This window comes from Arachis hypogaea, chromosome 19 (genome assembly GCF_003086295.3).
Source record: "Arachis hypogaea cultivar Tifrunner chromosome 19, arahy.Tifrunner.gnm2.J5K5, whole genome shotgun sequence".
Classification (NCBI taxonomy): Eukaryota; Viridiplantae; Streptophyta; class Magnoliopsida; order Fabales; family Fabaceae; genus Arachis; species Arachis hypogaea.
In genome coordinates this window covers 41207-101073 of record NC_092054.1, presented here as the reverse complement: position 1 = coordinate 101073, position 59867 = coordinate 41207, and the positions used below count along the sequence as shown (strand labels likewise).

Sequence of the window (59867 nt, the reverse complement as noted above, 5' to 3'; positions counted from 1 at the left end):
AACATGCTTTAAATTTCAACAATACATCACAATATAAATTGCTATGTAGAATTATCAATTAGTGAAACTGCACAAAAATTAAATAGTTCACACCTTTTGTTGTTCACTGAAGAAATTTCATCCTTCAACAGCATACAGCACTTCCCAAATCATCCTGTAACAACTCAAGAAACTATTTCCATCTTGCTTTAGTCTCTGAGGGAACAACTACATATACAATCACTTGAAAGTGATTGTTAGCATCTTGAGCTATTGCTGACAGAAGTTGCCCCCTATACTAACCCTTCTAAAAGCATCCATCAAGCCCTAGCAATGGTCGACAACTAGTTGTAACCCTCGTTTGCAAGAATCTAAGTAGACATATAATTTGTCAAACAATGGGGGAGACTATGGGATAGGCTCCATTGACAGAAGGGCTAAAGATCTAGGATTGCTTCTGTGTAGCTCCAGTAAGTATTCTCTAAATTTTTCACATTGTGCTTTTTGGTTGCCTACATACCTCTCCCTTACTATCTTTAATCCCATGTAAAGCATCTTGTCACTAATGATAACATTGTAATCAATCTTGACATGGTCACATGCCTCTGCACGAGTTAGTTTTAGCCGACTAAGGAGTCTCTTAGATAATTTGTTTGCAATCCAGTTTTGGTCAGCCATGTTTCTCTCAAATTTCCTCCCACAAGTGTGCATTAGGTTGAAAGTTTTAATCTGATATCCACATGATCTTGAGTTCCTTGTATAGTAAATAAGCTAGGAACAATCATTCTTCTCATGTTGACAATTATCACTCATTACCTCAGAACTTCCATTAGCATTCTTTTGACTACCATTGTCCTGAATAGCAGTATTTGCCTCATCAAAGTTTACTAGTATACTACTTGCAATAACATCACTTACAACCACTTTGACAGCATTGGCCTCACTTTCTTTTTCTTGAACCTCCATTTCATTGGTTGAAGCAGTCTCACCAGCAGCAGAATCTTCACCATTTTGGTTAGAGCTTCCATCATTGTCTCTCTTGTTTAATGTATCTTCCATTGCCTGTTTTTTAGCTAGTAGTCTTGTTTTGGACTTTTCTTTTTGCACTTCCTTTTCAGCCATGAAACCACCATTTACGCATGCTGCTCTATCCCTTCTCTTATCATTTTTTATGTAGAATATCCTTCTCTCATAAGCTATAGTGTAGTCCTTAAGATCTTTTTTAAATTGGTCCAATATCTTAAACTTCATATTGAGCTGAAATTATACATTTCTAAAGTCTGCATTTAGATCAAATTGAGGCCATTCAAATCCATTTCTCCCTTTATCACTAGAGTATTCAGGAGTCAAAAAAGCCTCTGAATTATACTCAAAGTCTATATCTGACTCATCCCTTGATTCCATACCAATCTCTGAATTATACTAGGCCCATCATTATCATTGGACCTTCGTCCATTCGCATTTGGACTTACAAAACTTGGCCCAACAACATCCTTCTGGCTCCCATGTGGCCCAACTCCACTATTTTTAACATTTTTTTTCGTCACCAGCTCTTTTAGTGTGAGTATTAGGTCTGACATAGAACCTTTTTGTGTGTGAGTGTGTTGTATGGCCAAGAACTCAACACCACTCTTCCTTGTATTATATGTATTGGGGATTTTTTTTCTTGAATTGCTTTTTTTCCTGTCTGACCCTTCTTCCTTGTATCATACTCTTCCTTTTCACTTGAATCACTAATCCCATATCCTAAAGGTGGGAGCTTATATGGCTTATCTTCAGTAGTTTTATAGCCATCTTCTTCACTAAAACTACTCTTAACATTAACTTCATGCTCCACTCCACCATCCTCAATAACCAATTCCTCCACATCCACATTCTCGTTAGATACTATTTCCTCCACACCTTCTAATATCGAATGATCAAAATATATGTGAAATTCACCTGCATATTCATTGATTTTATTATGTATTTTATTCTTTTGCAAGACTCTAATTTCTGTATCTTATTCTTTTGTAAAATTTACTTGTGTATTTATTGATTTTATTTTTGTATTTTTGTAGCAAAATTTTGATTTTAAAATTAAGTAATTTTTGTGTTATTGTTAAAAAATTTTGATATTATTTTTTTATAATTTTTACATGATTCAAAACTCTCCATCTTCCTCCTAATTTTATGCTGCTTCTTCTTTTACTACTTTTTATCTTTTTCTTTCTCATCCTCTCCTTAGTTCATTTTCTCATTATTATTTTTTTATTTCATTCTCTTAAAAAAATAAAAAAGAATTAAGGATGAAAAAAAATAAAAATAAAAAAAACAATAACACCAATAAAAAGAAAAAGTAGAAATAACGCATGAAAAATGAAAAAACACAAAAAAGAAGAAGAAGTGAATTTGCGTACAGATTGTGTAAGTAAATTTTGTTAAATTTAGACCAATTTAGTTGTTAAAAAAACTCGAATATGTAATGAGACTGTTTTTCAACTTTTTTAACGCGTGGCTATTGCCATGCCATAGTTATTGGTGATCGTCGGAAGGTGGCCACCAGCCTTTTGCCGTTGGTAGGTAATCGCCACTAAATATACTACATAAAGAGAAATACATACCTCAGGTATGACACAACTCTAATCCCCTATCTCTTTGACTCTTGATTTGAGCGTTAGAATATTGTTAGAATATTTTTACAGGTATTTGTATTCTTACCACTCATTGATGCCAGAAACCACCTCTCCAGACAAACCTAAGAGTCTAAGACTCGTCTTTCCTTCACCATTTACTCATCCAGGGACGTACTGCACAGTTTCCTAATTAGAATCTTTTTAAATAATTCATCCCCATGATCTATTTTTTATGTTCTTCTAATTTATAAATGTGTTTTATCCAACTTCTCTAATAAAAAAGGAAGAAGAAAAACAAATTGAATACTTTAATTACTTTATTAGGTAATTGTTAGTTAAAAAAAAATTTAGTTGTGCAGCAAAATCAATAAAAATTATCATCATGCATAGCCTATTAGGGATAATAACACCACCTGAACGGCTGGCCTATGGAACCCATCCTACCCCGAAACCCGATCTTGGAGATTGTCTTCGTGATTGGTTTCATTATATATATCACGGTGTAAGGGGCCAAGGCTAACGTGTAGCTGCCCTTTGCCTGTCGCTCCGGTACTTATATAATATATATATAGTAACAAAATTATTATTATTACACTAAAATTAATCAATAAATTCAGTCATAATGTATTTTTATATAAATAATATATATATAATTTTATTTATTTTTAATATATATTCTATATTTTAATGTGTATTTTATGTAGTGACTAATTTTAATTGTTAATTTTAATATATATCTAATATTAATCATTTTTATTTTATATAAAAATTTAATAGAAAATAAATATAAAAATATATATGGTTTTAAATTAGAATCATAGTATGTTGTATATTCATAAATTTTAAAATAAAATAACATTTTGATCCTCAATATTTAAACTAAACTCTAATTTAATTTTTAATATTTTAAAGGTTTTATTTATGTTTTTCAAAAATTTATTATATATCTGTCTATTATCTATTAATTCGATAATCTCTTTTACATTCTGTTTTCAATTAGTAGAAATTCATTATTATTATGAGTTCGAATTCTGACTGAAAAAACTACAGTATATGTCTTTTGCTAATACTATACACATAAATTAAAAGTAGGTAAGTAAGATAATGTTGTAATTTACCTCATCAATTGTTATTTACCTCATCAATTGTTATTAGATCCTACTTTTAGTTTAGAGACTTAAATCTGGTGTAAGAAATTATATTATATTATATTATATTTCATGTGTATAATGTGTTTTTTATTAGTTTAATAAATATTTAATTAAATAACAAAATAAAAAAGTTATATAATTATTTAAAAAATAATCGATTTGATGAAAATTAGTTTTTATATTAAAAAATATTCAATTTTCTTTCTATCAATAAAGTTTTTTTATTCACCATTAATAATTTAATTAAAAAATTAAGAAGATAAAAAAATAGACAAAGTGATCATTTTTTTCATTTTTATTTGTGATAATTAAAAATTTTATTTTTAATATTTTAAATTTTCAATAACTTTTAATAAAATCTTTTATAACGAACTTAACATATAATTTAGGGTACAAGTTAGCAAAATTTTTTTAATTATTATTCTTATATGAATACATTTTTATATGAATTTTTAAATTTACATGAAAAAAAAAATATTGTTTGTAAAATAGAAAATATAGCTATAAAGCCGCATAAATGTTGCTTCAGTTCACAGATATTTTGGTATGGTTCTTCTAGGAACTGGAGTGACCGTGGATCGTACCCTTTGTCTTCAGTTCAAATTTTAGGTTAATCTAAAGCTCTATTATTAATATTCCAACGGTGAAAAAGTTTTAGACTGAAAGGGATAATAGATTTTATACAGGGATATATTAGTCAACAAAAAAAAAATGTAAATGCAAAACAGGAGTTGCTATTTGTGGTTTGGTGTGGTTTTAGCAAGGAAAAGATGCATTGTTTCACTAAAACTTGTACGTCCAGCATTTGTTTTGAGAAAAAAACCATTTGAGAGCTTAGCTGGTTAGTATCATTTTTCCTTCTTGAGAGCCCCTCTATGCACTCTTTTAATTTGCACTCCTTTCAAAGATAGACAAAGAAAGAAAGGGCTATAAATAGTAATGATGGAATTGAAATGGAACGAACAAAACTTACAGAAAGAGTGCATCAGTTTGGTCCTTCTTACTTAGCTTTGGGATTAGTATTCTTTCCGAGAGCTGTTGCCTGCTGTAGTAGTAGTCATCAAAGGTTGAGACAGGTCTGTATTCTTAATTTCTTTTCCCTAGGATCGGACTTAATTTTGTTCTTCGCACACAAAAATAAACGCATCAATTTATCATCATCTTTAATTTGTTTAATTTATTCTGAATCATAAACTATTAGTCTATTACTATATATGTTACTTTTTCTCTCTCTCCCTCTCCCTCTCCCTCCCCTTCTTATCTTCTTCTTCTTCTTTGGTTTTCTTTTTTTATTTTCCTTGAAATAAAGAGTTAGGGTTCTCTTTTATTGTTGGAGCAAATAATATCATTGATTGCTTCTTGCTTTCCCAAGATCTTTACCAGCATATTTCGTACCGTCTGAGTTCCGGCCAGTCCAAGAAATTTCTTGCTTGGCCTTACATATTTTAATGTTACGTTAAAGTGAAAGGTCTTTGGTATTTTCTTCAGCCTTCAAGAGAGTTTAGACGCCTGAAGAAATGGTCTTGTATGTTGAATCTAATGTGGACTAGGAAAGAGTAGGGACCTTACGAGCACATATATGTATAACTACATAAAGAAGATATAGATATGAGAAAAAGAGTACGGTAAAATTGATTAGATCTGTATGTCCTACTGTTCCATTCTCCGAATCTAATCTATACATATATAATCTTAGATCTTGCTCTTGAATTTTTTGATGAGACTTAAATGATTTTAGTGTTTATTTAATTATCTCTGATCCACCTCTGTTATTACCTACTCTGATTAAGGAAACAATTAATAGATACTAAATATAACAAGTTTTCACTGTTTTTGGCTTTTTTTTTTCTTATCAATCATTTTTTATTATAATAGACATCCATCCCAGAATACAACCTTTTAATACGTTATACTTAATAATAATAACAATAATAATAATAATAAATCCTTCCTTCGAAATAATTATCATCACAATAAAAAGATCTATCGATTTGGTAGATCTTAGTTTATTTTAATTTGTATAGGGACTCTTGTATGTGTTCTTTTTTTTTTTTTATCTTTTTTTCTCTCTACTATTCTTTCTGCCTTGTAATTCATTAATTGAATGTGTTTGAAAAAGGGAAAGAAATGGGGAGGGGAAAGATCGAAATAAAAAGGATCGAGAACACAACGAATAGGCAGGTGACGTTCTGCAAGCGAAGAAATGGACTTCTGAAGAAAGCATATGAGCTATCAGTGCTGTGTGATGCAGAAGTCGCCCTAATTGTCTTCTCCAGTCGTGGCAGACTCTACGAATACTCCAACAACAAGTAATTTTTAATTTCTTTCTAATCTCTATTATTTCTTCTAAAACAATTCAACTTTATATATAAACAATTAAGATGCATGAGGATATATATATATATATATATGTATGTTGCATTGCTGCAGTAGTTTGCCGTTTCAAATTGAGGTTGACCACTAATAACTGTAACTACCGAAACATGGCTAATTATATATTCATTATTCAGATCAGTTTAGACCAAAAAAAATTACAGAAGTAAAATATTTTAAAAAGGTTAAGAAGAATGTGATGTTTACAAAAGTACTGTTCTTGTTGGTTAAGTTTTACAAACAAAATTTGATAAAATTATGAAAGAATAAGAAAAGAAAAGAATGCGAACTTTTATTGATTATTGATTGATTGAATTGTACTGAAGTGTGTTGTAAACTATGAGGGTAAAACTAAATATATATAGAGCATTGTCCTATGAAAGATAAAAGCAAATAAAGATAAGATAGAGATAAAGATAAAGATAACTATAAGATAAGATAAAGACTAAATTATAATTTAATTTGTGTATTCTGTTGGGCTGAATTTGTGGGCCACAAGACTTCTTTATTGTTGTCCTGGGCTAATATAGAAGTGTAGTTTAATATGCCCCCGCAAGCTGGTGGATGGAAGATGTCAATAATCCACAGCTTGGATAAGTTCCAATGAAATTGTCGAGGAAGACGCCTCTGACGTAGTGACGCGGAGGAAGATGCGTGCGGCGGAGCTTGAGCTGCCGACGGCAAAAATATAAAAGGAGATGCTGTACTTGAGCAGCGAATCTTCAAAAATGCGCGCAGCGGAGCTTGAGCTGCCGGCGGCAAAAATATAAAAGGAGATGCTGTACTTGAGCAGCGATCTTCAAAAATGCGCGCAGCGGAGCTTGAGCTGCCGGCGGCAAAAATATAAAAGGAGATGCTGTACTTGAGCAGCGATCTTCAAAAAATACGTACGTATGACGCAATAACTTCAAATGGCGCATAGAGCGCGATAAAAAAAAGAGGGCGCGTGGAGCGCAATAAGAGTGCAGATGAAACTGATAAAACATACGCAGATTAAACTGCTGAAACAAATGCAGATATGACTGCTGAAACAGAATGCAGACGAAATTGTCGGAAGAAAGGAGGCGCAGACAGAATTGCTGATAAAGAACCGGGGTAACCAAAAAGGATTTTCACTTGGATGCCTTTAACAAAGATTGGTTGGATCTTGAACTGGAAGATTGATTATTCATTGTGAGAGGAGGTTGAAAAAGAGGTAGGGTGATTTCTCACCGAAAAGATGATAGCTTATGTATCCTCTTCAAGGAGGATACCAAGGCTCTGATACCATGATAAAATTATGAAAGAATAAGAAAAGAAAAGAATGCGAACTTTTATTGATTATTGATTGATTGAATTGTACTGAAGTGTGTTGTAAACTATGAGGGTAAAACTAAATATATATAGAGCATTGTCCTATGAAAGATAAAAGCAAATAAAGATAAGATAGAGATAAAGATAAAGATAACTATAAGATAAGATAAAGACTAAATTATAATTTAATTTGTGTATTCTGTTGGGCTGAATTTGTGGGCCACAAGACTTCTTTATTGTTGTCCTGGGCTAATATAGAAGTGTAGTTTAATAAAATTATTTTTAAAAATTAATTTTACATAAAAATGTAGTGTTTATTAATAAAAATAAATTAAATTAAATAAATAGTTACCTTGTCTTTTGATGCAGAATAATATTAATTTTTATATAGCAATAAAATAAACAAATTAAAAATGTTATATCAATTATTTTATACTATTTTTTAATTCACAAAATATAAATTTTAATTATTAGAAAGTCTCTGAGTATAATATTCGATTTCGCAAAATTCAAACCTTTTAGTAATTATTTTTTTTTTCGAATTATAAAATTTATCCACAGCAATAAATTATAGTAAACTAACTAAGAAATTAGCCACGAAAATTAGTATTATTTAATAATATATTTTAAAATTACACATTCTTATATGAAAATTTTTGCCGAAACATTATATGTCATATAGAAAGGTAAGTTATCAACTGTCAGTCTTCATCCTACATCATTTAGGATACGTTTCTTTGTAAAAACAAGACACTGACACATACATATTGATGTATTAAAAAGTTTTATATAATAAATAAATAGAGTTTAATTTTAATGTATTAAAAAGTTTTATATAATTATATTTATTTTTTGATGATTAATTACGTGATTAATATGAAAAGATAGTTATTTTTATTTATACGATATTATATAATTATATATATGTATATATAACTACTTTATAATTTACACTCACAGTGAGTATATTAAAATTAAATTCAATAAAATATAAAGACAAATATTATATTTTGAGATATTAAATTAATATATTTTGTATTCTTTAATTAAAAAATACAAAAAATATTGAACGAAGACATAAATTTTTTTATTGTCACAGTTAATTTTTTATAAGTATATTTTTTATTATTTTATTTTTTTTAAATTTGTGTGAAGAAAAAATAAATGTAAATTAGACTTTTCATTATTTATTATATCTTATATTCAGTTTATTATTAATCAAAATACAAAAAACACGGTTAGAAAAATTGTTTAGCAAGCATTTATTTTATTTTTAGTGGCAATTAAAATAGTCGCTCATATATTTACCGAGAATTAAGAATTAGTTATTTTATGCTTTGTCACTAAAATTTTAGCAGCAATTATACAATTGTCAATTCAATAAAAAAAATATTTTAATGATCGTAAAAGTATACAATTGTCATTATAACATATGATAATAACGGCAAAAAATGCCAATGAGTTATAGCGCAAATGGCAGTCTCCTCATACTCAATTAAGAGGTTGCGGGTTCGAGTTTCCTATCTTTTGGTAAAAAAGTAAAAAAAAAAATCGTCTCCTGCAACATTATATTAAAATCGAACACATCTAATATAATTAATGGCAGAATTACTTTTATAAACATTAGGAATACAAATAGGACAATTTAAACGTTACGGATACAAATAAAACTTATCCCAAATGTTAGGCACAAACATGATAGTGTACTCTATCGATAAATATATAATTGTTGCAAAAACATAAATTAAGTAAGACATATAATGGTTATTATGTTATTGTTACTCAAAATTTGTCCCTAAAAATAAATTTTTGTTATAGTAAAACATTAATTTTTATATTTTTATCTTTTATATCTTGTTTTCAGTTTCATATCTTGTCGAAATCAAATACAGTCCTACACACAATAAAGTCTTAATAATTACAATGAAATTTGTGTTATTGGCCTTTTAATTTTGTTGTCTTAGAAAAATATTTAAGAGATAAATTAAATTAACTCAAAATTACTTTATTTTTATTTTTGTTAATAATTATTGGAATTTGAGTTTCATCGAGATCTTTAGAATCCTCTCTTTTAGTTAAATTCTCATTCGTGAGGAGGTGATCCAGCCGCACCTTCCAGTACGGCTACCTTGTTACGACTTCACTCCAGTCACTAGCCCTGCCTTCGGCATCCCCCTCCTTACGGTTAAGGTAACGACTTCGGGCATGGCCAGCTCCCATAGTGTGACGGGCGGTGTGTACAAGGCCCGGGAACGAATTCACCGCCGTATAGCAGTAGGAGAGGCCTGGGATAGTTTTATAGTTGCTCAAGTAATAAGAGGCTCGTTATTTCAACAAAACCTAAAGTAATATCTCTTTCCCCTTCAAGTTTACCTACTACGGTACCGGCGTGAATATGATCTCCACCAGACAAACGTAACGCTTTAGCTAGTACACGAAAGTGCATACCATGATTCTTCTGTCTATCGATAACTGCGTGCATTGCACGATGGATATGAAGAAGTAGTCCATTATCCCGGCAATAAAGAATTCTTTTTTTTTCTCAGTTATTTCGATTTAATTCTCTGTAAATGTAAAAAAAGAGTGTTTATGTAGAAAAATTTTTTTTTTTTGCGAATATATTCTTTTTTTCAGACTTTTTTTTTATTCTTTAGTCAATTGAATTGGTTGAATTGTTGTTCATATTATATTAATATGAACCAAACCTCCCCAAGTAGGATTCGAACCTACGACCAGTCAGTTAACAGCCGACCGCTCTACCACTGAGCTACTGAGGAACAACGGGAAATTTGATCTCATAGAGTTCAATTCCCGTATTTTTCTTCTCATCGGAATTTTTTCACAAAGATTTGCCATGGTAAGGAAGAAGGGGGAACAAGCACACTTGGAGAGCGCAGTACAGCGGAATTTTGATGCAACAGGTCTATAGAAGGGATTAACAATTTGGTTAATATATCAAAATTTGTTCCTTCTTGGCTAAAAGAGATTCCTATTACTCCAACCAACAAAGTAAATAATACTAATATAAACATAGAAAAAAGCATAGTATTGGTGGATTCATGAGGATAAAAAGGAGAAGGCTTTTTATGTCAAAATCTTTATTGTATATTTTTGTACATATAAAATATATATATTCTAATATATTAATAAATAATATATTAATAAAATATAATATTAGAATTATTAAAATAGAAAATATTGCTTTTTATGAATATATATAATATTTTATACGGTTAACCAACATGTTAACTAATCGATTACGATAAATTGGATCGGATTTTGCGGTTTTTTCTTCTACAGTACCTCGCCGTGACATGAGCGTGAAAGGGATAATCTGTTTTTTTTTATAACTTCTAAGGGCTAAAATGATTTATTTTGGCTTTTTGGCCCCATTGTTACTCTAGATGGTGAGGATGTTATTGATTGTGAACCATTATTGGGTTATTTACACAGAGGGATGGAAAAAATTGCGGAAAATCGAACAATTATACAATATCTGCCTTATGTAACACGTTGGGATAGACCTATTGCCGATACTAAGTAGCAGCCAAAAATTTGTATCCATTTTTCATGATATTATGCATGGATCAGATATATCATGGCGAATTCTTCAGATTCCATTGTGGAAGACACAATGGAATCTGATAAGTGAGAAGATATCTAGTATATTTATATATCTTTAATAGAATATATCTTTAATAGAAAGATATCTATATAATATCTTATTTATATATTTCTTTTTATATTTCTATATTTATTTTTATACTTATTTTTATTCAAAAAGAATAATATATATTAAAAAAATAAAAAACGAAATCCAATTTTATTAATAATTAGTTTTTTTTATTATTGCCGAAGAAATGAAATAAAAGATAGGGTAGAGGTATGACAAATTGGAGCTACTATGTACATTAGATATAATGATGTAATGGAATTGAAATTCGATATATATAAGTCTATATATAAGAAGGTCGATCTGAATATTTAGATACATATTGTAGATTGATCCATATTATATTATATTATAGAGTAAAAGTTTTTGCACTACAATTATAGAATAGATAATATAGATAATATGGTAGAAAGAAATCAATAAATATATAATACTAAATATAATAAGAACATAACATAAATGTTATATGCACCAAATTATAAATATTAAATTAAATAAAATAATTTTAAATTATTATTTGTTTACGATTATCATTCTTTTAATACACATGTATTGCTTATGATTCTTTTAATACACATCTATTGCTTCATGATTCACCTACATCTGTATCCTTTACTAGAGTTGTGACTTTACTAAGAGTACTATGTCTACACTATATATAAATAATACATTCGGATAGGAGTTCATAAAAAAAAAAAAAAAAAAAGGGGGTAAATAGGCCGAGTTGAAAACAGGACACCCAATTATTATATTACATTAAAAATTTGTTGCAAAACAAAAATTATATTAATATTCTTTCTTCCATTGAACGAAAATAATCAAGATCTCTGAAAAGAAAATAAAATTTTGCAAATTTATATAGTCAACAAATAAAAAAAAAGTTTATTTTTCTTTGTACAAAATTATATTTGAATATCGTACTTTTGTTATTATTTTCTCTCTTTTTTTTTTTGAATAAAAAAAACTTGAAAACTTCAGCTAAAAAGTTGGAAAATAAACAAAAACAAAAAAAAATAAAAAAGAAACTTATTTGATGTCAAATGTAGAGTTCATACACCATTGCTCTAACAAATTTATGATCATATCTTATTTTGCAACTAAATATATGTTCATAAGTCAAATTAGCATTTTCTGTAATTAAATAAGTTAAAAAGAATTTTTAAAATATATATAATACGCTAATAAAGTATGCAATATTTCTTTTATTAATTAATACCATATTTTATTCTAAATAAATTATTTATTTAGAATATTTTACTGTCTAAGAAGTTTAATTTTTCGCTATTACTATTTGGGCAATTTACGCATCTAAATTGTTTGATCCCCAATATTACGCAAATACATTGTTTCAGTTTTTAATACGCAAATGCATTGTTTCTATATTTTATGTAAACCGCTACTGGCAGTAGCGGTTTACGTGTGAGTGTGTGTGTGTGTGTAAACCGCTACTGGCAGTAGCGGTTTACGTGTAAGTGAGTGTGTGTAAACCGCTGCTGCCAGCAGCGGTTTACGTGAGTGTGTGCGTGTGTGTAAACCGCTACTGCCAGTAGCGGTTTACGTGTGTGTGTCTGAATGGGGCTGCCTATATAAACCATAGAGGGACCAAATGTGAAGAAGTAGAGTGTTATTCACAAATGGAGGGAGAGGATAGTTTTGTGGCTCTGGTTCACTGCTCTGGAAAAATTCAAAAGAGCAAAAGGCATGGTGTAAAATTCACAGATAGAGAACCGCTTAGTGTTTTTATCCGATCTTCGAATACGTTGGCGGAGATTAAGCAAAGCATATTACGGAAGCTCGGTGTGTGTGGGACGAAGTGGGTAAAAAAATTATTTTACAAGATTCCCATTGATGTTGTCTCAACTGGTGTGAGATATGAGACCTTCGTGATCGGGTCGGATGAAGACTTGCATGTCTTGTTTCACTGCAGGCGTAGTTTTCCGGAGGTGAGGGTAACTGAGCTGTTTGCAAAGTTGGAAGATGGTGTGGATAGCTCAAGGGCATCGGCCCCTAATCCTCAGTCGATCCCAGCCGGTGGTGCCTCAACATCGATGCCTGTGGTAGCAGTGGCAGTTCCGAATCCGGAGCCCGAACGTGCTGGGGCTGTTCATGCATATGTTGGTCCCGTTGTTCCTGATTTTGAATGCGATGCCGGACCGGATCGGGTTGAGAATGCACTGTTTGACGATGATTTGGATGAGGAGCCTGTCGATATTGGTGGGGACAGTGATGATGATATTCCAAGAGGCGGACGTTCAGCCCATGGATGTTCCGGTTCTGCAACACAGGAGTACCCTCCCCACCTCTCTTCTTTGAACTTGGAAGCCATCGGCCAACAGCAGAATGCTGATGCAACATTCGAGGGGCAGGGGATGCATGATGGGACAAATATGTCTGAATTTCAGATTGGCCAATCCTTCCAGAGTAAAGAGGAAGCCTTGTTGAGTGTGAAGGATTACAGTATTCGGCGTGGAGTTGAGTACAAGGTTATGGAGTCCGACAACCTGAAATACCAAGGGAGATGCAAGGAGTTTGGTAACGGGTGCACGTGGTTGATTCGGATAGTCATGCGGAAAAGGAAGGGCACATGGGAGGTTAGGAGGTACAACGGTCCGCACACGTGTATGGCCACATCGATATCAAGCGACCACAAGCAGCTTGATTATCATGTTATCTGTGCGAGAATCTATCCATTGGTTCGAGCTGATGCGTCGGTGTCTATTAAGGTGTTGCAAGAGGCCACGGAGGCGACTTATGGATTCATGCCTAGTTATCGGAAGGTGTGGTTGGCGAAGCAGAAGGCAGTAGCGCAAATATATGGTGATTGGGAGGAGTCATATGCAGATATGTCTCGGTGGATCCTTGGAGTCACATGCACGATGGAAGGTTCGATTGCTCTATTGAAGACGTCCCCGGTTAGGGTGGGTGACCAAGTTGACGAGGATAGAGTTTTCTTTCATCGGATGTTCTGGACGTTTCCTCCGTGTATTGAGGCTTTCCGCCACTGTAAACCGCTGATAAGCATCGACGGCACACACCTGTATGGCAAATATGGCGGGACGTTGTTGTTGGCGATCGCACAGGATGGTAACTCAAACATTTTGCCTGTTGGGTTTGCACTCGTGGAGGGAGAGAACGCAGATTCTTGGTCGTACTTTCTATCGAACCTTAGAAGGCATGTCACTCCACAGCAAGGTATTCTCGTGATCTCTGACAGACACAACGGCATCAAGGCTGCATTAGAGAGCCCCGATAGTGGTTGGCTACCCCCGCATGCTTATCGGGCATTTTGTATTCGGCATGTTGCTGCAAATTTTGCCCTCACTTTCAAGGGGCAGGATGCGCGGAGGTGGTTGGTAAATGCCGCGTATGCGAAGACGGAAGCAGAATTTGACTATTGGTTTGATATAATGAGGACGGAGAACCCGGCTATGTGCGAATGGGCAAACAGAATGCCTTATGAGAGGTGGACACAGCATAAGGATGGTGGGAGAAGATACGGTCACATGACCACCAACATCTCTGAGTGTGTGAACTCTGTCTTGAAGGGCACAAGAAACCTCCCGGTGACGTCTTTGGTTAAGTCGACATATCTCCGGCTGGCCGAGTTGTTTGTTGTCCGTGGGCAGACCGCAGAGGCACAGTTAGGGTCCGGGCTCCGGTTTTCACAGGCAGTAGTTAAGGCAATTGAGCGTAATCTGAAGGAATCGAGGTGCTTCACGGTGACAGTGTTTGATAGGCATCAGCTTGACTATACTGTGGCTGAGACGACTCCCACCGGGAAATTCTCTTTGAGTAGCTATCGGGTTTCTCTGAGGGATCGCACCTGCGATTGTGGATACTTCCAGGCGCTGCACTACCCCTGCTGCCATGCCCTCGCATGCTGTGCGCAGTCACGCCTATATTGGGCAACTTATGTTGATGAGGTGTACACCATGTCTGAGGTCTTTAAGGTGTATGAGATGTCGTTTTCACCATGTATTCCAGAGGGGCTTTGGCCACCATATGACGGGCCGACGGTTATACCCGATCCGGGCATGAGAAGGGCTAGAGAAGGACGACCACGGTCCACCCGCATCCGCAACAACATGGACGAAGCCGACACCAGCCGACCTAAGAGGTGTGGTCTGTGCAGGCAGCCCGGTCATACCCGACGGGTTTGCCCTCAGCGAGGATCTAGTAGTGGGATGTAGATTTATCTTTATGTATTTCGTTTATCAGTTATGAGTTTTTAGTCTTTTTGTTTTATCTTGTTAATGATAATATCGGTAGTTGTGTTTCACTTTTCTAGAGATATTGTGCTTAATTTCCATCTTAGCTAATAGATCGATAAAGAATAGACTGTCTCAACATAATCATAAGGTAAAAACTGAACAATATAAAAGTCCTTCCAACAAGACTAAAAATAAGGTCCAACGGGCATAAAACATAAAGTAACAAGTACCCAAAATAACAGTCATCCAAATATAAAAAACATAAAAGTCCTAAATCAGAAAATAAACTACATAGCGAGAAATAAAAAACAACAACACATGGTGCTAACCATCGCGATCATCCCTCGCAACATCATGAAAGTCACCAAGGAGATGAGATCCTGTCCCACATCGAGCTGGACGTCTGACTCGAGTCGGTCGGGCTGCCTCCTGTCCAACATCATCACGTGGAGGGTCTAACCCGAACGCGGACTGGGGGGTGCCCCCCATAGTGAACCAAGTATCCAACGGACTACCTGCAGGCACGTTCAGATCTACCCCATACTGACCCTGATAATCATGTGGCTGGGAATGCATCTCCGTCATATGTGGCTGGTAAGCTCCGGTCTCCATCTGCACATCCGGCATCTGCTGCTGGTAAGACTGGCCACCAAACTGCACATTCGACGTGCCAGCATCATTCCCAATCAACTCAGCAAAGTCTGCATAAAACCGTGGACTGACCAGCTGATCATCTAAATCCATAGTCATGGTCGGTGTGAACTCCGGCATCTGAGAATAAGCTCTGCTAGTGAATGTATCCCCTCCAGCCTCAGTCGCTGCGGTCCCACTAACTCCGCCTGCGTGCTGTGTATCATCCGGAGTTCTCCCACGTCTGGCATTAGCCCGACGAACACGGTGATCGACCTCAGCTCTAGCATCTCCGCCTGCGTCATCCTCCTGCATCGCATCATGTAACCACCTCCACTCTCGACCGGTGTCCCTAGTCCCAACACGACGGCGTCTCTCAACACGACGGTTGTCCGGCATATCAGGTAGCTGTGATCTGCGTGGAACCTGGGAGGATCCTCTCTGATATGCCTCCGGAGGTATCTGGGTGCCTCTAGGATCGGCAAATGCAGCCCCAGGGCTAAGGAACCGCTGAGCCTCTCGGTACCACCAATCTAGGTAATCTGCAAATGGGCCAGGATCTGCCACTCGCTCAATGGAAATGACGGCATCAAGTCGGTTCTCCCAATGCTCATGCCATTTCTGATAGTAGTGGGGAAACCACCTATCGCCACCCCTACCGTCCTTAGCATGCAGCCAGTCTACGTTCAAAGCATTCTCGGGGATATGTTGTACTCCACCCAGCTGTGGAACAACCCTGTCAACCTGATGCCACTCGATGACCGCAAAGTATATCAAGGCAGTCACGGCTCGCCACATGCGACTGTGCTCGTCTGTAAGTATCTCTGGATGGACCACGGCAAGTACATCAAGCGCGGAGTAGGGCTCCCACACAATCTGAAATTTAAGAACTCATCAAGGACTACGATAACAAGTATATATCTAGTCACGAATAGAGATCAAACAAAAATTAAAACTCTTGCTGCTATAAAACTTACATCACGAGCGGTCAGTCGATCCAATGCAAGCCGATACCTAATGACCCTCTGCTCCTTTCCATCATTAGGAGGTAAGTAGGCAGACCACCTAAATTTAAGTCATATGAGACACAAAGTTTAAAATATGCCCAATAAATTTGTTAAACTTAAAAAAGCATAACCCATACCTTGATGCCAGCGGGAAAGAGAAAACCTCAAACCCGGCCGGCCTAAGAGACGGAAACCGCCAGAATATCCAACTCTGAAGTAACTGGAGCGGGCCCGCAAGATTAGTCACATTTCTGTTTGCTACTCGACACATACATCGGTACAGCCACGCCAAAGCGGCCGAACCCCAGCTATACCTCCCCATGCCATCAAGGTTTGCCACAAATGGCAACCATCGTATATGAACCCGGTTCGCACTCTTGTCCCCAAATAACTGAGTCGATAACAGCATCATGATGTAGGCCCGTGCGTATATGCGGACAGTCTCCTCGCTCGCATCTGGTGGTAGCACCCTAAACCTCTCGTGGAACCATGTAAAGTGTACTGTCATCTGCTTGACCTTATTCGGTGGGGGCCGCTCACCAAATAGGTTCTCAAACCACTCCCAAGCTGGTCGGCCACCCTCCATGTATGTCTCAAACTCACCAAGGCAACCACTCACAGCCTCCCCATCCACAGGAAGCCCTAGCTGAAATGCCACATCCTGCAATGTCACTGTGCATTCTCCGAAAGGCATGTGGAACGTATGCGTCTCAGGACGCCACCTCTCAACGAACGCACTAACGAGTGGCTCATCCAACCAGAACCATTGGCTATTTAGCCTAGCCAAATGGTACAATCCAGCCCGCTCTAAATACGGGATGATCCTTTCATGCATGGGCATATTCTGTTGCCGCCTCACACTGTATATACACCTATTGGGCTGCACAGAACAACAAACGAAAACAGAGTGCAATTAAATTCTCCTATCCTTAAACAGATTTCCATATCTAACCGAATACGAATACCTTAAACCATCAGCAAATTCTCGTATATAATATTTAAAAAAAATTTCCTACTCACGATAGGGAAAATAACAACACAAATAATTTACTTATTAACATCCAGAAATTTTAAAATATTGTAAAGATTTAAAATTTAAAACTTCATATCATACAAATATCCTAAACAAACTATAATAATTCACTAATGTCAACTATCCCGTTCCCTAAACTAAACCAACATTAATTAGCGGGCATAACATTCATTGAATGGAATTAAATTTCAGGTAACTAGGCATATCTATAACTAACCAAGAAAAACTAAAAACACTAAACCAAGATTAGTGAACTAACATCCTAGCATGCGAACCCTAAATTCAGGATACAACGACTAATCTATAAATTCTAATTCCTCTACCTAACCTACCGTTTTTCTAACTAAGATATGCAAAGACTAGAAAAAAAATAAATATTAACTAACCTCGTCACCAATAGAACCGACAATATGCGCAACGCCGTTCAGTCGGTACAGGTTCCTGCCTGCCATGATAACTCGCCAGAAGTCGCCGCTGAGGAACCTCGGGCCCGCTCACAACTTGCTCTGACTTCTCTCTACAATTTCCTCTCTCTAGAAAACTCCTCAAACCTTCTAAACACATAATCCGCGGCTGCAACCACGGTTTATATAGGCAAACCATCACACGTAAACCGCTACTGGCAGTAGCGGTTTACACACACGCACACACTCACGTAAACCGCTGCTGCCAGCAGCGGTTTACACACACTCACTTACACGTAAACCGCTACTGCCAGTAGCGGTTTACACACACACACTCACACGTAAACCGCTACTGCCAGTAGCGGTTTACATAAAATATAGAAACAATGCATTTGCGTATTAAAAACTGAAACAATGTATTTGCGTAATATTGGGGATCAAACAATTTAGATGCGTAAATTGTCCTTACTATTTTGAACCATGGTTTGAAACACGCGAAATGATGATCATTCTAGGTTAAAATGATATAAATAGTTCCCTTTTACCATTTAATTACCTTCACAATGCAATAATTGACGTTTGTGAGGATGGAAATTTGCCAAATCAAGCTGATGAATCTATTATAGAATAATAGAATCATCTGAATATCTAGACTGATTTTTTTTTTCATACACTCAAAAAATTAATACAAACTAAAATAGTTACTCTAGAACGTTTTGTTTTTCCCCTGAAAGCATCCCTCCAGTTCATGGGGGCACACATATTGGGAATAAAATATATTTTTTGTTCGTAATATTTTTTAAATTTTTTAAAATATTTTTAATATTTAATTTAATTTAATTTTGTCTTTAATATTTAAAATAGTTTTAATTTTACTCTTATCATTAAATTTTTATCGGTTAATAGTTAATTAATTTTTTTTTAGTTTTAAGTTTCTCTTATCTAATCTTAATCAATTTCAACCCTTCCAACTCTTCACTTCTCTACCACCACCACAATCATCACATCACATCTATTAGAATATCATAATTAGGGAACAAAATTAGAAAAATATCAAAGAGGATTAGAAAAAAATCAATGTAATTTATTAGGATATTATTCCATAACGAGTGTACTCTTAGCGTACTCTTAGTCTATATATTAGTAAAAACTTTGTAATCATATGAGAAATATGAATAACAAAAATGATACTTTTCTAAATAATTCTTTATTTCTTTCCTAAACTCTTTATACCATGGTAACCTGGTATCAGAGCAGAGTTAGGTTCTAGGGACTCAAAATCAACTATTTCTTTACAAATTGTAAATATGCTACGCAATAATTTTGGAATGCGATCATCACAAACCAATTCTGACAATTTGTCAATTGGTTTCAAACTAAACGGATATGATTATCCATTATGGGCAACTCTGATGAAAAAAGCAATTGGTGGAAGAAGAAAGAAGAAACACACCAAAGAAAACTGCTTAAATATTGTGGGTTACCCAGATTGGTGAAAAAATAATCCAAAGTCATCAAGAAATCAGAGTAAGGGAGCCACCGCTGTGAGCATCCCAGAGGTCACCAGCAGCAGTGACGAGGCCAGAAGAGAGGAAGCAAGTCACTATGGCAAGGCAGCAGCGGCGGTAAGGGCAAGGACTACTGAACTCCTTGCCTGCTCAGCCCAGACCGCGACTCAATATAAAGGGGATACCCAAAATCAGAATCCAATTAAAAAGATAAATGAATGGATTTTCGATTGTGGGGCTACTGATACTATGACTCATGACCTCCATGAGTTTAATAGCTTGACTATACCCTCAAAAGCTCATATTGAAACAGCTAGTGGAGAATTAATTGATGTTAAAGGAGGAGGCACCATTATTTTTTCAGAAAAATTAAAATTAAAAAATTACCTCTATGTCCCTGCACTATCATCAAAATTATTGTCTGTTAGCCAAGTAACAAAGGAATTAAATTGTGTGGTACTCATGTACTCTACCTTTTGTCTTTTACAGGACATTCTTACGAAGGAGATCATTAGGCGTGGTACTGAGCGAGAAGGCCTTTACTACGTTGATGAAGTAGCACACCAGGGTCATGGCATGCTTGCTCACGGTTACTAGGCAACTTTGGTTATGGCACAGGCGTCTCGGACATCCTTCATTTGGGTACCTCAAGTTACTATTTCCTAGTCTTTTTACAAGTAGTACTGAACCCCTCAAATGTGAAACTTGTATTCGTGCAAAAAATCACAGAGTTTCTTTTCCTCCAACTAACACTAGAGTCAATTCTATTTTTTCTCTAATACACTCAGATGTGTGGGGTCCAGCTCCTATTTCCCATAATAATTTTCAATATTTTGTGTTATTTGTGGATGATTTCTCTCGCATGACTTGGGTATATTTTTTAAAACATAAATCTGAAGTACCTGATAAGTTCTTTGCTTTCTACCAAATGATTCATACTCAATTCAACAAGAAAATCCAAGTACTTCGCTCAGATAATGGTGGAGAATTTATAAACCAGTCAATGCACGACTTTTTTATGAAAAATGGTCTTATTCATCAAACTTCCTGCCCAAATACACCCCAACAAAATGGTGTGGCTGAGCGGCGAAATCGTAAGTTACTTGAGATGACCCGAGCCATGCTTTTTGATGCACAAGTTCCAAAAATTTTTTGGCCTGAAGCTATAGCGACCTCTGCCTACTTACTAAATCGCCTACCTACCCAAGTTCTCCACCACAAAACACCCTTACAAGTCTTGGCTACTCAAACTGCAATCCCGCCTATTCTAACCTTACCACCTCGAGTATTTGGATGTTCCGTCTTTGTCCATATTCCCAAAGCCAATAGAACTAAACTTGATCCTTGTGCAGAAAAATGTGTTTTCGTTGGGTATGCTACACACCAAAAGGGGTATAGGTGCTACAATCCAATCACTCGTCGTATTCATGTGACCATGGATTGTGATTTTTTAGAATCTGAATTTTACTTTAGCCGCCAACATGGCATTCAGGGGGAGAACAATAAAGAACCACCAAGTTGGCTAAATAACCTTTGTTGCCCAGAAACTGTTCAAACAGAGCAAGTAGATGGAGCCACCGAGCATACTTCACTCAACGTAGAAAACAACTCAGTACATACAACCAGTGAGAGTCCTTTTGAGAATGTCAGACAAGAGGTAAGTAATTGTCAATCTGATAATTTACTCCCTGTTTTTAATGAGGCCACTAACAATAACAGTATAGCACTGGAACATAAAGAACCAGAACCCAATACCTTTATTCTTCCTCCAAGAAGAAACAGAGGGATGCCTCCTGATCGGTACTCACCAGAACATGTTCCCTGTAACTCAAGATACCCAATAAGAGTGGCTAGAGAAGGAATGGCAGATGTTGCAAAGGCTTTTTCCGCCAGACTCTTAACAGAAGACATTCCAAGAACTGTCCGAGAAGCTAATGTGAAAGCTGAATGGCGAAAAGCCATGAATATAGAAATGGAAGCTCTAGAGAAGAATGAAACTTGGGAAAAGTGTATCCTACCGACAGGAAAAAAGCCAGTCGGGTGCAAATGGGTTTTCACCATTAAACACAAGGCAGATGGCATTATTGAACGGTACAAGGCAAGGTTGGTGGCCAAAGGTTATACACAGACCTATGGTATCGACTACACTGATACTTTTTCACCGGTTGCAAAGATCAATACTATCAGGGTGTTGTTTTCAATAGCAGCAAATGAAGACTGGCCACTCCATCAATTTGACGTCAAGAATGCTTTCTTGCATGGAGAGTTGAAAGAAGAAGTGTACATGGAAGCTCCTCCAGGTTTCTCAACGGGATTTGGAAAACATGAAGTTTGCCGATTAAAGAAGGCTCTTTATGGGCTTAAACAATCTCCACGTGCCTGGTTTGGAAGATTTACAGTTGCCATGAAAAGGTATGTGTACAAGCAAAGCAACTCTGATCATACCCTTTTTTTGAAAAAACGGGGAGATTTAATCACTTGCCTAATAATCTATGTGGATGATATGATCATAACGGGAAGTGATGCTGAAGAAATTGCAAAATTGAGAAGGAACTTATTTACAGACTTCGAAATGAAGGATTTGGGAGGACTAAAATATTTCTTAGGAATAGAGGTTCTACGATCCAGCAAAGGAATCTTTATCTCCCAAAGAAAGTACATTTTGGACCTTCTGGCAGAAACAGGAATGGTGGATTGCAAACCAATAGATACGCCCATGCAAGTTAATCACAAGTTGAAGATGGTAGAAGGTGCCACCCTAGCAGATAAGGAAAGGTACCAGCGACTGGTTGAAAAACTAATTTACTTATCATATACTCGGCCTGACATAGCTTATGCTGTGGGAATAGTAAGTCAGTTTATGCATAAGCCACAAGAAGATCATATGGAAGCTGCTATGAGGATCGTTCGATATTTGAAGGGAGCTCCAGGAAGTGGAATCATTTTCAAAAGGAATGACTATTTGAAGGTTGAGGCATACACTGACGCAGATTGGGCGGGCAACCCAAATGATAGAAGATCAACAGATGGTTACTTTACACTTGTTGGAGGCAACCTGGTAACTTGGAAAAGCAAGAAGCAGAAAGTTGTAGCTCTTTCAAGTGCTGAGGCAGAATTTTGAGGGATCGTTAAAGGCATAACTGAAGTATTGTGGATAAGACAATTGATGACTGAGATTAGGTTTCCACCACAATCGCCAAGCTAGTTGAAATGTGACAACAAAGCCGCAATCAGCATTTCAGAGAATCCTGTACAACATGATAGAACAAAACATGTTGAGGTGGATCGACACTTTATCAAAGAAAAAATTGAGAATGAAATTATTGAGCTTCCATTTGTGAGATCAGAAGACCAGTTGGCTGATATTCTTACTAAAGCAGTTTCAAGACAAGCCCTTGCTAAAGTTCTAACCAAGCTGAGTATTGGTGATCCCACTACTCACCTTGAGGGGAAGTATTAGAATATCATAATTAGGGAACAAAATCAGAAAAATATCAAAGAGGATTAGAAAAAAATCAATGTAATTTATTAGGATATTATTCCATAATGAGTGTACTCTTAGCGTACTCTTAGTCTATATATTGGTAAGAACTTTGTAATCACATGAGAAATATGAATAACAAAAATGATACTTTTTTAAATAATTCTTTATTTCTTTCCTAAACTCTTTATACCATGGTAACAACATCTACCACTGCTACATACACTTTCCTTCACCTTCTCATTTTATTATTTTTACTGCAGCCTCTCTCAAGTCACCACTGCCATTACAACGCCATTTTCCACTCATTATCAAACTCAACCCCATCACAGGAGCAACTATCAAATCTCCACTCTCACACACAATAACAAGTATTTTTTTTATTTAAAAAAAAAACAAACTTGACAAGAGAAATAGAGAGCAGAAGGAGAAGAGAAATGAGACATAACCAAAGGCAGAATAAGAAAGGTGGATGAGGTGAATATCAGAGGCAGAAGGGAGGACGAACGCAAGCCGAGACGGAAGGGAAGGCGAACCAGAAACGGAGGCGGAGGGAAAGACGGGGGCCGTGAATCCGAGGCGGAGGCGGAGAGGAGGATGAGTGCTAGCCAAGGTGGAGGGAGGGCAAACCAGAGGTAAAGTGCGGAGGGAGGACGAGGGCGACGAATCTGAGGCAAAGTGATGATGAGAGTGACGGTGAAAAAGTAGGAGTAAGAGTTAGAGTGATAGAGATAATGGATATTTCGGTAATTTTTGTGTTTTGCGGTGGCACTAAATCATAAAAAAAAGTGCGTGATCTCTCGTTATTGAATGTAATCTCACACTATTAAAATTGAAAAAAAATTTGACTAACTACCAATTGGTAAAAACTTAATGATAAGGATAAAATTGAAATTATTTTAAACATTATAAACAAAATTGAATCAAATTAAATATTAACGATAATTTTAAAAAATTAAATTTTAAAAATAAAAATTATATTTTACCTCACATACATATATATGCATGCATAAATGCATTGGAAGTGCCTTATATAGTAGACGCTATTATGTAGTGGAAATAGCTATAAGATCGTTCCTCCTAGAGCAAGTTAGTAATGTTCATAACTCGTAACAGAAAGTCTAGGGATCAACAATTTTATTAAAATTTAACTAGCACTTAACCATAAAAAATAAAATGAATAATTTTTTATTATTAGATATAATCTTTCACTGTGAAATATATTTATGATGACTAATTAATGATTATATATCATAATTTCTACTGACCCCTAACACTCATCAACTCATAACTATTTTCTAACTACGAGTTACAACATCAACAAACTAAACAACTAAACTATAAATTATAAATTATAAATTAATTGAGTAAAAATTTACATGCAATTATTTGTATATAAATTTAATAATTAAAAAATATTAAATAATTTAATATGTTTAATTAAATTACAATTTAATATTTTTAATTATAAATTTTACATAAATTTTTATCTGCTAATTAACTGTTTACACTACTTTCATTATCCTATGCGCACGCACCCACACAATTGAGCTTGTTTTCCTTTCAATTTCCACTATACGATTCTGAATTTGTTGATGGATTTATTACATTGTAATGATTCGTTGTCTTTTTTCAATTTTTTTCTTTTCTTTTTTTCTTGTCGTTTGGTTCTGATATATGATCTACTATTTATTTGACTACTACTTAGTATAAGGTCAACTATTGAGAGATACAAAAAGGCATGCTCGGATCATTCATGCACCAGCACTGCCACCGAAATTAACGCTCAGGTAATACTAGCTAGCCAATGAATTTTATACAATAATAAATAATTATTAAAGAATTAAATAGTGATTTATTTATGGATTTAATGAATAAATAAAGTGTTTTAACATTTCATTCACACAACTTTGGCTTTTAATTAAAAAAAAAAAAACTTTCTTATTTTAAACCTTAACTATTAAGAATTTCGTAATCTTCTGTTCAATTCATTGCCCTCAATCACATTCAAATTAAAAAATTCATTTTGAGTTTTTGCATTCAAAAGATATTTATACTTCCTACATTCAAAAGATATATATATATATATATATATATATATATATATATATATATATATATATATATATATATATATATATATATATATATATATATATATAGAGAGAGAGAGAGAGAGAGAGAGAGAGAGAGAGAGAGAGAGAGAGAGAGAGAGAGAGAGAGAGAGGACTACTCAATTAAACACATAATATAATATAGAAGTTTCTCAATTATCATCTCTCTTTTTGGTTACTTTAATTTATAATACAAAGGTTGTTTATGGAGTTACGTTGAGGGATACAAAAGAAATGAAAAAAATTGTTAATAAATGTAAAAGAAGAAATATGAGAATATAATAGGTAATTATTAATAAATATTGAATTAATTATAATTGATTGAAATTAATGAAATATGATGAGTAACAATGATCCTTTTATGTTTTAACGTAAAATATTATTGTTAATTCTAGAAAGATAATATCTAAAGTTATCTTATATAACATAATATTTATAATTTTATATACACAATATTTACAATTATATATTTATTATATTTAAAATTATATAATTATTCTAATAATAATTAATAAATATTAAATAAAATAATTTGAGATTATTTTGGCTTTTTTTTAATATTATTTAATATTAATTATGGACTATTTTTTTGGCTGATTTTATATTATTTTTCAAACTTTTTTTATAAGTTACAAAATTCATACCTATATAATTTAGAGTTTTTAAGATTTATAGAATTCTTACTCACTCTCTCGCACATTCTAATTTAATTTTGGTTATTATAGTAATCGATGCACCATGTTGGAGAAACTTAGTTTCTCTCTAGAGATAAAATTTAATTTGTTAGCTTCAAGTTCATGAAAATAAGTGTATGTTCGTATAAATATAAATCTTTGGATTTAAATTAGCATGTGTTCTCAGTATAGGTTAAAATTATTATTAATTTATTTAAATAAATATACAGTAATTATATAAAAAATTAAATTTTACATATTTTTATAATAATTTTTTAATTATTAATTTTAATATACACTTTTATAATAGGTTTTTTATTAATAAGGGTAAAATACTATTTTGGTCTGACCTCCAATATTTTGAATAAATTTTATTTTGGTCCTTGACGTTTTAATCATTTTATCAAAACGTTTAAAATGACATCAAGTCATCAATGTTATTCTACCGTCAAATCTCTCACTAACACTTAAGGAAATTGATGTACTATATTAATAATGTTTTTATTAAAGCTACGTTTGCTCAACCTTCTTTTTCATCTTCGGTCTTTTAACAAGTCCAAATTTCATTCTCATACTCTCGTTTTTTTTCCTCTTCACACTCTTCTTGAAGAATTAATAATATAAAAAAGAAAGAAAAAAGAAAATAGAAGAATGACGTTTAGACTTATTGAAAGAGGATAAAAATAAAAGAAGATGATTGATGAAATGTAACTTTAACAAAAATATTATTAACAGTACATCAATAATCCTGTTAATTATTTGTAAAAAATTTAATAATAAAATAACATCGATGTTATTTTAAATATTTTAGAATGAAAATAGAATGATTAAAATATTAGAGACCAAAATAAAATTCACTCCAAATATTAAGAATTCAAATAATACTTTATTCCATTAATAATTTTAACCTATAGATTAGATATTAGCTAAATTTTAAACATTATATTCACTCTAATATATATGATGACCAATTAAATAAGCATATTAATGTTTTCTTTTATTAATTACATGGGGAGAACATCTTGTATAAACACGTGGATTGACCACATCGGCTAAATAAAAATATTAGATAATCAATTTTTTTTTAACTAAATTTAACTAAATCAAATTTATGTGTGCATGCATGTTTATGTTTAGATTCTTATCCATAATTTTTTTTTTCTTCCATCTTTATTATCATCATCATCTCTTTTTTCATCACCTCTTTTTTTTCTTTTTCTTTTTTTTTTTTATCATTTTCTTTTTTTTTTTCTTTTTTTTCCTCCTTCTATTTTATTATCATCATTATTATTTTCATCATCTTCTTTTTATTCTTCTTAATTTAACATCATACAATTAATTTAATTATAAGAAAAATAATACAAGAATTTTAAGATAATAACACAAGAAATTTGTTAAAAATGACACCAAAATTTTTTATAAATGATACAAAAAATTTTTAAAGAATCATATATCTAAAATTTTAATTTATTCAACTAATACAATATATTTAAATATTTTTGGAGTAAAAAAAATACAATAATTAATTACAAATGACATAAAAATGGCTAGACATCTTATATACGAGTTTCATAGCATTCAATTAGTTTAATAATAAAAAAGAATTGGTTAAAAAAATTTTGGATCACGATTAAAAAATTTCGGTGTCAAAATTTTATGTGTCACAGTTAAAAAGTTTTGATGCTATTTTTAATAAATTCTACACAATTCAAAATTTTTCTCCCACTTTCTTTGCTTCTTCATCGTCCTTTTTCTTTTTTCCTTTTCTTGTTTCTTCTCATAATTTTTCTTGTTTCACCCTCTTAACAAAAACTTGTATCACCGTTAAAAATTTTGGGTATTATTTTTAATAAGTTCTATACAATTCAAAACTCTCCTTCCTCTTTTTTCATCCTCTTAACAAGAACTTGTATTACAGTTAAAAAATTTCGGTGTCAACATTAAGAAACTTCTCGTGTCATACTTAAAAAATTTCAATATTATTTTTTTGAATAAATTCTACACAATTCAAAACTCTCAATCACCTGTTTCTTTTCTTTTTTATCATCATCATCTTCTTTTTCTTTTTTTCATCATATTTTTTTTATTTTACCTATTCATAATTCTTCTTATTTTACCTATTTAACAAGAATAAAAATAAAAAAAAATACTGCAACAATGAAAAAGAAAAAGAAAAAAAAGAAGGAAAAAAAAAAAAAGACGCAGTAGCAACCAAAAAAGACAATAAAAAAAATGCATAAAAAAAAAGAAAAAATACGGAAAAAAAAGTCTAATTCACATGTATATTGTGTGAGGTTTTTGTTGGATTTAACCAACTTAATTAAACTTGATTAAAACAATCTTGAATATGTAACGGGCTGCACACTAAAACCTACCTATGCATTAATAAGCACATTAGTGTGTACATAATGTGTTAGTGTATATAAATGTGAGTGAAATTTTAAATTGTTGTTTTTAAAAAAGTCAAATTCTTAAGTCTCTAACAAAATTTTATCCATATATGTTTTTAAGGATTGTTCTTTCAGACAGATAAATCTCTTGTTAGTTTGCTCCGTTAACTATTAATGAAATTATCTTACGTGATCGTTAATTTGGTTAAGTAGCTTTTATGCGTCACGCCGTATCGAAACAAGGGGAGGGAATTGGTTCTTCTATAAGACTATAACACAAGACGACATTCATTTTTAGAAAGAAAAGATATGCAATGCTTCGAACAAGGACTACTTTGTTTTATAATTATAAATTTTTTTAAAAATTTAATTTTTTTATAATCAAATTTATTAAAAATTTGACTTTTTTTAAAACAATGTTACAAATGCATTGAGCGCGCAATATTTGGTGATGTTCTTTGGTGAATGTGATAATATTTTTTTATTATTAAATATATTTAATATTAATTGTAAATTGATAATTAAGTTTTAATAGTAAAATTAGAGTAGTATAATAGGTTCAAAACTTTTTTCTGTGTCTGTCTGTATACTCCTTCTTAATCAAATTGAACTATCTGCCGCGCCTAAACTATCAGTATTATCAACAAGAATCTGCAAAGTTGCGACAACAAATACAGATGCTGCAAAATTCTAACAGGTGAATTTTTTTGTTATCCCTGTTTATCTTAAAGCTTCAAATTAGTTGCCCAAAAATTGTAACGGACATATCGTATTTTGTGAATTCATTCCATTAATGCTGTGTGGAGTGTTTATGCTTTCTTTTTTAGGCACCTGATGGGTGATGCATTGAGCACACTTACCGTGAAGGAACTTAAGCAGTTGGAGAACAGACTTGAAAGAGGAATCACTAGAATCAGGTCTAAGAAGGTATCAAGTTAAACCAAAAAGGAAGAATGCATATCATGTTGTTGTTGTTAAACGTTTCACTTGTTCTTTTCTATATCTTCTAGTTGCACATACCTGATCTCTTGAGATTTTTTTCATTAGCGGATAGACAAATTAATTATTAAATAACTGTTTTGATTCCTTTAAATTTTGTATCGTCACCAAATAAATACGATAATTATTTTACTACGTGAAATATAAAATGGTTGTAACAAGATGCACTTAATTAACATAAATCACACAAGATTATCTAATTATTAATAATAAATATCTAAAATTGACCAATTCAGAGTCAGAGGATCAATTCTCTGATCGATCTTAGATTTAGACTCACATGTAATTCTTTTTATTGATACCTTTTCCCCCCTCCCTCTCTAACTACTACAGCATGAGATGCTGCTGGCAGAAATTGAATACTTTCAGAAAAGGGTAATTAGCACTTAAGTTCCCTGAATTAATTTATTTACTAGCATTTATATTCTTCTATATTATTTGTTTACAACTGATCGATAAACCTGCATTATTCAACTTAGGAGATTGAATTGGAAAATGAAAATCTTTGCCTTCGGACTAAGGTAAGCAGTCGCAAAACTGTTCATTCTTTTCTTAGTACTTTTAGTATATATATGTATGACTCATATTTTGTTATTACGATGAATAAAAATCTTTAAGGTTTAGTCCCAGAATTTCGGATATGATAAATGATCATAGTGTAGATGTTTTCAATGGTAACTCTATCATATATTATTATAGTTTATATATGTATAACCTTTTGAGATTCAGGATTGGAAAGTAATATAAAAAATATATTGGATAAAATATATATTTTGTCTTTAGAATTTTTATAAAAATATTTTTAATATTTAATTGTATTTAATTTTATCTTTAATGTTTACGATTTGTATTAAAATTATTCTTGGACATTAAATACATCTAAAATATTAGAGACAAAATTAAATATATATCAGGATCATTTTAAAATAAATTAAAAATATTAAAGACAAAAATAAATTAATTAAAAATATTAGAAACAAAAATAAATTAATTAAAAATATTAAAATAAAATTAAATAAAATTAAATATTAAAATTATATTTTTTTAAATTATAAATATTAGAAACAAAAAAATATATTTTATCCTAAAAAATAAAAATATTTATCAATGTTAATTAATATTTTAAACCAACGCCTTGTTTTTATACTATTAAAATTTAGTCTTTAATAATATTTAGAATTAACTAAATATTAACAAAAAATATTAAATTTTGCTAGTCACCTAATATTACTTCTAAAAATTATATAGGAAATGTTAGGTAATCAATAATTTTCTTGAATAACATGAACAATCACCAATTAAATCAAAACACACTACACTTTCAAATTATCTACCTAAATCTTAATATTAGAATAACCATTTACACACCAAATAAAATGAACATTCGATATATCTATTATTCACATTGTTTAGCATTTTCATTATCTACCTATACTTTTCCAAATTATATATATCGTCTATACTTGAATGAATGAATTTGTCACTTACATACATGATGGAAAAGGTAAGTGCATAAAAATCTTGATAAATTAAATTTCTAGGGCATAAATTGAAGTAGGAAGCATTCACTCAAATAATGATAAATACTTTTCCAAAAGATTAGCTATATCAAAATTATATATCAGTATTATTTGGTCAACTTCAAATGTTGTGTACAATTCAATTATTTTAATAATTAATTTTTTTTAAGGAATAATTAATTATTTTGTTAGAAAAATATATATGTAAAATATATATAAATTTATACAAATACACAATAATTAATTTAGTGTTTAATTCTTTGTATTTATAAAACATTCTTTCATAAAAAATCAAAATCCAAAATTTATACGTTCAAAATATGTAAATTTACATATAAATTAAAAGATCCAAAACAACATATCCAGAATCCTAAAATATATCTTACGATTTCAAAAATAGAGAACTACACATTCAAAGTTATATTTTGGTATTTTGGATGTATAAGTTTTACATTTGAGATATTTTCTTTTCTAACTTTAGATGTGTAACTTTACACATGTATATATAGACTCAACTACTTAGAAATTGAAAAAGAACAGAACAAGTGTTGTTCTTTATGACTTTATATGTGCACACAGTTTGCAATGCATCACTCTATTTTTTTTTTTTTTTAATCTAATGTAAAATATTTCAATCTTATTAACATTTTTTCTCTTCTTGTTATTATTAACCCTGCTGCATTCTCTTTAATTTCTTTCTTTTTCTTGTACTAATTAATTAATAATCAATAGATATAAATTTTTCCCCTGGATTACAATAATAATATGTACAGTAATATCAGATAACTGATGTTGAGAGAATTCAGCAAGCAAACATGGTTTCTGGACCTGAGCTGAATGCGATTCAGGCGTTAGCTTCTCGTAATTTCTTCAATCAAAGCATGATTGATCAGACCGCCGGAACTGCTTACCCTCAGTCATCAGACAAGAAGATTCTTCATCTCGGGTATGGATGCGCCTGCCTAGCTCCATTACCTATTATCATCCTTACTTTGTTGTTCTTAATTGGTTGCTATTCTTTTTGTTTGTGAATTTTGCTATAGCTAGTGCAGGTGAATCGTGTTCGTTTGAGGAATAATCCGCCAGGGGCATGAATAACAGTATCATTCGCTATGTGACTATTAATATATCCAGAGATTGCTGGTTGCTAAAAAAAAACATACAGTTCGACTAATGCTTACTGGCCTAGTTAATTATGTGACCAACTACATCGTCCTTAGCTACTTGATTGTCTTTCTTGATATATATTACTGTTACTATTCCTATGGACGTTCATATATTGACGATTATATGATGACCGTATAAATATGATATGGATGATATTATGAGTTTGAATCGGTAAGAAAAGATTTTTCTTTTAGAGTTATTATTTTTTTAAAAAATAAAAATAATTTATTGTGTAGAACTATAGATATCTCATATGAAATAATTTTTTTTGTTAATTATATTTGGATACAATAATATAAATTATTTTTTATTTATTATATAAAAATATATTTTTTTAAGATTTTTGTTTAAAAAATATGTAAATTGTAATTTTTAAAAAAATTATTTATTTATTTTTTTAGTATTTTTATTTTTATTATTAAAAATTTATCAAATATACTAAAAAATAACAAAAAATTTATTTTTTCTTTCAGTAACTTAATAATTCCTAAACAAATTCTATATGTCACGCTTATTAAGCAGTTAATAAATTTTGCTGTGAACTTGATGATTATACAAAGAGTAGAAATAAAATTAAGCTCAACAATTAAAAAAATTAACGACCAAGCCAATTTGAACTTATCTCCGACCCCACACAGTTGTTTGAGTTATTAATAACTGAAAAAAATTATTCAAATAAAGATGTCAAAATTTTAATAATTAAAATTCAATATATATAACCGATTAAACAGTATTATTTTTATTAAAATTAGATCGGATAAATCAGTTTAATAAAAAAACTAATAAATTAAATTTTTAATTCATTTAAATTAATATTTTTTTTTTAAAATAAGGGTTAAGTACTAAAATCGTCCCTAAGGTAAGGGGCGAAAATTAAATTTGTTTTCGACCTTTTTTTGTTATTAAAATCATCCCCAACATTCAAAAACGCTTTAAAATCGTCCTTTTTACCAATTTTATTTTTTTATTACCAAACTACCCCTCATTAAAAAAGTTATAAAATAAAATAAATATAATTATAAAATAAAATAAATATAAAATAAATAAAAAAGAAAGGAAAGAAAGAAAGGGATATAGAGAGAAAGGGGAGACTGGGGAGAGAAAGAAGGGGGTGGGGGAGGGGGGAGGGAAGGGAAGCCGCACCGCCGCACCGCTATACCGCCGTCCCGCCGCACCGTTGTTCTGTCGCCCTGCCGCCTGTGATCCGCCACTGTTCCTCCTCCTCGCCCTCACCGCCTGCTGCTTCTTTTTCTGTGAACTGGATTTTTGTTGTAGAATTTCTGAATTTTTTGTGAAATTTGTTATGAAATATCTATAATTTGATTTTTTTATTTGGCTTAAATTTGGAATATTGTTGTTGCTGAATTTGTTGATTATGGTTCAAAGTGCATGTTGCTTGAATTTCTTTAAAAGAAGATGAAGAAGCAGAGCAAGAATAAAAGAGGAAGAATTTTAGTTTTGAAGTTTGTTGATGGTTTTGAGTTTTGATTATTCTGATTTTTTGAGTTCTGATTTTCTGAGTTGTGATTTTCTGAGGTGGGGGTGATGGTGGGTTCTGGTGTTGATGATGATAGTGGGGGTGTGGTGGGTTCTATTTTGAGTTTTGTTGTTCTTCTGATGATGATGATGATAATGATGATGATGACCATGATGATAATGGTGGTGGGTTCTTGTTCATCTTGGACTTTTGGTTGATTTTGATTGATTTTGGGGAAAGTTCTGATGATGGTGATGATGACCATGATGATACTGCTGGTGGTGATGGTGGGTTTGCGTTGGGCGTAGGCTTCTGTTCTGGCAGTGGAGGTGGTGGAGTGAGGAAGGTGAAGAGGAGAATGATGATGATGAGGGTATTTTGGTCCAAGAATTCGGGAAAGGACGATTTTAAAGCGTTTTTGAACGTTGGGGATGATTTTAATAACAAAAAAAGGTCGGGGACGAATTTGATTTTCGCACCTTACCTTAGGGACGATTTTAGTACTTAACCCAAAAAATAACTATAATATTCCTATTATAAAAAATAACTAAAATACCCCTAATATATATAAATATACATTGTTCATACCCTGACCCAAATAACAAAATAACAAAATCAGGTTTAAATTAAGCCAAAAGGCCCAATCCAGCAGATTGGCCTTTACTACTTGTCCGACCTTCCTTAAAGAGGTCGGACTCACGTAAGCAGGCACTTAACACTTATCTAAGTAAATAACTGCCTCCGCAAATCTCTCTCCCACTTCTAGAAGAGAGATCCCAACAACCCTAAAATAAATGGACGGTTATCCACCACCAGAAGTGGAACTACTTCAACGGTGGTTATTGGCTCATCACTTATAAATTCACTGACACCCTTAGGTATACTTAAGTTCCAATACTCTAAACCTGCTTAACCCCTTGCTAACTTAGGCATTCGAGTGTCTTGCAGGTACCATCCCCCACCTATCCAAACAAACACGTACAACTCAGACGGGGCTCCCAGACGCGAACAAGTTGGAGACCACCATCCTTCAACGCTTGGGCTTTTCCCTCGAGCCCAATCGTCCAGTTTCAGATAACCCCTGGAACATTGGTGCCGTTGCCGAGGACCTGAAAATCAACGCACAATGGCGGACAAACAACGTGAAGATGGACACATCGCATCTGAGTCTGATGCCGAAAGCAAGATGCGATTAATAATGACCAAGCAATAATACCTCTACCAAGAACAGAGGGACCGCGCGGTGAAGGCCTCTCAGGCGCTCAGGGACCGACAAGAATCCCCTCTGAGGTACACCAACCCGAAGGGGAAGGACGACCTCATTCTGCAGTCCTCGCAGGGTTACTACATGGCCACCAAAGTTGACTTGAACAGCTCGAACAAGAGCTGGAGTGACAGCATGAAGCTAAGAGCAGCCTAAGGAAAGAACTGGGGGAGTAGGAGCAAGAGGATGAAGAGAAGAAGTAGAAATCGGATTTACCAAAATTGGCTGAAAAAGAAAATAAAAATGATTAATGCACTAGTCGGAGTAATCAGAATTACCTACAAAGTTAAAAACAAAAAACTACCTAGCTCAGTCCTGACGAAGCTCGGAGATCCAAGAAAAAAATTTTTAGTGTCCAGGTTTGGAGCCCATCCCTAAACCTCTCGGAAAAACTCTACAACAACCTCCTCTATCTCGTCCAAATCTACCAGGTTGTACTTCTCTATAGGAAAGTTTCAACCCAGTATAGAGGAAATCGGAGCTCCTTATTTTCATTTAGAAAAAAAAAGGATGGTGGCCTTCGACACCTTGGACTTTGAAAAAACAAATTTTTGAAGTCATGGAAAGACTCATAAAAAATTGAAAAAATTTTCCGACCTTGTATAACTCGGAAGGAAACCCACTGTTGCTTATTCTTAGCGCTAAAAGGCTTTGTTAAGTGAAAAAGATAGAAAAAAGTCTTTAAAGAGATTGGGAAATCGAGTGCATGGCTGACAAGCTGGTAAATTTTAAGGAAATCCCAGGAATTGGGATGGAGTTAGGTAGGAGCTACTCTACAATGAAACAACACCTACATCTCAAAATCGGAGAATGGGAGGGTAACCCTTAGACGGATAAATAGATAGTCATACATAAAGGTAAAATGGGGGTTAGAATCAGTAATCCTCCCACAGAAAACTCGGTCCTCAGACTCTGGGGCCACTAATTCATATTTGGATTCATCAGTGTCAAGGCTACAAATTCTATGGTGTTTTCTAAGTTCAGTCACAAAAACGTCGTCTACTATTAGGTGTTCAGAAAGAACAGAAGAATTTACCCATCTCAGTAAGGCTTCGGGAACTCGAGACATTTTCAGAAATAGGAAATATGTAAGGAGATATGCCTACATTGCACAAAGAAAAAGGAAATCATCAAAAACTAGTTCGAAACAGTTCTTTTCAAACAAAGAAAGGAACAACCAACAGTCACAACAGAAACAATTTTTGAAGAAAACAAAAAATCTTAAAAGCTTTCTATGGCGAACAGTAAAAAAACCTAAATCCCCCTCTTAAGCATACACTGTACAGATACAGAAAATATTGAAGCAAAGAAGGATACAAGCCAATAAGAACTAACATTTTCAAAGAAGTAAAGAGTTCGAGTAGCAGATGGATGAATGCTGTAGCGAACGGAAGCCAAAGGTTTTTTCGAGTGAGAGGGGAAGCAAAAGAGCAAAGAAAAGCAGTTTTCAAAGAGAAGACGAAAAGAAAAGAAAGAGAAAGGTGGGAAAGGTATTTATTAGATATCAAGGACATAATTGTAAAAGCAGACTAGTCATTAAAAGGGGGTGCCGTTACCAATATAACCGCTCTCCACGTGTAAATATGAAGAGTTAAAAAGACGCGACGATTGATAATTTGAAATCACGTCGGTTTCAAAATCAAAATCACGTTGGTTTTCCGACTTGAAAGGAGAACCTCGACCTAAATATCCCCGAGTTCAATCAATACTCGAACACAACTCACCGTAAAGAGATTGGATTCGAGTAGGGACACTGTTCATACTCTGACCCAAATAACAAAGCCAGGCCCAAATCAAGCCAAAAGGCCCAATCCAGCAGATTGGCCTTTACTACTTATCCGACTTCCTTAAAGAGGTTGTACTCGACGTAAGCATGCACTTAACACTTATCTAAGTAAATAACTGCCTCCGCAAATCTCTCTCCCACTTCTAGAAGAGAGATCCCAACAACCCTAAGATAAAGGGACGGTTATCCACCACCAGAAGTGGAACTATTTCAATGGTAGTTATTGACTCATCACCTATAAATACACTAACACCCTCAGGTATACTTAAGTTCCAATACTCTAAACCTGCTTAACCCCTTGCTAACTTAGACATCGGAGTGTCTTGCAGGTACCATCCCCCACTTATCCAAACAAACACGTATAACTCGGACGGGAGCTCCTAGACACGAACAAGTCGGAGACCACCATCCTTCAACGCTTGGGATTTTTCCTCGAGCCCAATCGTCCGGTTTCAGGTAACCCCCGGAACATATATATATTGAAAACTCTAAATTCTAATTTTATGACGGTAGAGAAATAAAGGGTTAAAATTTAGAATTTTTAAAATTAATATATATAATAAAAGTATTTTCGTTATTTTCTATAATAAGGGTATTGTAGTCATTTTCTATAAAACATAATATTAATTTAAAGCAGTTCAAGATTTGATTCACTATTTTTTCGATCAAATTAATTTGTCTGGCCTAATTTTAACAAAAAATAACACGATTTGATTGATTATATGTGTTAAATTTTAATTACTAAAAAATATTTTTAAAAAAGACCTTTTAGACGCTTTATATGAGTGGTTCCGTCACTGAATTAGCATTCCCAAAAATTCAGAATGCAAAATTGCAAACCATTCTTGCCTTTTTCTTTTTTTTGTTCATACAAACACATTCACACACTCACTCACACACACTAACCTAACCACCACTGCTAGGATTGGAACTTGGTGTGGCTTACTTTGAGCCTTTGAGGCAAACACCTTTGCCATTACATCACATGCCTCACCCAAACGCAAACCACTCTTGTCTTTTTTTTTTGTAGTCAGGTGGATTGGACAACCCCCAATCCTAGGTATCTCAAATGGATTGGACAACTCCTAATTCTAGGTACAACACACTCCTCACATACTTACTATTTTTTTTTCTCAGTTGCAGTTGGTAAGAGTTAGGCCCAAGACCTTTAAAATGGGAAGGGGGCAGAATGCCGTGTGAGCTAAAGCTTATTGGCAAACCACTCTTGTCTAAACCGAAGGTCAACCGCACCAAGCCCATTTTCATCCCCCAGTTATTTTGCAAATCAATAATCTAATAATATTTAGGTGAATAGGTCCAAAAAAAGACCAGATTTGTGGTGCACCTAGTAAAACCAGTACAATATACACCAATTTTCTTAACTACAAAATAGATTATGCATGAGTGTTAGATATAAATTTGATTTAAACCGAACAAACAACCACCTTTTACACAAGAAATTACATGAAATTTTGACTAGTCAAACTTGGATGAAGCATTATCCCAGGTTGCTGGAACAATCACTATGACAACTCAAGGTTTGAAAGACAAACAAAGCAAATCCAACATGAATTAAAATTCATTACCTTTTTGCAATCATCGCCAAATACCATATCTTGTCATTATTTTACTAGTTTTAGCTAGTCATATTTTGCCTGTAAAGTATAAAAGGCTTTGTAAGCACATTAGTTTGTGTGTCATACAGAAAGAGAAAATGTATTGAGTGAGTGACTTTGGGCCAAATTAATTGTGAGTTTATTACTTACAATGAGATTCTACCTATTAAGAGGTACAGCTTATATACCAAGTCTTCTGCGCACCATAAACCTCATCACCACCAACAAAGCACCACTCATTTGAGACAATTTAAAAACTAAATATTTAATTCAATCACTTAATAATGCAACATGTATAGAAAAAAGATCTATCCCAATACATAGTTTTGGAGAATTGAGTTTAGCGATCGGATCAAATTGTCGAATCTAGAAACCCATGAACCATAAGTATTGGCAATATACGAACAGGTGAGTCTAAGCTTTAACTCTCAAAAGTCAAAACACTGGAAATAAATATATGGCTTCATTAACTTGAGAGTTTGGGGATAAATAAGGGCATGATCCCCCATCAAATATCAAAGAATAGCACAACGATTCTCTTCACGCTTACGTAGTTCTTCATGTGCCTTCTCAAGATGTTCTCGGAGTTTTCGAATTTCCTCATCCGATCTCTTTTGAGCTACCTCCATTTTAAGTCTTGCAACTTGCTCCTCTGCCAGTTGTTGCTCCAGCCCAGCAGTAGCTTCCTTCAGCTTTATTTCCAACTACAAAAGCATTATCATTTAATGAAAAAGCATTAAACAATGTACCTAGATGAGTTCCCCATTCCAAATAATTGTCCATTTTGACACGGTGATTTATTGAAAAACTAATGTAGTTAGACATAGTTTGCATTCTGATACATATACATATACTTCTCTGGAACCAAAGGAAAGGAAGTAACACAAAAAGAAGCAAAATAATCAAAAGGATATGGAAGAGACATTAAATCATTTTCAATGCAATTATGTTAAAGTATCATAAAAATCTGATTTTCTTATTTCCATCACTTGAAAGAGTATCATCAAGCTTGATATTCAGGAAAATTTGATAAAAATCAAGCGACTGACAAATATCAGAAGTCATAAATCCGAACATATTAACATAAATGTACCATCTCAGTAATTCGTTTTAGCTGCTCATCATATGTTTGCCGCATTTGTTCCTTAAACTGCAGCCTCTGCAATTCTGAATATCCTTCCGACGAATCAACTTCCCTTTGTTTTTTACGCATCTTCCTTGCTCCCTCCTGTAATCAAGTAATGAGGTCATTGTCATCATATACATAATTCGATTAAATTTAAAATTAAAAACAAAAGAAAAACATAATTGCCCTGATTTGCAAAGCTTTCACCTTCAGTTCTACAAATAACTCATCTATGTAAGGTCGTCCACAATTCTGTGATATAACCTTGTTCACAAGAGAAAGAAGACGTTGAACTTGTGCAAATTGCTTTCTTTCATCTTTAGTCTTATTGTCAAAAAGCACATAGCGATTCTCACAGAGAGCAAGAACTTCCTACAAAATTTGAATTGAAACTCAACATGATACTTAAATTTTTCCTACAGTCATATATTCCAAGATGCTCAAGAAATGAAGAAATACAACAATGCTATCTCTACTGCTATTGAAGGCACCACAATGATAGGCAAGGGAGTTCAAGAGGATACTAGCATAATTACTTAACTTTTAATGCATAAACCATGAACCAACACAACAATTTCAAAAACTGATTTAAAATCACCACGTCTCTGAAAAAGCATCGAAGGTAACTAAATTCCCAGTTACAACAAAATGATTAACAACCCAATTAAAGTTACCTATGTGATGCACAAAAAGGAACACTAAATCAAGAAAATTAGGAAAAGGTTTAGGACCTTATATAAAATTAAGCATGGCTCTCGACAGAACTAGAAATCAAAATAGAATAAAGTGATAATATTAATATTAACAAACCTTTAGGGGCTCTGGACACTCGCGACCCAAATAATCATCAAGGGTCTCATCATTATCTTCAAGTTCATCACCACCGGTGAAGACCACAATCATGTAGTTCACAATTTTGTTTCCAAACAAAGTCTGCAAGCTATGTAACGCTGCTTGTTCTTCTTGAGAAAAACGTGTTCTAACCGATAACACTACAAGGACAGCATGAATCCCATCCTTGGCCATGCCAATACATTTGGCTATTTCCTTCCCAACAAACTCAGATTCAACCGAAAAATCAAATAGTCCTACAAAAGATTACAAAGTTAGGTTGGGAGATGACAAGCATGCTTTCTTTTTACAGATTTTGTGAAAAACAAAACCAGAAACACTGAAAATAAAATAAAACAAATACATTTTCTATGACTATGACATTCCTCCACGCAACGCAAACAAAGAAGTTATGAAATGGCATGTTATCCATTTGTTTACCAGGGGTGTCAATAACATTAACAATTTGGCCATCACTTAAGACAGTTTTCTGCAATTCACAAGTGCTGGTCACACCAGATGAGCTTGCCCTTGACTTGAAAACCTTACTCCCAAGAATGCTATTACCTGTGGCGCTCTTGCCATTGCCAGTACGTCCAACTAGGATCATTGTTCGAGTCTCATTAGAGGAGGAACTAAATTCCCAGTCATCATCAATGGAGCTTCCACCCATCCTATAACATGGATCAGTCACATCGTAATGCAATCATCTTAGTATCTTAGGCAAACTATATAATTAATATGATAAAAAAAAGGCACAGAAAATCAAAACCGGAGCTACTAAAAATACAAGATATGGGTTATAAGTTATAACGCCTTCGAATTTAGTATGCACGATCAAGGAGGACAAAAACAGGGTTTCAACAATTCGATTTCAAAGGGAAAATAGAGAAACCCATAAGGGTCTTCTTATATTTATAATATAAAAGAAAGGGTAGACGATAGAACTTTGTCAAACCGTGCCTGTGTCTCAGACTTTCAGTCCAACAGCCAAGCAAGAATTTACTATACTAGTGGGATGTGGCAGAGAAAAGAGAAAACGCGAAACGCAAAACTAGAGGGTATAATCTGGTTTCACTAGGGTGAGGAGGAGAAAAGGAAAAATAGGCAAAAACACTCACGAATTTTTATAGGATTTTTTTTAATAATAAAATAAAAACAATTATTTTCTTTTTATTTGTAGACTTTAATTTTTAAATACGATTTTTTTATATAGGATTTTTAAATACGATTTTAAATACACAAACAAGCATAGCTTCTTCAAGAATTTTTTTAATTATAAATTAAAAAAATAAGTCATATTTAACAATGGCAATCATTGTTATCGTCTTTAAAAATACATAGGTACACCGGAATAAGTCATATTTAATAAGAATTTTTTTAATTATAAATTAAAAAAATAACTATTTTCCAAAAATAATCCACTTCAAATCTATCATATTAGAAAGTTAATAATAGTAACCATTATCATCGTTTCGAGAGTACATAAGAGTACATAAAAATATACTGTAATAACAATCTTTATTATTTTTGGGAAATAGCTATTTTTTTAATTTATAATTAAAAAATTCTTGTTAAATATGGCTTATTCCGGTGTACCTATGTATTTTGAGGAATGCTAGGGGGCAGCAATTTTAGTGTTTTGTAACCATCAATTGACCATCAATAGTGTTTTTAATGGGGTGAGATTATATATAATGGTGGGAAATCACTCCCTTAGTGCTGGCCAGAAAACACAAAAGTTGCTGGCCCCTTGACTTTTCCATGTATTTTTAGAGACGATAACAATGGTTGCCATTGTTAAATATGGCTTATTTTTTAAATTTATAATTAAAAAAATCCTCGAAGAAGTCATGCTTGTTGTCCGTGTATTTTTATATACTCCTGTTTGTAGATCAATATACTATTTTCTAAACGACGATATGGATTAAAAGTGCGTGTTTCAAAAAATTTGAGTGGAGTTCGCTGGGAGTAAGGCGAACTTGCTTAAATGCAAAAAAAAAATTGTACTTAGGGAATTAAAGTCCAAAAATCATGTTTGGGGAAATAATAATTTTTTTATTTTATTATAGAAAAAAATTCAATTTTTACATGGTGGATAAATGTATTTCTAATTTTTTAATGAGTCATTTGTATACATTAATATAAAATTTTGTTGTCATTTCTACTCTTTTATGGCCTGAGTAATTTTTCCAGCGATTGTGGAGGTCAAATGACACGTTATTGTATGATGTGGCCATTTTGGGTGACATTATGAAAAATAAAATTATTATATTATTAAATTTGTTGAATAAAAAAATAGCATAATGGAACCACTGTTCATCCTTTTCTTTCTCCGGTTACTTCCAACCCTAACAGAGGATGAAAAGAATTCTTTTTTCATTGTCTTCGTTTTTTTCCATAGATCTTCTTCTTGTCTGTCGTAATTGGGGGTTTGTAAACGCCAAGGTATCAAAATGTCACACTCTCAACAAAGGAAGAATATACCTCATGTTTGTGTCAATGGTTGTGGTGGCTCATCTTCTACACCAAAAAATAGGAAGAAGAAGTTCGACTACAACAATAGCAAGTATCTGCATAGACTTGACGCAGTGGTACTTGAGTCTACTACAGAGTAAAATCCTAGAAGATTATTTTTTCGTTGTCCGTTATGGAAGGTATGTGAGTTCTGATTTTGCTTATGATGATAAATACTGTGAATGTTATGTGAAATAGTTGAAATTATCGTCGGATTCATGATGCAAAAGGTTGAATTGAGATGTGATTATTTCATTTGGGCTGATGAAGTTGTTGATGGTGGAAGAGATTGTAGGATTCAAGAGTATAGTGAAAAAAGCAAATGGAAGTCTGTAGAAGAAAGTAACTAAAAGGTAGAAGAAGAAATGAAGAAGATGTTGTAAACAATTGATGGAATTAATCAAGAGTTGAAGAGCATTAGAAAATAAATGCAATATGTATGCTTAGGGATAAGTATATGTATTATGTAGTTGTTTATTAATATATTTCATCAGTAATTGTAATTTCCTCTAAGTAGATGAAAAATATGTGGTAAATATTGTGTTGTAGTTTTCATTTTCATCAATATTTGAATACAAATGTTTGTTTCAATTTTATTTCTAGTCCTGTGCAAAAAATAACTAAAGAGCTAATTCATTATAATCAACTCTTGATCAACAAGATGATGAATAATAAGTAAGTATAACTAAAAACTGTCATTAAAAATAAACTCAAATACAAGTCATGAAGCTAGAGACTTAAACACCAAACTGCAATTCAACCTTGCAAAATAGCAAATAAATCTATGTTTATAGGCATCAAAATAGAGGTCTACATCAAAATATTAATTAGCTAAATCCAAGCCACAAAAGTACAGGTCTAAATTACAATATCTAAATTACATGCAGCCATAATATTTTGAGTTTGAATTTCCTTTCTACCAATAAATCGAATTTGGTCTTCAGTAGACACAATCACTGGTACATGAGTTCCATCTATAGCACCAATTGCATCCTATGATTAACATAATTAGAGCATCAATTTTGTAAATACTATAAAGCAAATCTAATACCAACACATGCAATGAAAGATAATCATTTTTTTTGTAATTATTTATAATATTTTTCAAAATAAATAATATATAAATTACCTTAAAGTAAGGCCAGTGTCTATCATCATTCCTTAATTTTATAGGCACTTCTTTAAAATCACGATCCTTTGGTTGTATGATGTCTATGGCCATTTTGCACACAGCTTGTAGCACTTCAAATTTTCGACTTATTATTTCACCAGAATGTTAAAACCGCTCCTTAGTTAACTTATTTGAGTTTCCACCTCCTAGTACAAATTGGAACATTGCTAACATTTCTGTAGCACTTATTCTCCTTGAGGCACATAAACCATAGTTTGTTTCCAAATCATAGTATAGTCTTTTGAAAACATCTTTTTCCATTCTAAACATGCTGCAACAACGACTATTATTCCCTTCTAATATCTCTTTAAGCCATTTGTTTCCTATTTGTGTAGAAGTCATGCATGGTCTTTTATAGATATACTTATCATAATATTGTAAGACCAAACATACTGTGGAAGTTAAAATTCGATCAAATTTTTCTTCCTCTTCATCATAATCAATTTCCATATTCCAATGTGCTGTATAATAATTATATTAAAAGAAAGAACACAAGAATTAAAAAAAGTAGAATAATATATCAAGAAATAAAAGCACTGTAATTTTTATTTGTTATAAAAAAGATCAAATAAAATAAAAAAATCCAAGCAAATGAATGTAAACAGCAGACACAACTCATTGTCTATAAAATGAATGTAAAAAAATCTTAAAAAAGCTTTGTAAACAAATTGTTCTCCTTCTCCTCTTGGTTATTCTTTTCATTCATTAACCACGCAAGTTTGACTTCTTTATGCTTCAAAGCAACGAACAGCTCTCTTTTATCTTTATCCAAAAAGAGTCGAGTTGCAAACATATAAATTTGTCCAAATGGATCTATATCCGGAATAGCATTCAGTTTTTCTATTGCTTGAGTTATACTAAGTCCCAAAGTATCATTCTTATTGGAGCTCCTACGTTCCATAGCCTCACAAAGCCTATCAATTTGGTGTGACAATTTCTGAACACCTCCAACTTTTTTGTTTTCTTGTTAGTATTAGCATTAGTAAATGGAGCCCTTTTTCTTTTAATGTTTATAACACTAGACTCAAACTCTATATCAGAATTCTCACTATCTTCAGGTTGTGTATCTTTCTCAATTGAAGAAGAAACTATTCCAGAAGATGGAGTCCAAGCATCTTCTCTTGTTGCAGCTGTTCTTTGAAACATCCTATCCAATGTTGCTTCAAAATCTGGATGAATTCCTTCTTTTCTAAATTTTTTAGCCTTTGGAATAACCTACATAAAATATTGATATTTAGTAATAATTATATATGTCAATATGTATGCTACTATACTTACCAAACTAAGCTTAAGAATACTAACCGCTAATTTTTTAGCCCACTACTCTTCACTTGCATCAATTGTTTTTTTAGCAGAATCTCATCCAAGTCCAATCTCGTTCCCCTTCAATTGCTTCCAATTCTTTTAATCTACTTTCAACTGATCCCATTTGTTTCTTAATTATTTTCTATTATATTCTTTTTTGGTAGTTTTTGTAAATTCAACTATCAATTGTTTTCAACCTTTGGTATTAAAATATGTGCCCGGTTTGCTATCAGCTTCAATACTTTTCACACACAAAGCACAAAAGATATCTATTAGATTTTTGTTCCATTGTGCAATTTCTTTTCCATCATTTTCTCTTCCTATGTGATCAAATTTATTGTTGTATCCATCAAAATTTATCATATGATAACAAAAATTATTCCATAAGTTCATACAAAAATTGAAAGATTGAAAACAAAGTGAATCATGAATTTTTAAGTCAAGTATACTTAAATACTTGTTATGTGTTACACAATAATAAACTTCATAAAGTATTATTATCAATTAATAAGACTAATAAACATACAATATTATTCTATTTTAGTAGGCCAATAACTATGAAGTACAGATACTTTGCTGACTTACCGTGTCTGCGTGTCGGACACATTTCGGACACGACACTCACCGATACTCGTACGACACACGTGTCTGCTGTGTCCAAACCGTGTCTCAATAAAAAATAAAAAATTCTTCTCTGGACACACTTTGACATATCTAAATACCATCACGTGTCAGCGTGTTCGGTCTTATGCTTAATATATATTTTTAAAATAAATTTAGATATAGTATATATTATTATTTATTAAAACAAAAAATATTCTAAATACTTGATATAATTAAAATAAGACATTAAAAATAATTTAAAAAATTAATTTGTATTTTTTTTTTACCAAAGATATGAAACTCGAACCCGCAACCTCTTAATTGAGTATGGGGAGACTATGCCATTTGAGCTATTACTCATTGGCAAATTAATTTGTATTTTAATATCAATAAAATATTAAAATATCATTACGATTTATCTAAAAAATACTTTATGTTTTATATGTATGCGTGTCCCCGTGTCATGTAAGATTTTAAAATTCGCGTGTCGGCGTGTCCCGTGTCGTGTCGTGTCCCGTGTCCGTATCGGTGTCCGTGCATCATAGGCCAATAATAACACAGGAACCAGATATATTATAAAAATAAAAAAATAACAAGATAAATTAATTAACATTACTTGAAAAAAAATCACGAAAAATAATAAACTGATCATATGATTTATGAATCAAATTTTGGAGTTCTAATTGAATCAATTAAAATTTTATTTTGATTCTAACTCAAATTTTAGAGACTAATAGTTTAAATATTTACTTGATTTACTATCTCTATTAATATAAATAGAGTTATCATTAGTCAATAATAAAATTTGTATGTAATCTAGTGTTAGTACTGGGTACGTCCAGTACCTACCTATATATATTAGCTCACTTTTACGGATCACAAAAAATGGGACACATATCTCAAATAAACTACTCTTATGATTATATATCTATATTTACATATGTATATACATATTGTTATTATAATTTTGACTAATGTTCATGCAAGGAAAATTTTATGATTGATTTTCATAAACCAAGTTAACCTCTTCATGTTTCAAAGAACAAAAAAAAACAAACAAACATAATAGATCTACTGAAAAAATAAAAAAACAAGGCACAAAAAAATAATATAAATAGATAGAAGTTCATGCCTAATATGTGATAGAGACGTATTTCTGTTGAAATTTGTGAAGATTAGGTTGAAAAATAAAAAATATATGAAAATTGTGTTAGAATATAATTTATGAAGGTTAGGATAAGAAGTTAGAAATATATGAGCATTTCAATGACAATATAATAGCGGAAAATATGTGCGGGAAAATAAATAAAATTTGGTAAGCACAAGCCAGTTTTGAAAAGCACCCCTAACTTTTAAAAGGCGCACAAACACTTGGACTTTTTAATTTACCAAACGAAAATGAAGTGCTTGTTAAGAGCACAAGCACCTCTTGAAAAAGTTTTACCAAACCAAGCTTTATTCAATTCTAGCTTGCGAGAGGGTGTTACCTAGATTAATTTTTTATCAATAGTAGATGTAGGCTTATTTATTGTAATTTTTTTAGTGGGAGTACATAAGGAATACATAAGATATAAAGTGTAATAATTCAACAGATATTTTTTAAGGGGATTAGGAAATTTTTCATTTTTTTTAACAATGAGAAAAACTTTTTTTTTTCTCTCTTAATCCCTTCCATTTTGATCCATTAAATCATCAACATCACAACTTGAATAGCTTAAAATGTAAGATTTTCTTTAAAATGTGTTAAAATTTAGTACCAAATAAATATGTATTGTAAATTTTTATTTACTTATATTTGTATTATTTTGTGGGATTTGTTACCCACAACCTCGATTCACCTTTGGAATTATGCAGGACTTAACTTTTTTTTATTGAAATAGGACCTAGGTCCAAGAAATTATGCAGCTGCAATATTTTGGAGTAACGACACCCTTCTACAATCATCAATTCATCATCAATTATCAGTCTAAAGTCTATACGAGGAATATCTACAAAAATTCTTGTGGCTTTGTCATGTCATTGAGTCAATCTGTACATATATTGAATTTCCAAATCTCAATACCTGAGATGGGAGCATAGGAAGTTATATGTCTAGCAACACTCTTAGGATGTTAATCAAGTTTGTCTTTACTCTCTACTGTTAGTATTGCAACTCTTGAATCTGATTCAAGATTTAAACCCCAAATTCTAAGCCATTTTAAAGCTGTGAAGCATGTCTCAGAATTCAGCCATAATTGTCGTGCAAATCTCTAAGTTAGCTTTGTAACCCGCTATCCATCTCCCTAGATGATCCTGAATGAGCCCTTCACAACTAGCTTTTTCAGGATTACCAATGTTGCTCTATCAGTATACAACTTTATCCAATCCATCAAAGGAGGATGCCACGCTATAAGTTCCTTTGTTCTTCTGATCGATGGAAGGAGCTTTTGAGTATTTTTGGAAACATTATCTATAGACCGAATGTACTCCAAGATGATATGAACGGAATCAGTTGGTCTCTAAAAGAAGGATATTTTCTTATTTCTCCATCCCCAAATCCACCAATAAAACACCATGAAGAAAGAATGTCATTGTACTTTTTTGGATTAGCCATGATCCGATGTGAGATTCCACTTAATCCATGCATCAAAGAGAGCTGTAAAGAATAGGTTGAGGTGTATTGGGAGGATGTTTTTCCCTTAGAATCTTGAAGCTTTGGAGTAGTCCCTTAGAACATGGTTGTGGGATTCTTTAGTGTTATTGCAGAAGTGACATTTTGGGTTTGTTCCAAAAATATTTTCCTTCTTTGTAAATTCATAAGCCTTTGGTGGATAGTGAGCCACATGAAGCATTTAACACGTTAGGGCCCATGCCAACCCTAAATAATATCCCAAACATGATCATGGGCTGCACCATTGTTACCAAAGATGTGTAAGAACTATTTACTGAAATCTCCATCTGCCGTGAGGTTCCATTATATTATATCCTTCCCCAAATCAAAGCATGGTGAATGGGAGTGTTTAAATCTAAATCCATTCAAATTAAACTGTTTATTCAATTCAATTCAAATTGAAAGCAGATTAAAATTACATTAATTTAGATTTAATTAAATTCTATTTTTTATAAATTGTTAGATCGAATCAAATTTTACATCTAGTTTTTATAACAAATTCAATCTAATCCAAATGGTACAATGTGTTATAATATTATTATTTTATTATTATATTTATAATTATATATATTCAATTTGTTATATATTTTTATATTATTTATATATTATTATTATTATTTAATAAATATTTTATATTTAAAATGTGATTTATTTATTTATTTTAACTAATTTATAATTTTATTTTTATTATTATATTATGGTTAATTTTTTAAAATATTATTGAGATTATGTCATTATTAGTTATTTAATATTTGTTATAAAATTTTGGAGGAATTGTCCTGATCTTTTTTTAATGTCCTCATTTAGTGTTCAGCCAACGGAAAAGTTTTTCAATCACCGTCAGCATTAACAACTTTCTTTACTAGCATTCTACCATCTAATTCCCTCCCTGTACTTATGCGCATTTGCTGTACAGGTAGTAACCCCCTGATCCAAACACTGTTCTAGAAATAAGTGCCATTATCATCTCCTAAAAGAATATACTATTTCCTTTTTTCTAAATTGTTTATAAGATTTAAAATTAGAACTTCAAAATTTGTTAATTAAAATATAAAATATCTATATTATAATTAATTTTATTTACATATTAAAATAAAAGTATATATTAAGCAAAACGTTGCAAATTAATTTATTAGCTGATTTTCTATTATATAAAAAGAATACGAAAAATTAGTGTATAATTTTTTCAAATTTAAATTTTAAATAAAATACTAAATATTTATTATTTTAACATTTTATAATTATTATACATATTTAATTTATAAAATATATATTATTAGATATGTGTAAGTTAATATGTTAAACTATCTTTTATCTATCTATCTATTTATCTATCTATTATATTTATTATATAAAAAAAATACGAGAATAGTTTGATACGTCAATTATTTTTTTAGAATGTTTTTTATCATATACTATTATATATAGGTGGATATAAGAGTAGTTTGATGTCTAAATTATTTTTTTAAAACATTCTTAATTATATATTTAATTTATTTATTTATTATATAAAAGAGATATAAAAAAATAGTTTGATGTTCAAATTATTTTTCCAAAATACCTTTTATTATATGTTTATTATAAGGTGAAAACTCAGGTGTAGTTGATTTTACGTAAAGTTAATAGTTAAGAACTATTAGATGAAAATTTAGTTAAATCAGTTAAATCATCTAATGACTTATCAACTTCACATAAAATCCATTTTACTTGAGTTTTCACCTTATTATAAATAAGATAGTAAAGTATCTTTTTTGTCCTCAACGTTTGGGGTAAGTCCTAAAATTGTCCCTAACGTTTCAATCGTCCTATTTAAGTCCCTAACGTTTCAAAATTGACTTAATGTTGTCCTGCCGTTAGGGATCTGTTAATAGAGTTGACAGCGGGACAAAATTGAGACGATTTTGAAACGTTAGGGACTTAAATATGACGAAAATATTGGGGACAAAAATGATACATAGAAATAAATTTTAATTTTATCCTTCAATAATATCAATTTTTTATTATACATAGTATTCAATTATATCAATTTTTTACTATACATAGGATGCCAAAGGCTGTTGCGGATAAGCTTATTTCCTTATAGAAAAGATTTTTATGGAGTAAGGAGGATGGTAGGAATGGTATGGCATTGGTAACGTGGGAGTAGTGCAGGCGCCCAAAAAATTCGGTGGGTTGGGTGTTGGAGATGCCATGCTACGGAACACATCCCTTCTCTTTAAGTGGTGGTAGCGCTTTTCAAAGGAGGATTGCCCGCTGTGGAAGAAGGTGGTTTGTGCTTGTAATAACCTGAACCCAGATGTCTTGTTGTCCTCTCAGACTTTACCTAGCAAGGGGCCCTTGGAAGGATATCTGCCATATACAATTCACGAGTCAGCAAGTAAGACAGAAGATAATCACTGGGCTGGCTATGGAGGTTGGTGATGGAAGAGGGACTCGGTTCTGGGAGGATGTCTGGCTGCGTGGTGGTGCTCTGAAAGTCCAGTTTCTGAGGATTTTCTCAGTCTCAAACCAAAGAGGATCTTTTATAGGGGATTGCGGGTTTTGGGATGAGGTTGAGTGGATACGAAACTTCCAATGGAGGCGAGAGCTATTCTAATGGGAATTGGATCTAGTGAACCAATTGCATGAGGCATTAAGACTGGTCAAACTGGCTTACGGTAGTAAGGATCGAGTTGTATGGAAATTTGATAAACAAGGGGTCTTTTCTACTAAATCTTTTATGCAGGTACTACAGGAGGACAACCTTCCAAAGGATATAACAAGCTACAACTTTACAAGGACAATTTGGAAAGGTTTAGTTCCACCAAGAGTTGAACTGTTTGTCTGGTTTGTATTGACTGGTAGGGTCAATACGAAGGAGAGGCTGAGTCGGTTGGGAGTCATCCACCAGGAAGATATTCTATGTGTGTTTTGTAACAAGAGTATTGAATATGTTCACCACTTGTTCCTTGGCTGTGATTTTTCTTGGCAGGTTTGGTGTGCTTGGTTAGCATTTGTTGGAAGGCAATGATCATGCCCGGAAACGCTAAAGGAACATTTTATAAGTTGGACTGAGATATCAGCTAGCAAGGAGGAGCGCAAGAGGTGGTTGATGGATTTTTGTGCGATTATCTGAAACATCTGGCTAGAAAGGAATAGAAGGATTTTCCAGAACAAAGGAAAATGGGTTGTTGAGGTCATCCATATGTCTTTCATGAACTATCAGGAGTGGTTAGATGTAGATCCTTTTTGTTGTTGATGGCAATGTCGGAGATGACAATGGGATAAACAGTAGTCTTACTTGGAGTTGGATAGCTTAGTTTATGGTTTACTTGGTTCGTTTGTTATTGTTTGAGCTTCTTTCTTAAAAAAAAGTATTCAATTATTTTTTAATCACATTTAAGTAAATTACACTTAATTATATTACTTTCATTTTAAATAAATTAATTTTTTTTAATTTTACTCTTAAAAACTTTTAGTTATCATGAAATGTTTGTAGAATGACTAGTATATAAACTTGTAGAAAAGAAAAAAATAAATATATATACAATAAAATATAAATTATACCTTTTGTCTCTAATGTATCAAAATTCTTTAAAATTATAAAAAAATAAATTTATTTAAAATAAAAGTAATGTGATTAAGTGTAATTTATTTAGATGTAATTAAAAGATAATATTATTGAAAGATAAAATTAAATTAAAATTTATTTTTATGTATCGTTTTTGTTCCTAACGTTTTCGTTCTATTTAAGTCCTTAACGTTTCAAAATTGTCTCAATTTTGTCTCGCCGTCAATTCTGTTAACGGATCTCTAACGGCAGGACAATATTGAGTCAATTTTGAAACATTAGGGACTTAAATAGGACAATTGAAATGTTAGGGACAACTTTGGAACTTACCCAAAACGTTGAGGACAAAAATAATATTTTATTCTAAATAAGAAATATAAGAGTAATTTAGTGTCCAATTTATTTTTCTACAATGTCATTCATTATATATAATTTATAAAATATATTATTTTGTTACTTAGTATCTAGGTTAATTTCAAATTTATTATCATTACCATATTATCGCTAGCAATTAATAATGCTCACAGTATCAAATGAAAGTCAAGAAATAATGGCATTTGTTGTGCACTTATGCTTGACTGCAGGTATTATGGTAAAGTTAAAAAGTAAAAACAATTTCCTTTTCCAAAAGAGAAAAAGGGAAAAATGGTTAAATTACTGAATTAGGTTAAAATTGGAAGCAGCAGAGATAGTAATTACTAATTAGAAAGCAACAAGGAAATTATGAAATCAACTAATCAAGTACTACTACATTACTAATCTACTATTTTTTTTTTTTTTTGAAGAGTACTATTGTATATTTGTATTGTTGAAAACCTGATATTCAAAGACGATATAAAGCATTTAATAGCTCTAAAATCGGTTGGGGTTCAAGAGTCTGAGTTGTTTGATTCGCATAATAATATAATATACTAAATTACTAATACTAATATTTTTTGTTTAATTTTTATGCATTTAAAGCCAACAACTTGTATGCCTCAACAACTCCTTCCCGCAACCACGAAGAAGAAAAAGACAGAATAGTAGTGGAAGAGGAAATAATAATAATAATAATAATAATAATTAATAATAATAAGAAAGAGGAAGAGCTGAGAACTTTAAACTTTCAAAGTGATTGTGAAGGTGAAGGAAGAGATGGGGAATCGTTTTACTTGCATGACAAAGAAGGAGACGAAAGATGTTGGATCGAGAAGCAAGAGAATGGGCAGATCACAGAGGAAGCTGGTGGCAGAGGAAGACCTGCATCTACAGGCACTCTCCATGGCACTCCAACAGCATCAGTTGTCTCAGAGGTTCGAAGGTTCCATGTCAAGGAGAATCGGCTCCACGAGCTCCAGAAGGCGCAATCTCTCTGATTCTTTCTCCGTCAATAAACAGGTACAGGTACGCTACCAAACCGCGACACCTCTTTTTTCAATCAGTTCTTCACTGCCAAAAAGTGGCTTGTCATGATTAAGATCTTTGAGGAGCTCGTGGGTAGGAGGGAAAGGGGGAAAAATAGTTAATTGTTAGTGGTGGGAGCAACTTCACTCAACAGGACAGGCCATAGCCGAAAAGTATTAGAAAAGGTATCCAAGGGCAACTTTTTCCTTTATTTTTTTCTTTTTTTTTTTTTTTAAAGGTGCATCTGGAAAAAGTACATGGCCAATTCACCGTGCTTTCAAAAGCAGATGCAATTTATTTACCAATATACGTACCCCACTTCTCTGCCCGCCTTGTGTAGGTTGAGTTGCCCAGTGCTGACTCCACCAAAGCCTTGTCACCGTCGTCTCCAAAACTCTATTTTATGCAATTTGCATCGCAATCATGTTGTTGCATATGTATGAAGCTGCATGTTTGGTTTGGGTATTGAAACCTTATAATCATGTAGATTTTGGCCATGCGTTTGGAGTTTCAAACGAAAACCATGACATTTATAAGTTACCAATGCATTTTGACTTCCAATTATTCCAAAGCCTGATGGAAGAATGCAGGTAATTTTGCCTCATTTAGGAAAGTTTAGCATAGTTGTTTAAGGGGAGAATTAGGGCTGATTTTGTGTTTGGAACTAGATGGCATTCAACAGTTGTACCATTAATACTGTCATTGGATAAACCAACTGAGGTGTTGGTGCTTAATTATGTTTGTTAATGCAGGTTGATTATGCTTGTTATTTAAATTTAAATTACGAAAAATTCCTCCTCAATTGAAATCTTAGGAGTTTCAATTTATGCATATGATTAAAATAATTCCTCCTTAATTTCTACTGCTCTCTTGCTTCCCATATCTTGCACAGGTTCCAGAGATTCTGGAGAACATTAAAATAAAGAAGTTTGTATTAATCCATGGAGAAGGTTTTGGAGCATGGTGTTGGTACAAGACTGTTGCCCTACTGGAAGAATCAGGCCTGCTTCCCATTGCCTTAGATCTTACCGGTTCTGGAATTGATCTCACTGATGCTAACAGTGTCACAACATTGGCAGAGTATTCAAAACCTTTAACTGATTATCTTGTAAACCTTCCGGATGATGAAAAGGTTTGAAACTGTGACATTGAAAATATGTTATCTTTGACACATCTCATTACCCTATGTTAATCTATGTATTTAATGAAAATGGAAATCTTGCAGGTTATTCTTATTGGTCATAGCATTGGTGGTGCCTGCATTTCTTATGCATTGGAACATTATTCAGAGAAGATTTCAAAAGCTATTTTCCTTTGTGCTACGATGGTGACTGATGGCCAAAGGCCTTTTGATGTTTTCGCTGACGAGGTACCTGGTTAATTTCTTTGTGATGATCAGTTGAACTTTTTAGGGTTCACTTATGGTGAATAGATCCTCCAATCAACCTTTAATTAATGATAACACATGCTAAAACATTTTTATATAATATGTAGTGCCCAACTAAGCATTCCAACTACGTAACCATTCATTTGGCAATTATGTTTTTTATGTGGAGTATAAGTTGCCGACTATGCGGCACAAATAGTTCAGGAACCTTGGGTTGGAATAGATCACTTCTTAGGGGTTGATAATATAGAACGGTTTTCCTAAGGTCTTACATCTTTCCTTTTACTTCTGTCTTTGGGTAGTGCAACCTCAAATACCTTACTAGCTTATCATTAGGTTGCATTTTACTCTATCATCACAAATTTACAATGTCATGACTGTTTGTTTTCAATAACTCAGATTCTAGAATTTGATGTCTTAACTAATTTTCTGGCAAACTGTATGGTTTCCCCCCCCTTTTTACCATCTTAAATACATAAATTTCTAGTGTTTTATTGCTCTAATGTGCCGCATAGTGGTGTCACTGTCCATGACTATTGTAAAATGATGCTTTGAGAGAACTTATGAAAATCTTAATGTTTTGATTAACCTTGTTTTGCATTTTACCATGAAGAACGTGTAATTTTTCTCACATTATCTACTCTGCAGCTTGGCTCCGCTGAACATTTTATGAAAGAATCCAAGTTTTTGATACATGGGAATGGTAAAGAAAAGCCCCCCACAGGATTTATGTTTGAGAAAGAGCAGATGAAAGGGTTATATTTTAACCAGTCCCCATCTAAGGTATGATGGATGCAACTCTATTTCTAACATTTTCCTCCTAGATTCTTTGGTTTCTATATAGTGGTGGTCTCTTCTGGTATAATTGTTTATGTTGCCTTTTCCTTTTTGTTTTTGTTTTTGTTTTTTTTCTTTTTCATTCTTTCTTAATTTGGAGAGGTTTATTCTTGAAACATTGCTCTGTGTAAGGGCCAGCAATACCTGATTGGATTAAGAATTCATCAACCTTCTGACATGCTGCAAACCCGTTCATTTTTTTTATTTCACCTCCAATTTATGTTTTATTAAGCCAAAGCTCTGAAATGTAGCTCATGCATTATTAACATCGACTTTCCTTTTGGATCAATGTGTTTGATGTGTGCTGGAGGGAGCAGTTTTTCTTTGACTGCTTTGAAGGGTTTGGATGAAATATGGAGAATAAAAGTCTAAAATTTTGTGGCACTATGTGGTGTTTGTAATTATGTGTTTTATTTGGGGGTTTTGCTAGGTAGACAATGACTTTTGTGAACAATGTGAACAATAGGCTCTAGAATTGACCCAATAAAGTAAAAAAACACTCTACTCTCAAATTATCCCCTAAACCCTAACATTAGGATAACCATCCGCACACCTAATGAATTGAACATCCACTCATTATTAATTGTGCATGAGTAAACCGAATCAAAAGGAATAACCATCCAATTAAAAATAATGAACATAATCATTTGTATACTTATTGAATTGAATATCCGACATATTTATTGTTCACATTGTTTAGTACTCTCATTGTCTACCTATATTTTTCCTTTATTTGGTTGGATCAAAATAGATGCATTATTAGAAGTCCCTTGCCCCTAATTTCATCTTGGTTAAGAATATTTGCCTTTTGCCGTTCTTTATATTCTTACTTTTTATTATATTTCTTTTAATTAAAGTCATTTTAAATGTTAAAAGCATTTTTCTTAAATATAATTTTTGTAATTTGTGCTTATTGAAAGTCACTTTTATTTTGATTTTCCAAATATAGTTGTTACCAAAAGCTATCTTTAATAAGCTAATTTAGTCATTTTGAAAAGACAAAACTTTACCAAAATAGGTTCTTGTTCTACAAAGCTTACATGGAAAAACTTCAAGCACAGGATGACCTTGGAAAATATAAATATTTGAAAAATTAAAATACTCAACTATAAATTAGGTTTGTAACAATTTGAATTAGCTTTTTTCAAGTTACCATCAGTACATATTATTTCCTTATTGAGGGCTGGTTTGGCAATTTTTCTCTAAAAATAATTTATTAAAGCTGACTTCGGAAAGATAGCCTTTTAAAAATGGTAAATCAAACTAAAAATGACTTTCAATAAGCACAAGTAATAAAAATTATGTTTTGGTAAAATAATTTTTAGAATTTAAATAAACCATGATAGATATAAGTATAATGATAAATTTTGATAAGTACACGTTAACTTTAAAAAGCACCTCCTTATATGTTTTAGAAAACACTGAATTTTTAAACACGGCAAGTACAATCACATGTTGATTTATCAAACACAAAATGAGATGTTCACCTCTTCAAAAGGTTTTATCAAATTAAGCCTGAATCCATTCAATTTGAAACTAGGTAATTTTCAATTTCAGGATGTTGCTTTAGCCATGGTTTCCATGAGACCTAGCCCTCTTGGCCCTATCATGGAGAAGCTATCTTTATCGCCCAACAAATATGGTAGAGGCCGCCGGTTTTACATTCAGACATTGGATGATCGTGCCCTTTCACCAGATGTTCAAGAGAAGCTAGTGAGGGAAAACCCACCTGAAGGAGTTTTCAAAATCAAAGGCAGTGACCACTGTCCTTTCTTCTCCAAGCCACAATCTCTGCACAAAATTTTGGTGGAAATAGCTCAAATTCCATAGGTTAATGGTGAACATGATTTGATGTATCTATCTTTGCATTATTAACGATTATAGTTGTATGTGTAGTACAGTGGAAGAAGCCTAATTGGGAGGAGTATTTCATTTTTACTTCTAGATCATGAAATCTTGAAGAGGAAGGGGCATGATTTAATTTCCTGACTTGTAAGTGACTTGTGTAAGCTTCGGGTATGTTTCATTTGTTTTATTATTATTATTACTACTATTACTATTACTATTAGTGTATCAATAAATATTAATGTGTCTATAATTTATTTTTTTATTTATTAAATGTGTATAAAGTTAATAAAAGTGAAATTATTTAAAATGACATTAACTAAGGGTTGTACAGCTCAAGTTTTAGAAATAGTAAAAAAAATTATATATTATATAATAAGGAATATTTTAGCATCACATGACAGGTATACTGGATTTTTCTTCCTCCCTTTTCAAATATTTTTCAGGATTCAGTTAATATATTTGTTCTAAAAATACATAATAATATAATTGAATAAAAGCCTTTAAATTGTCTCTTTATTTAAGGATAAATTATTAAAATAGCACTTCAAAATTCATGGTACAACAATATTGAAATGTACGAACAATAGATAAAGTTCTTAAAAAATTTAGAATATGGTGAAAATAACTAAATAATATAGAAAAGTTTTCACGTGTGTCGGACCACTTTAATGGCATATTGCTATGCCATGAAGCAGAGCCATTGAGATATATATTAAAAAATTTTAAAGTTGCAGATGAATTGGCAAAATAATGTTGTAGAATAAGTAAAAGAATGGTGTAGTCAATTCTCTTTATCAATACAAGCGTGAACCAAAATAGATCCTTTAACAATTACTTTGTTTGCACTTCAGGCTGTTTTTGTCGTTCTTCGTAGGCAATATTTATAGCTGAGATATCAGCTACAAGCGCAAGCTAAGCTAATGGAAAGATTGGGCCATTTATTTTTGGTAAGTAGCATTTTGGGTTATGGAGAATTTGAGAAAATAATAGGATCACCTTCATTAAAGATCAGGCATAATATCAGAATGAATTATTTAAAATATAATTATGCAACTGTAGAGGTTAACGTAATTAATTGATTAAAATTCACCATGTAAGTTCTGTTTTATAGGAAAAAAAAAATTAAGAGTTTAGTTAACTTGTATTTTAAAAATATATGTTAAGGTTACACTAATAAAAATTTTTAAATTTTTATTTTAATAAACGAACAACAAATGTATTAAAAAATTAAATTTTATATTTTTTCTATACAAATTTTTTTAATTGGTAATCTTAAAATGTACTTTTAGAATATAAGTTAGATAAAACTAAAAAATAATGGTTGATTCTGCTTGTTATTTTTGTCAATGTTATATTATTAATATATAATAATTTAATGAATGAAACTATGTTAACGAAATAAATAATATTAGGCGAAACGCCGACAATTTTCCGCTGCTAAGTACTGTTTCTCTTGTAGTGATTAAAGATGAATAAAAATTATATTAACAGATAATAATTTAATGAATAAAACCAAAAAAATAATATTAGGTAAAGAGTAAAACTTATAAAATATTAAAAGTAGCTTGTAAAATATTTTTAAATTATATGTTGACCTATCAATATCCTTTATGTTCCTTTCTCAATAGAAACACCGCTCTAGTTACTAATTAGTGTTAGAATCATGTATATGACATTATCATATGTGAAGTAAAAGGCGACGTTAAAAAACGAATAAGTGATGGTTGAATTAACTCAATTAGCCACATTGCATAAAGTAATGTTTATTCCAAACACATGAATATTGCAATTGCGAAAGAGAACACAACATGATGTGGCTGCAACGATAATTAACATTAAGAGCTTGTTGATTATAATTAAAGGAATATCTTAAGAAGATTCTATAATACTGAGGTTTTTTGAGTCATGTAAATTTAAGGACCAAACTAAAAGACAACCAAGTAAAGGAAGCTTAATAATTAAGAGCAGTAGATCAAACTACTATTGACACGGACACGGGATACGACACGACACAGGATACACTGACACGCGAATTTTAAAATTTTATAAGACACGTGGACCTGCATACATATAAAATATAAAGTATTTTTTAGGTAAATCGTAATGATATTTTGATATTTTATTGATATTAAAATATAAATTAATTTTTTTAATTATTTTTAGTGTCTTATTTTAATTATATCAAGTATTTAAAATATTTTTTATTTTAATAAATAATAATATATACTATATCTAAATTTTTTTCAAGAATATATGTTAAGAATAAGACTGGACACGCTGACACGTGATGGTAT

General features: G+C 32.4%; 3 protein-coding genes and 1 non-coding gene across 10 annotated transcripts; 2 read left to right on the top strand and 2 right to left on the bottom strand.

Annotated features, from left to right (window-relative positions):
• Positions 1 to 4549: 4549 nt before the first annotated feature.
• LOC112752100 (agamous-like MADS-box protein AGL11) lies at positions 4550 to 32402 on the top strand. 4 transcript variants are annotated; one of them, XM_025801511.3, is made up of 9 exons: positions 4550 to 4821; positions 5865 to 6054; positions 25067 to 25148; positions 29172 to 29233; positions 29364 to 29463; positions 29869 to 29910; positions 30015 to 30056; positions 31838 to 32001; positions 32103 to 32402. In XM_025801511.3, the coding sequence occupies exons 2-9, from the start codon at positions 5873 to 5875 to the stop codon at positions 32131 to 32133; spliced, it is 705 nt and encodes a 234-aa protein (XP_025657296.1). In that variant the 5' UTR covers positions 4550 to 4821; positions 5865 to 5872; the 3' UTR covers positions 32134 to 32402. The 4 variants fall into 4 exon arrangements, with proteins under 4 accessions (XP_025657296.1, XP_025657297.1, XP_025657298.1 ...); XM_025801512.3 differs by having other exon boundaries at positions 32099 to 32402; XM_025801513.3 differs by lacking the exon at positions 29869 to 29910.
• On the bottom strand, positions 10117 to 10188 carry TRNAN-GUU (transfer RNA asparagine (anticodon GUU)). The gene has a single exon. It is a non-coding gene; the product is annotated as a tRNA-Asn (tRNA).
• A 6241-nt stretch (positions 32403 to 38643) lies between the features above and the next one.
• Positions 38644 to 41464, bottom strand: LOC112752102 (immune-associated nucleotide-binding protein 9). Of its 3 annotated transcripts, none has more exons than XM_025801517.3 (6): positions 41286 to 41464; positions 40764 to 40996; positions 40302 to 40579; positions 39699 to 39863; positions 39459 to 39593; positions 38644 to 39069 (listed from the first exon to the last, which is right to left on the bottom strand). In XM_025801517.3, exons 2-6 carry the CDS (start codon positions 40993 to 40995, stop codon positions 38881 to 38883), a joined length of 999 nt encoding a protein of 332 aa, XP_025657302.1. In that variant the 5' UTR covers position 40996; positions 41286 to 41464; the 3' UTR covers positions 38644 to 38880. The 3 variants fall into 3 exon arrangements, with proteins under 3 accessions (XP_025657302.1, XP_025657303.1, XP_025657304.1); XM_025801518.3 differs by having other exon boundaries at positions 41271 to 41441; XM_025801519.3 differs by having other exon boundaries at positions 41281 to 41436.
• Positions 41465 to 52981: 11517 nt separating this feature from the next.
• LOC112752103 (putative methylesterase 12, chloroplastic) lies at positions 52982 to 57787 on the top strand. 2 transcript variants are annotated; one of them, XM_025801520.3, is made up of 5 exons: positions 52982 to 53501; positions 54394 to 54633; positions 54727 to 54870; positions 55537 to 55671; positions 57283 to 57787. In XM_025801520.3, the coding sequence occupies exons 1-5, from the start codon at positions 53253 to 53255 to the stop codon at positions 57553 to 57555; spliced, it is 1041 nt and encodes a 346-aa protein (XP_025657305.1). In that variant the 5' UTR covers positions 52982 to 53252; the 3' UTR covers positions 57556 to 57787. The 2 variants fall into 2 exon arrangements, with proteins under 2 accessions (XP_025657305.1, XP_025657306.1); XM_025801521.3 differs by having other exon boundaries at positions 52983 to 53495.
• Positions 57788 to 59867: the final 2080 nt, after the last annotated feature.

Bases quoted from the DNA above. Each gene is read 5' to 3' on its own strand.
- LOC112752102 (XM_025801517.3), bottom strand. From the start codon at position 40,995: ATGGGTGGAAGCTCCATTGATGATGACTGGGAATTTAGTTCCTCCTCT. The intron at 39,864-40,301 runs GTTTGTTAATAT...CAAATTTTGTAG, and splicing joins AGTGTCCAGAGCCCCTAAAG to GAAGTTCTTGCTCTCTGTGA. The intron at 39,594-39,698 runs GTGAAAGCTTTG...ACTTGATTACAG, and splicing joins AGTTATTTGTAGAACTGAAG to GAGGGAGCAAGGAAGATGCG.
- LOC112752100 (XM_025801511.3), top strand. From the start codon at position 5,873: ATGGGGAGGGGAAAGATCGAAATAAAAAGGATCGAGAACACAACGAAT. The intron at 6,055-25,066 runs GTAATTTTTAAT...ACTACTACTTAG, and splicing joins TACGAATACTCCAACAACAA to TATAAGGTCAACTATTGAGA. The intron at 29,464-29,868 runs GTATCAAGTTAA...TAACTACTACAG, and splicing joins CTAGAATCAGGTCTAAGAAG to CATGAGATGCTGCTGGCAGA.
- LOC112752103 (XM_025801520.3), top strand. From the start codon at position 53,253: ATGGGGAATCGTTTTACTTGCATGACAAAGAAGGAGACGAAAGATGTT. The intron at 53,502-54,393 runs GTACGCTACCAA...TATCTTGCACAG, and splicing joins CCGTCAATAAACAGGTACAG to GTTCCAGAGATTCTGGAGAA. The intron at 54,871-55,536 runs GTACCTGGTTAA...TCTACTCTGCAG, and splicing joins TTGATGTTTTCGCTGACGAG to CTTGGCTCCGCTGAACATTT.